Source organism: Symphalangus syndactylus, chromosome 18, assembly GCF_028878055.3.
Source record: "Symphalangus syndactylus isolate Jambi chromosome 18, NHGRI_mSymSyn1-v2.1_pri, whole genome shotgun sequence".
Classification (NCBI taxonomy): domain Eukaryota; kingdom Metazoa; phylum Chordata; class Mammalia; order Primates; family Hylobatidae; genus Symphalangus; species Symphalangus syndactylus.
This window is the reverse complement of record NC_072440.2, coordinates 14,541,160-14,599,786: the sequence shown is the minus strand read 5'-3', so window position 1 is coordinate 14,599,786 and position 58,627 is coordinate 14,541,160. Positions and strand designations below refer to the sequence as shown.

Sequence of the window (58,627 nt, the reverse complement as noted above, 5' to 3'; positions counted from 1 at the left end):
GGGAATTCAAGATGAGATTTGGGTGGGGACACAGCCAAACCATATCACCATCCTTTTACTCTCAATGTCCATGAGTTCCGGTGTTTCGATTTTCAGATTCCATAAATAAGTGAGAACATGTGACATTTGTCATTCTTTTTTTATTTATTTTTATGTTTATTTTTTTTTGAGATGGAGTCTCGCTCTGTCGCCCAGGCTGGAGTGCAGTGACGCAATCTCAGCTCACTGCAAACCCCGCCTCCCGGGTTCACGCCATTCTCCTGCCTCAGCCTCTCCAAGTAGCTGGGACTACAGGCGCCCGCCACCACACCCGGCTAATTTTTTGTATTTTTAGTAGAGACGGGGTTTCACCATGGTCTCGATCTCCTGACCTTGTGATCCACTCGCCTCGACCTCCCAAAGTGCTGGGATTACAAGCGTGAGCCACCGCACCTGGCCGACGTTTGTCTTTCTGTGCCTGGACTATTTCACTGACCATCAGGACCTCCAGTTCCATCCTTGTTGTTGCAAAGAAGCAGATTCTGAATCCAGGATTCAGTTGCAGTAGTTTATTCGGGAGGATACTGGTTTTCTGTGGCTGCCATAACGAATGACCACAAACTGGGTGGCCTAGAACAGCAGACATTCATTCTCTTGGCATTCTGATGAGAACTGCAAGTTGGAAATCAAGGTCAGCAGGGCTATGTATGCTCTTTCTGAAGGTTCTGGAAGAGGGTCTGTGCCACACCTCTCCCCCAGCTCCTGGTGGCTTCAGCAATCCTTGGCGCTCCTTGGCTTGTGGACGCATCACTGTAATCTCTGCCTCTGCCTTCACGCGGCCTTCTCCTCTCTGTGTGTTTGTCTCTGGGTGTCCTCTTTTGATAAGGACAACTGTCATATTGGATTAGGGCCCACCCTACTCTAGGATGATCTCATCTTAATTTGATTAAATCTGGAAAGACCCTATTTCCAAATGAAGTCACATTCACAGGTACCAGGAGTTAGGACTTCAATGTATCTTTTGGGTGGACACAATCAAACCAAAAATAGGAGGTGATCTCAGGGAACTCCATGGGGGTGGCTGGGGCACATGGGGCGGGAAAGAGAAGAACCAATACGCAATGTTATCAAGCAAGTCACCACGAGGTGGTTGGGGCTCAGTCCTGCTGCACAGAATGCATCTGAGTTGCTCCAACCCTGAGCAGGGGTGGGGGCCGAGAAGCTGAACTTTTCTACCTCCTCCCACCCGTCACCAGCTGAAAGAGGCTTCCAGGCCATTGATTCTTCAGCACTTGCAGCTCGTCTTGCCCAGTGCCATGGACCCAGCATGGTCTCAGAGCCATAAAGCAGGGCCTCAGAACACAGGTGCTTGTGTGAAGTAGCTCTCAGCATGTAGAGATGCAGGCTGAGGCATAAGGTAGGAAGCCACACACTTCAACAAACTCAGCGTAATTCTATTTACAATAAATCAGAACAAAAATATGAGAAATCTGATCCACGTGGGCTCCACCCAAGGTTTTTCATCCTTGAACTCAGAATGTTAAATGTGGCCACTTGTATGGTATGAAGTGATTCTGATACAGCAGGGTCCTGGCATGGAAACTGGCCGACCAATACCAAAAACAGGGCCCTCCAAGTGTTTACTGGCCCATTGGTTGCTTCTGTCACCTCACTGTCTTCCTTTTGAGTTGAAAGAGCTGATGCTGTGAATCAGGGGCTGGAATGCATGTACCAGTCCAGCCACCTGCCCGATTTTACCCCTTTCACCAGTGTCAGAGAGCATCCTTCCTGACTTATGAGAAAGAAAATGAGTCAGGCCTTGGCACGTCTCATCTGAAAAACTGCCACTCTGCTGACAAAATTGAATCCTGCTGTTAGCTCTGATACCTACAGACCCCCTGGTGCTAAAATCACAATGTAACTTCTTTCTTCAAAAGTGATTAGAATAAACTTAATCACTAGGGGAAGGTGATGATAGTGGCAAAAAGATCATCTAAATATCTTGGGCACTTCCCTTGAGACATAATTAGTCTATCTTGGCAATTGTTCATTTTTAGCATCATCATAATTTTCAGCAGCAGGTTAAGCTACTGAGAATGAAGTAATAACTATTAATTAGTTCATAGATTCATTCATCAAGTAATAAGAAATAGAAAGAAATTAGTTTGTGAGGTGGGAGGATTGTTTGAGCCCAGGAGGTCGTCGAGGCTGCAGTGAGCTGAGATCATGCCACTGCACTCCAGCCTGGGTGACAGAGCGAGATCATGTCAAGAAAGAAAAGAAAGAGAAGAAAGGAAGACAGAAAGAAAAAAAAGAAAAAGAAAAAGAAAAAGAAAAAGAAAAAGAAAAGAAAGAAGGAAGGAAGGAAGGAAGGAAGGAAGGAAGGAAGGAAGGAAGGAAAGAAAGAAAGAAAGAAAGAAAGAAAGAAAGAAAGAAAGAAAGAAAGAAAGGAGGCCAGGCGCAGTGGCTCACACTTGTAATCCCAGCACTTTGGGAGGCCGAGGCGGGTGGATCATGAGGTCAGGAGATCGAGACCACGGTGAAACCCCGTCTCTACTAAAAATACAAAAAATTAGCTGGGTGTGGTGGCGGGCACCTGTAGTCCCAGCTACTGGGAGAGGCTGAGGCAGGAGAATGGCGTGACCCCGGGAGGCGGAGCTTGCAGTGAGCCGAGATCGCGCGACTGCCCTCCAGCCTGGGTGCCTGGGTGACAGAGCGAGACTCCATCTCAAAAAAAAAAAAAAAAAAAGAAAGAAAGAAAGGAGGGAGGAGGGAGGGAAGGAAGGAAGGAAGGAGGGAGGGAGGGAGGGAAGGAGGGTGGGAGGGAGGGAAGGAAGGAAGCAAGGAAGGAAGGAAGGAAGGAAAGAAAGAAGGAATTAGTTTGGAGGATAGAAAGTATAAATCATCCCATACTCTATTTCCACTATGCGTGTGTCCATGAATGCTGGGCTTAACAGAGCCCAGCCTGCTGTCGTCTTTGACGTGGCCTGGCTGCTGCTGTGAGAGTGAGGTGCCCTCCCGCACACTAGTAATGGCCATACAAGGCCATCCTCTTCTGGGTAGAGCCTTCCCAAGCCAGCTCTGCCCAGAGTCACTTCCCCATTCTCCAGATTCAGAGGCCTGTCATTCATGAGCTCATCATGTCCTATTCAGAACATATCCTGTGTTGTTGCCTTCTATCATTGTGAAACTCATACTGCTGTTTAACTTCTACTCTTCTTTCTAAAATATTCTTGAAAGGCTGGGCGTGGTGGCTCACGCCTGTAATCTTAGTACTTTGGGAGGCCAAGGCAGGAGGATCGCTTGAGTCCAGGAGTTGGAGACCAGACTAAGCAACAGGGCGAGACCCTGTCTCTACAAAAAATTTTAAAAGTAGCTGGGTATGATGGTGCACATGTGTAGTCCCAGCTACTCAGGAGGCTGAGGTGGGAGGATTACTTGAGCCCAGGAGATGGAGGCTGCAGTGAGCTGGGATTGCACCCTGGCACTCCAGCCTGGGTGACAGAGTGAGACCGTGTCTCAAAAATAAAATATGAGACTATAAACTTGAGGTGGAAACCATAGTCCTTCCCTTCCCGTCCAGAATTCAGTCCTAATTTCAATCAAATTACCTAATAAGTCATTACTGCTTTAATGGAGAGATATATTACCTTCCTGCAGAAAATGCACTTATCAGCCCATGGGGTGGAAACGTGTATCACAAGCTTCAGATCATTCAGAGCTGTGGCTATGGGACAGCAAGCTTCCAGGAGACAGAGACATGGGAAAGGAGGTGGGGCCCTAGGGACAACCTCAGGGCCACTGAGGCCCTGGAAGCCTGCAGGGACTCGAGAGTGGTGGTGACAGAACTGAGAGCCACATCCTTCTTGTTCCAATTAAATGTCTTCTTTCAAATATCTGTACAACATGACTATCTCACTTGGACTCTACTGAACGTAATTGGGTTGCCTCTTGATAACACAATAAAAGCCCTTTCTGATACCATAAAAGTTCAGTGGAGAAATCCTCAGCAATTCTCATTTGGACCACGGGAACAAGCATGGGTGGGCGTCCATGGGTCTCTTCCACCAGGCAACGTCTCAGGAAGAATGAGGCAGAATAGATAGTCAAGAAAGTAACCGTGTCCTCGGGACATGGCAACGGTGGCAACCAGACGGTCCACACAATAAGCCTCGGCACTGGAGCTGTAGGCCAGCTCATCCAAGCAAAGCTATGTCCCGTAGGGAATGTCCCCCGCGGGGAGCATGCACATTTTGATTCTACCTGTCCTCAGACCAACCCTTTGCTCATTATAATGGTAAAAATACACCCCTGGGTGGAGATTTAACATGCTAATGAGACATGTGATGTGCAACCAAGTAGGTACAGCTACTGCGCATGTGCACCCAGAGGACCACCCACAACATGCTTCCCAGTAACACCTCTTTCCACCTCCTTATGAATCACCATGTAAGACTCCCACAAAAGGGGTTTCCCCAGCAATAATCAATGCTCTCTCATCCTTACGAGCAGCCCGCCCTGAATTCTTTCTCTCTCTTGGGGGTATGTCTATTCTGTACTTCACTTTCAAAATATCTTTTTTTTTTTTTTTTTTTTTTTTTTTTGAGACGGAGTCTCGCTCTGTCACCCAGGCTGGAGTGCAGTGGCGCGATCTCGGCTCACTGCAAGCTCCGCCTCCCGGGTTCACGCCATTCTCCTGCCTCAGCCTCTCCGAGTAGCTGGGACTACAGGCGCCCGCCACCACGCCCGGCTAATTTTTTGTATTTTTAGTAGAGACGGGGTTTCACCGTGGTCTCGATCTCCTGACCTCGTGATCCGCCCGCCTCGGCCTCCCAAAGTGCTGGGATTACAAGCGTGAGCCACCGCGCCCGGCTTTTTTTTTTTTTTTTGAAACAGAGTCTCACTCTGTTGCCCAGGCTGGAGTGCAGTGGTGCAATCTTGGCTAACTACAACCTCCGCCTCTCGGGTTCAAGCGATTCTCCTGCCTCAGCCTCCAGAGTAGCTGGGATTACAGGCACCTGCCACCATGCCAGGCTAATTTTTTGTATTTTTAGTAGAGGCAGAGTTTCACTGTGTTGGCCAGGCTGGTCTTGAACTGCTGACCTCAGGTGATCTGACCACCTCGGCCTCCCAAAGTGCTGGAATTATAGGCGTGAGCCACTGCGCCCAGCACTCAAAATATTATTTTAGTCTTGTAATAAATTACTTTGTACTGCATCTCCTTCACTGTGTGTCTCTTGTTTAAATTCTTTTAAACTAAGAAGACAAGAACTGAATTCTCACAACAGCTATCAACAGGAAGAAGACTTCACTCGTTCACCCACTAAATATGTACTGAGCCCTTCCAATGGGCCAGACATGGCATTAGACGCTGTCTGGGGAAGGGGGAGGCCAGTGGGTGGAAAGGAGGAAGGACAGACAGGTGAATCAAAGAGCCAGCCTGCCCTGCAGGTGTTTTGTGTCAGGAACAGGGGAATGAAGTTAGCGCATAAATAACTCCAATACAATAGGGAGCGATAGGGGGCCTGAGACCTTCAGAGAAATTTCTTGGAAGCAGAGAAAGTACGACAGGAATTGAAATAAAAAACATGATGTTGGCTCCCTCCCTCTCAGACTTTCCGCCAGGAAAGTGTAGAAACTAGAGAATGCCCTGGAACCAGGTTAAGCGTCCACTTAGGGGCCCTCGGTCATTGTATTCATTTGTTTAAATACGCTGTTCATTTACAACGTTGTTTGGATATATTGTGCTTATTTTTATTGCATTTGATGCATTGTATTTATTGATTCAAGGGTCATGGTAAGTAGATGACATGGACCGATCATGTAAAAATTGCTGTAATCACGAAAAAGAAAATGACCTGAAGTGGCTGCAAATGTGCTAATACTCAAACGGCCCAGTGGCTCCTTTCTTTCCCGGTGAGAGAGAATGATACTTAAGGACTTTGGCTCAGGCAGCCATTAAACAAAGATTGCGTGTTGGATGGTGGACAAGCCCCGGAGAGAGCTGGCTGCTGCTCGGAGCGCAGGCTCAGGAAGAACACCAACTCGGATACTCACCAGTTTTGTGACCTGCGCAAACTACTTGACCTCTCATGCCTCAGTTTCCTTAACCACTTAAAGTTGTTGTGAGAATGAAATGAGCTACTGTGTAAAGGTAGAGAGGCATAAGTGTTAGCTAGCATCATCGTCATCATCAGGACAGTGGGACAGACCCTGCCCTGATGTCCTCCTAGCAAGAAGGATGGCCAGCAGGGAAAGGGGGAGAGGGTCCAGGAGCAGCCAGTCTGACTGCTGAGTTCAAGCTGATTTTAAAATTAGAAGTGGGGGCCTGGCACGGTGGCTCACACCTGTAATCCCAGCACTTTGGGAGGCCGAGGCAGGTGGATCACGAGGTCAGTAGATTGAGACCATCCTAGCTAACATGGTGAAACCCCCTCACTACTAAAAATACAAAAACTTAGCCTGGCGTGGTGGGGGGCACCTGTAGTCCCAGGTACTCGGGAGGCTGAGCTAGGAGAATCTCTTGAACCGGGAGGTGGAGGTTGCAGTGAGCCAATATTGCACCACTGTGCTCCAGCCTGGGTGACAGAGCAAGACTCCATCTCAAACAATAATAATAATAACGCAATGAGAAGTGGGAGGTAATTTCCTATCATTCTAAACAAGAGGTATGTGAGACTATTCTTTTTATCTCAGACAGAGCAGTCAGGGGACCAGCTGGTTTTGGTCTTCAGAGAACGGTGTGGGGGCTGTGGGGGGGGTGGGAAGAGGATGCTGAGGAATGGGCTTCTCTATGCTCTTCCAAGCCATTCTCTAAGCCCAGGATGAACGAGCCCACTGGGGACTTTCTGTCCTCAGTGCCTCTCACCCTCCTACAGCCTGTGGCCAACCCAGTGCCTCCATGCTCAGCTAACTGGATCTGGCTTCAAAAGAGGGAGAACTGATTTGATTTTTCTGACAGACCATGCAAGCTCTGATTGGCTAAGATTGGAAAGCAATGGAAAGACGGGAAAAGAAAAAAAAGAGGGGAAATCTGGTGGTGTGAATGAGAGAAAACACTTTTAAAACAAATTGTAAAACCATACTAGGGTCAGAAAGAAAATGCAAATTACCAATAAAAGTCACATACATTCCTTTTTATATTAAAGACTTTGTGGCCAAGGCAGGTGGATCACCTGAGGTCAGGAGTTCAAGACCAGCCTGGCCAACATGGCAAAACCCCACTTCTACTAAAAATATAAAAAAATTAGCCTGGCATGGTGGCAGGTGCCTGTAATCCCAGCTACTCAGGAGGCTGAGGCAGGAGAATCACTTGAACCTGGGAGGTGGAGGTTGCAGTGACCCAAGATCAGGCCATTGCACTCCAGCCTGGGCAACAAGAGCAAAACTCTGTCTCAAAAAATAAAAATAAACACCCTGCCAAGCACCTAATTTGTAGTGATAAAATATCTTATTTTTTTTTAAGCTGTAATATCAAGAGACCCTATAAGATAAAATATATTCCACAATTAAGTAACCCTTAAAATAATTAAAGACAAGATAAACTAGTTTCAAAAGCATTTTCAACTAAATTTGTTAAAATACTATTATGCAAAATACTACACTATGTGTGAGTTAAATAATTTTTGAAATTGTAACTTTCAAATGAAACCCTTCAGGCATGGAAAAATGTAAAACAGTGTAGAAAAATAAGCCAGGTACAAAAGAACAAATACTGTATGATTCCACAGATAAAGTATCAATAACAGGCAAATTCATAGAGACAAAAAATCTAATAGAGGTGCCAGGGCTGGGGAGTTGTTTAATGTGTACAGAGTTTCTCTCTGAGATAATGAAAAAGTTCTGGGAGTGGACAGTATTGAGAGTGACACAACATTGTGAATTTATTTAATGCCACTGAATTGTATGCTTACACTTAATAGACTTAAATATGGTGTCTGGACAGGGTTGCCAATTCATTCCATGAAGCCAGTGTCACTCTGCTACCAAAATCACACAAAGACATCACAAGAAAAGAAAACTAGGACAGGCACAGTGGCTCACGCCTATAATCCCAGCACTTTGAGATGCCAAGGTCAGTGGATCACCTGAGGTCAGGAGTTCAAGACCAGCCTGACCAACATGGTGAAACTCCATCTCTACCAAAAATACAAAAATTAGCCAGGTGTGGTGGCATATTCCTGTAGTCCCATATAAATATAAATATATTCCTGTATATTCCTGCATATTCCTGTAGTCCCATATATATATATAGTGTATATATATAGTATATATATATGTAGTCCTGTATATTCCTGCATATTCCTGCATATTCCTGTAGTCCCATATAAATATAAATATTATAAATTATTATAAATTAGTCACATAATTATTAGTCAAATGTGGTATATCCATGTAATGGAATATTATTCAGCCTGTATTAGTCTGTTCTCATGCTGCTAATAACAACATACCCGAGACTGGGTAATTTATAAAGGAAAGAGGTTTAATGGACTCACAGTTCCACATGGCTGGGGAGGCCTCATAATCATGGTAGAAGAGCAAGGGACGTCTCACATGGCAGCAGGCAAAAGAGAGCTTGTGCAGGGGAACTCCTCTTTATAAAACCATAAGATCTCTTGAGACTTACTATCACGAGAACAGCACAGGAAAGATCCGCCCCCATGATTAAATTACCTCCCACAAGGCCCCTCCCACGACACGTGGGAATTGTGGGAGCTACAATTCAAGATGAGATTTGGATGGGGACACAGCTGAACCATATCACAGCCATAAAAAGAAAAGAAGCTCTGATGCATGCTATAACATGGGTGTATCTCCAAAATGTTATGTGAAATGAAACAGGCCTCTCACAAAAGACTACACACTATATGATTCGTTTTATATGAAATGTCCAGAATAGAGAAGCCTATAGGGGCGGAGAGTAGATTAGTGATTTCCAGGGGCTGTGGGGAGGGAGGAATGAGGAGTGACTGCTAATGGGTACAGGATTTCTTTATAGGGTGAAGAAAATGTTATACAATTGAATGTGAGGATGGTTACACAGCTCTGTGAGGATGCTGAAAACCACTGACTTATACAATTTAAGTTATTGAATTGTATTAGGTGTGAATTATATATCAATAAAACTATTTCTAAATTTTTGAAATGACAAATTTAATTTTAGGTGGTCTGGAAAGCACAATGATTTGTTTCTTTTCCTACTCAGGTGGCAGTGCAAGGGGATGGTTAGATTTGACCATCCTTTTTTCCTTGCTCTGTCACCCAGGCTGGCTGGAGTACAGTGGTGCAATCTCAGCTCACTGCAACCTCCACCTCCAGAGTTCAAGCAATTCTCCTGCCTCAGCCTCCTGAGTAGCTGGGATTACAGGTGTGCACCACCACACCTGGCTAATTTTTGTATTTTTAGTAGAGACAGGATTTCGCCATGTTGGCCAGGCTGGTCTCGAACTCCTGATCTCAGGTGATCCACCTGCCTCAGCCTCCCAAAGTGCTGGGTCTACAGGCGTGAACCACCATGCCCAGCCATCCTTCCTTTTTTAAGAGCCCATTTCTTTGGAATATCTGGGCTTCCAGAAGAATGCTGACTTATCACTGTCATATTACTGTAAATACACAAAGCTACGAGCTTACATCAGATGATTTCAAAAGTTTCTTCTGTGCTGATGGTTATTTTTCTTAGCTCTTTCCTGCCATCAAATCCTTCTGCACAGCAAGTAAGTATTAAACGTCATTCTTGGGTTTGATCTTCATGATTTAATGGGAACAAGGACAGACTGTCGCCAAAGGAAGTTGTTGGTTCTTTTTTTTTTTTTTTTTTGAGATGGAGTCTCACTCTGTTGCCCAGGCTGGAGTGCAGTGGCACGATCTTGGCTCACTGCAAGCTCCGCCTCCCAGGTTCATGCCATTCTCCTGCCTCAGCCTCCCGAGTAGCTGGGACTACAGGCGCCCACCACCATGCCCAGCTAATTTTTTGTATTTTTAGTAGAGACGGGGTTTCACCGTGTTAGTCAGGATGGTCTCGATCTCCTGACCTTGTGATCCACCCGCCTCGGCCTCCCAAAGTGCTGGGATTACAGGCGTGAGCCACCGCGCCCAGCCGGTTCTCTTTTGTTTATTACAAATCACAACCCACCAGCACTTCCTGACGTAATTACTCAAGGAAGACCTTGTCTACGGTTCTGGTAGAGCTCTACTTTGGGCTACAGAACAAACAAACAAAACCCTGGCTTGTTCCAGACACAGTCATTACAGGACATGAGTCAAAATCTCAGGTTACACATAATAGACTTTTAATATATATTAATGAGAGTATATGAGATGTCTTTGTAGAAAGAGATACAATAAAACCATGGATTCTTCTCATCAACAGCTGAATTGTCATTCCATGACCTCAAGCTTCCAGTCCTCCGAATGGCTGATACTACTTAGTTTTTACCTAACAAACCCAAGGGTCTGCTTCTGAAAATGTCTATCTCCTGATATTTAAGAGCCCTGAAAAGGCTAATTGAACGACAGATAAAGAAAGATGTGATGTAAATTGATATATAGTGGCACTCTGAGAGTCCTTGAGATTCTTAATTATTCTGTGTGATGGTTTCTACATTAAAAGTAATGGCGGCCGGGCGTGGTGGCTCACACCTGTAATCCCAGCACTTTGGGAGGCCAAGGCGGGCGGATCATGAGGTCAGGAGATCGAGACCACGGTGAAACCCCGTCTCTACTAAAAATACAAAAAATTAGCCGGGTGTGGTGGCGGGCGCCTGTAGTCCCAGCTACTTGGAGAGGCTGAGGCAGGAGAATGGCGGGAACCCGGGAGGCGGAGCTTGCAGTGAGCCGAGATTGCGCCACTGCACTCCAGCCTGGGCAACAGAGCAAGACTCCGTCTCAAAAAAAAAAAAAGTCTGGGTGGTGGTGTGCTGGTAAATGTTTAACGACTGGCTCTTTGTGGAAGAAGTCCTGATTCATAGTGCTCGTCAATTTCCATGGTGTAACTACTCCCACCATGGCCAATCAAGCTACCATCTTGACAAAACTGAATGAAGAGTTGGGGGGCAACGTGTACCCTCAGTTCTCCCCAGCTGGCATGAGCTGGCTCCTGCACACTCCCGAGTCTCAAAAAGATGGGACTGCAATACCAGTGTAAATTGGTAGCAGAAACCCAATTAACCATATAGACTATTGGAAGGAATTCTCTGCAAACTAAAAGACAGGTGATCATGGAAAAAAAAGGAAACCGAAAAACAAAGAGCCAAGTCCCCAAGGAAGAGGGTGTCCTGCTCCAGGCCTCAAGCTGCCCCTCACAGAGGACCCAGCCTTCACCTCAGGCTGGCTGCATCAGACTGGAAGCCTCCAACTCTTTTTTTTTTTCATCATAGCTTCCTGCAGCCTCGAACTCTATCCCCATAATCTGATTCTTTAACTCATGAAGTAACTTTCTGATTAGAACCTGATTTCTCCTGAAGAGTGGGTTTATCTGTCCAGAGGGGAGAAGGCATACTCTACTGCTCAAGTATTTTATTCTACTGAACAGTTTTACTCGCCATTCATTGTTTTGTTTGTATTTTGTTTTTTGTTTCTGAGACGGAGGTTTGCTCTTGTCACCCAGGCTGGAGTGCAGTGGCGCAATCTTGGCTCACTACAACCTCTACTTCCTGAATTCAAGTGATTCTCCTGCCTCAGCCTCCTGAGTAGCTGGGATTACAGGAGCACACCACCATGCCTGGCTAATTTTTGTATTTTTAGTAGAGATGGAGTTTCACTACGTTGGCCAGGCTGGTCTCCAACTCCTGACCTCAGGTGATCTGCCCGCCTTGGCCTCCCAAAGTGCTGGGATTACAGGCGTGAACCACCGCACCCGGCCTGGCTCATTCATTGTTAATGATAAGCTGAATTTTAAAACCGGAATTCTGAAACCGCTTACAATCCACAATCTTTCATCCTGTCCTGACTGCTTTGGTGGCAGTCAATTCCAGCGCTCTCCGCAGCATCTTGAGAGAGTGAAAAGCTCTGGGCAGCACTTCTGCTCTGGCTCTGAACTCCATGCACAAATCAGCAAATGCCCTGAATAGAGCAATGGTGATAGCCGGGCTGACTCGGTTGGCCTCTAATGCCTTCAAACAGGTGTTTTTGAAATATTATTCAGCTTCTGTGATGGGTCTCAGTAGGAAAGTTGGTCTATATTTTTTTTAATTTTTTTTTTAAGAGACAGGGTCTTGCTCTGTCATCAAGGCTGGTGTGCAATGGCGTGATCATAGCTCACTGCAGCCTGGAACTCCCCAACTCAAGCTATCCTCCAACCTCAGCCTCCTGAGTAGCTAGAACCGCAGGCACACACCACCACGCCTGGCTAATATTTTTAGGAAAGTTGGTCTATTCTCAGGTACTTGTCATAGCCAGAAGTAGAACCCTCTGAAAACATCCTTCTCCACCCCTGATGTTTTGTCCTGTTTCAAGGTCTAGCTCAAATCACACGTCCTTTTCACAGTTTCTCTGCCCAGCAGGAACTGCTTCCTGAAAAACAGCCTATGATATCTACATTTTTGCATTGCCCGAGGGAGTCAAAGAAAACTGCCATAACGTGCTAAGACTTCTTCCAGTTGTGGGATGGTTTCTATTAGAATCCACAGGGAACGGGAAGGGGGATGAGGAAGCCTGGCAACGAGACCTGTCTTCAAAGTCAAGGTCCAAAAAATGGGGTGGCCTCTGCCTTCTCGACATTTAACTGCTTGAAATTAGACTGTGACCCGTATCATTGCTGCCAGATGCCATAGGACACTGTGCTTCCCAACAGACATGGGATACATTAATTAAGACAGAAAGTGCGGTGCATTGAAAAGGCAGCTCCAGGGTGCTTGCCACATGCAGATGCTCTGAGGAGGCAAAAGAAATGACACCCAGGGATCAGAAGCGCAGCTGAGGAGCGGCTTTGTTAAAGACCATCATTCGGATTAGTGGACGGTAACAGCCTGACCACTACTCTCACCACTGGCTCCGCTGATGAACATGTTATTGTGAGAATTGCTATGCTCACAAGAGGTCTAAATGGTCTTAGATTTTCAGAAATGACATAAAGATTGGACAAAATCAAAACCCTGCTGGGCCTTTTTTTTTTTTTTAAAAAAAAAAAAAAAAAAAAGGAAAGAAAAACCTCGAAGCGTGAGACCATTTTTTAAATATCTTAGAACAATTGGCAACTGGAAACCTTTTGCTTGAAATCCCTGGCTCTGACAAAGGCAATGAGCAGCTTTAAAGGATTCCGAAAATGAAAAGGCTGCCGGAATCATTTTCATTCATCCTGATCTCATTCTTTACTATTTTATACACTCTCATTTGGAAGCTTTTTAGCTGTCCTTTGTAGGTTTGTGAGAATGATTTGTAAAGCCTTGGAAACATTTAGCTCCTCTCCAACTCTTAATTCCCTAAGTAATCCTGTGGCCTGTTGTTCACGGGGCCTCTGGGTTTCCTCATCATCTCTGCGAGTTCTATGTACTGCCTGTGTCAGGGAGGCACACAAGAAGCTCTTGCTCTCTGTAAACAAGCGTCTTTGCTGTAGGAGGAATGAACTAAAGGCTGGTGGTGCTTTCCAGAAGGATGATGCAGTGAAATGCCAAACGCTGCTGGGACACTTTCCACACTGACAGCATTCTCTTAGTTACTTAAAGAAACGAGGGAGGGGGACTATTCCTGGAAGTAACCAGGAGTGATGAGTAGCCATTCCCTTAAGGATAACAAAGCATGTCAATTGCCCCCTCACTCTCCCGCCACACCACGCTGGGCTTTGCAACAGTGGCTTCCTGCCTGGCCAGTGAGCCTGGTGTGATCAGCAGCCTGTTCAGGCTGAAGACAACAGGCAAAAGGCAGCTTCTCTGAGGCCGTGAAACTGACTTTATCTCCTTCATTCAGATGATAGGTGCTGGGTTACTTGAAAGAGCCATCATATTGACCAATAACATAATGACAGAGACTTCCACAGAATATCTTTGATATGGTTGGGCTCTGTGTCCCCACCCAAATCTCATCTTGAATTGTACTATCATAATTTCCACGTGTTGTGGGAGGGACCCGGTGGGAGATAATTGAATCATGGGGGCAGGTCTTTGCAGTGCTGTTCTCGTGATAGTGAATAAATCTCACAGCTGTGGACCATAGCTCACGCCTGTAATCCCAACACTTTGGGAGGCCAAAGCAGGCAGATCACTTGAGGTCAGGAGTTCGAGACCAGCCTGGTCAACATGGTAGAACCATGTCTCCACTAAAAATACAAAAATTAGTTGGGCATGGTGGCGCACATCTGTAATCCCAGCTACTCGGGAGGCTGAGGCAGGGGAATGGCTTGAACCTGGGAGGCAGAGGTTTGCAGTGAGCCGAGATTGTGCCATTGTGTTCCAGCTTGGGCAACAGAGTGAGACTCCGTCTCAAAAAAAAAAAAAAAATTCCTCACAAGATCTGATGGCTTTATAAGGCAGAGTTTCCCTGCACAAACTCTCTTTGCCTGCTGCCATCCACGTAAGATGTGACTTGCTCCTCCTTGCCTTCCACCATGATTGTGAAGCTTCCCCAGCCATGTGGAACCTCTTTCTTTTGCAAACTGCTCACTCTCAGGTATGTCTTTATCAGCAGTGTGCAAATGGACTCATACAGTCTTCTACTGGTTAAATCCATATACAGTTGAGCAATTCCAAGAGCATCCCTTTTACAGATCATAAGAAACTTTAAGCAAAATTTCTTATGATCTGTAAAACTTGTCTTAGTCAATCTGGGCTGCTATAAGGGTACCAGAGGCTGGGTGGCCTAAACAACAAACATTGGTTTCTCACAGTTCTGGAGGCTGGGAAGTCCAAGATCCAGATACTGGGGAGGGCCCACTTCCTGGTTTGTAGACAGCCACATTCTTGCTGTGTCTTCACAAAGAGAGATAGAGAGAGCCAACTCTCTCCCATCTCTTGCTAAGGCACTAATCCCATCCTGATGGCTTCATCTTTGTGACATAATTGCTTCCCAAATGCCCCATGTCCTAATGCCATCACATTGGGGATTAAGGTTTCAACATATGAATTTGGGGGTGGACACAAACATTCAGTCCAAAGCACTTTTACTCAACCAAAGTATGCCCTTTAGTATACAATAAGGAGTCAATAAAAGATGCCTTTAAATTGCCAAATCAGCTCCCCAATCCACCTAAAGCGTAGTCAAGTAGGAAACATCCAATTCGCCATACAGATCTATGGAAACAAATGAGAGTTTATGATTAAGAGCAGTTATTTGGCCGGGCGCGGTGGCTCACACCTGTAATCCCAGCACTTTGGGAGGCTGAGGCGGGCGGATCATGAGGTCAGGAGATCAAGACCAGCCTGGCTAACACGGTGAAACCCCGCCTCTACTAAAAATACAGAAAATTAGCCAGGCGTGGTGGCAGGCGCCTATAGTCCCAGCTACTCGAGAGGCTGAGGCAGGCAAATGGCATGAACCCGGGACGCGGAGCAGCAGTTATTCACTACACAAAGCATTCCTAAGGAAATTTCCACCCTTGAAGTGTTTATATTCTAAGCTGGCAAAGGGAAGGAAAAAACATTGGTTCTTTTTTTTTTTTCTCATTTCCTTGATAGATAAATTGCATGGAAAGGAACAGTTTTTTTGGGGGGAGAGGAGATGGTCATAAAAGAAGTCTCAGAGAAGAAGTGTGCCTCTTTGCAGCAAACAAGATGGAGAAGCTCTGCAAGATGTTTCTAGTCCTGCAAAATTGTGGTCAAGTTATCCTTGACACTCTTCCATTAAAAACACCTAAAATTCTATAGATTAAATATAAAAAGTATTATTTTAAATGCATGGCTAGGCTCATGAAAAGAAATGAGAGGCCAGGCGCAGTGCTTCATGCCTGTAATCCCAGCACTTTGGGAGGCCAAGGCAGGCAGATCACCTGAGTTTCAGGAGTTCGAGACCAGCCTGGACCATATGGTAAAACACCATCTCTATTAAAAATACAAAAATCAGCCAGCCGTGGTGGAAGGCACCTATTATTCCAGCTACTCAGGAGTCTGAGGCAGGCTTGAACCCAGGAAGCAGAGGTTGCAGTGAGCCGAGATTGCGCCACTGCACTCCAGCCTGGATGACAGAGTGAGAATATCTCAAAAAGAAAAAAGAAACAGAACAATAGGATGTGTTAGCAGATCCTTGGTGGCCTAGTAGCCAGATTCACAGGTCCAGCACCAAAGGGTGAAGATGGGAGTGGCATCACTCACTATTACCCCTAGTGACTCACTAGTAAAATTTTTGCTTCCTGTCCCTGCAGCTTTATGGTCTGCTGAGAGGTCTTAGTCCAAAGGGAGGAATGCTTCTTTCCATTAGAAGACACAACAGTCGTTCTGTTGAATAGAAGTTAAGACTGCCCAGTCACTTTGGGCTCCTCATGCCACTGAATCAACAACAGGCAAAAAGGGAATTCTTGTGCTGGCTGGAGGGATTGATCCTGACTACCAAGGGGAAATTGGACTACTCAGCAGCAGAGGCAAGGAAGACAATATCTGGAATACAGGAGGTCCCTTAGGCTATTTTAGGATTACCATAACTTGTGATTAAAGTCAATGGAAAACAAAACAATCCAATCCAGGCAGGATTATGAATGGCCCAGACCCCTTAGGAGTGAGGGTTCAGGCCACCCCACCAGGTAAAGAACCATGACCAGTGCTTGCTGAGGGCCATGGGAATGCAGAATGGGTAGTGGAAGAAGGCAGTTATGTGTGCCAGCCATGACCACGTAACCAGTTACAGAAGCAAGGACTGTCATTGTCATGAGTATTTTCTTCTTTTCTCCAGAGAGAGATTTTATTTTAAGGAATTGGCTCCCATGATTGTGGGGGCTGGCAAATCCCAATCTACAGGCTAGGCCAGCAGGCTGGAGACCCAGGATAGCGGTGATATTTGCAGCCGGAGTTCAAAGAAAATGTGCTGGCAGAACTCCCTCTTCCTTCTGGGAGGTCAGTCTTTTTTTTTTTTTTTTTTTAAGGCCTTCAACTGATTGGGAGGCCCACCCACATTACCCACTTTAGAAGGCCGACCCACGTTACCTACTTTACTCAAAATCCACAGATTTATTTTATTTATTTGTTTATTTATTTTTGAGACTGAGTCTTACTCTGTCACCCAGGCTGGAGTACAAAGTTGTGATCTCTGCTCACGGCAACCTCCACTTCCTGGGCTCAAGCCATTCTCCTGCCTCAGCCTCCCGAGTAGCTGAGATTACAGGCACCTCCCACCACACCCGGCTAATTTTTGTACTTTTAATAGAGACAGGGTTTTACCATGTTGGCCAGGCTGGTTTTGAACTCCTGACCTCAAATGATCTGCCCGCCTCAGCCTCCCGAAGTGCTGGGATTACAGGTGTGAACCACCAGGCCCGGCCCACAGATTTAAATGTTAATCTCATCTAAAAACACTATCTCCACAGTACCATTTAGACTCACGCTTAATCGAATATCTGGGTACTGCCGGCCAAGTTGACACATAACATTCATCACATGGCTGGATCATGAACATGCATAGCTTGGAGGAGAGAAGGAGATCTGAAAGAAGGAGAGATTTTGTCCCCACGCACCCGGAATTATGGGATTAACCACAGATTAACCAAGATGGAGAGACTGCCAAGAAAGCAGACAAGGGAGGCGAGTCAAAGGTGGAGATCAGGGGTTCAAACTTTTGAAGTCTGAGACATCTCTTAGACATCCAAATAGAGGTGCAGCTGGATACATGAACCTGGAGCTCAGGGGAGAGGCTCCGGCTGGAGATAAAAAGCTTATATCGGCCGGGCGCGGTGGCTCACGCTTGTAATCCCAGCACTTTGGAAGGCCGAGGTGGGCGGATCACGAGGTCAGGAGATCGAGACCACGGTGAAACCCCGTCTCTACTAAACACACACACAAAAAAAATTAGCCGGGCGTGGTGGCGGGCGCCTGTAGTCCCAGCTACTCGGAGAGGCTGAGGCAGGAGAATGGCGTGAACCCGGGAGGCGGAGCTTGCAGTGAGCCGAGATTGCGCCACTGCACTCCAGGCTGGGCGACAGAGCGAGACTCCGTCTCAAAAAAAAAAGCTTATATCATCTTCTGCATGAGCGTTTTGTAAGATTTCCCACACAATTCCTAAATTAAAACAAATCATTTGTGCCCCAGTTTGGGATGTGGGAAATAACTATAATTAAAAACCGAGAGGCTTAAAGTGTAGGGAGATGAGCTTTGCAGAGGAGGCTGCGGACTAACCCAGGCTAGATGGTGAGGGTTGAGCAGGAGCCTGTCAGCTGAAGAGAGGCTGGAGGGAAAGTTAACGAATCGCCTTCGCTAAAAAGATGAAAGTGATACTAAATCAGAATTGCCCTGGAAAACCGCTGCCACCCAGGCGCACAGTATTGGCCAATCGTTTCTCGGAGACGTGGTTTGTGAACAAGAGCAAGAGCATGACGTCTCCATGACGAGCACAGCCCCCAGAGTCCTTTTCTCGGAGTTTTCATTCTAGTCCCGCAGTTCTAACCTAGGACAAGTCATTTCATTTCTCTGCACCTCCTTTCCTTTACGTTAAAATAGAATCACACTCCCGCCCACTTCCTGGGGTTGTTGTAAGAACTAAATGCTATGGCTGCATGGCCGAGAGTCCATGCTCCGTAAATACTAGTTCTGATCATGGTTATTTGTCTCTCCGACTTCTCTCTAATGCTGTAAGAGCCTTAGATTCATACCCACTTGTATCACCAGCTCACAGGTTAAGCAAGCGTCTGATGAGTCGAACTGAACAGGAAAGTAGCAACATCTCATGGCATGAAGGAAAGGAATGCTGTTCCCTGAACTCGCCTGCACCTGCAAGCTTCCTTGCCTCTTGCCCTCCTGGGTTAACGCTTCTGCCTGTGCCTTGGGTCCCAGACCCTCCCACCTTCTCAAGAACTGCACTCTTTCTATTATGTCTGTCAGGCCTCTGAGCCCAAGCTAAGCCATCATATCCCCTGTGACCTGCATGTACACATCCAGATGGCCTGAAGCAACTGAAGATCCACAAAAGAAGTGAAAATAGCCTTAACTGATGACATTCCACTATTGTGATTTGTTCCTGCCCCATCCTAACTGACATGATATATTCTCTCCCACCCTTAAGAAGGTACTTTGTACGCCTATCCCAAACCTCTAAGAACTAGTGATAATCCCACCGCCCTTTGCTGACTCTCTTTTCGGACTCAGCCCGCCTGCTCCCAGGTGAAATAAACAGCCTTGTTGCTCACACAAAGCTTGTTGGTGGTCTCTTCACACGGACGCGCCTGACACTCTTTTCCTTTTCTCTGACGTCTCCTTAGATCCTTCCCCTCTGCATTTTAGCATGCCCAGGGGTTTCCCACTTAAAAGAAACAAAAATGAAACTACTCACCCTTTCACCCCACGGCCCCCTCCAGTTTTCTTCCAGTTTCTAAACTTCTGTTCTCAGCCAAACGTTTTTTTTTTTATAAGACTTGATAATGAGGGTTTAATGATTTTTTTTTTTTTTTGAGACAGAATTTCACTCTTGTCACCCCGGCTGGAGTGCAATGGCACAATCTTGGCTCACTGCAACCTCTGCCTCCCGGGTTCAAGCGATTTTCCTGCCTCAGCCTCCCGAGTAGCTGGGATTACAGGCGCGTGCCACCGCACCCAGCTAATTTTTGTATTTTTTTTAGTAGAGACGGGGTTTCAGCATGTTGGGCAGGCTGGTCTTGAATTCCTGACCTCAGGTGATCCGCCCACCTTGGCCTCTCAAAGTGCTGGGATTACAGGCGTGAGCCACTGCGCCCAGGTGGTTTTAATGATTAAGATTTCCTGCTTAACCAGAATACGATCAGAAGTAAAAAAAAAAAAAAAAAAAAAAAAAAAAGATAATTTTTTCCCCTCAGGTTTTGAACAATTGGAAAGCATAAAGATAAAGACAGGGCAAGGACTTCATGTCTAAAACACCAAAAGCAATGGCAACAAAAGCCAAAATTGACAAATGGGATCTAATTAAACTAAAGAGCTTCTGCACAGCAAAAGAAACTACCATCAGAGTGAACAGACAACCTACAGAATGGGAGAAAATTTTTGCAACCTACTCATCTGACAAAGAGCTAATATCCAGAGTCTACAATGAACTCAAACAAATTTACAAGAAAAAAACAAACAACCCCATCAAAAAGTGGGCAAAGGACATGAACAGACACTTCTCAAAAGAAGACATTTATGCAGCCAAAAAACACATGAAGAAATGCTCATCATCACTGGCCATCAGAGAAATGCAAATCAAAACCACAGTGAGATACCATCTCACACCAGCTAGAATGGCCATCATTAAAAAAGCAGGAAACAACAGGTGCTGGAGAGGATGTGGAGAAATAGGAACACTTTTACACTGTTGGTGGGACTGTAAACTAGTTCAACCATTGTGGAAGTCAGTGTGGCGATTCCTCAGGGATCTAGAACTAGAAATACCATTTGACCCAGCCATCCCATTACTGGGTATATACCCAAAGGACTATAAATCATGCTGCTATAAAGACACATGCACACGTATGTTTATTGCGGCACTATTCACAATAGCAAAGAGTTGGAACCAACCCAAATGTCCAACAACAATAGACTGGATTAAGAAAATGTGGCACATATACACCATGGAATACTATGCAGCCATAAAAAATGATGAGTTCGTGTCCTTTGTAGGGACATGGATGAAACTGGAAAACATCATTCTCAGTAAACTATCGCAAGGACAAAAAACCAAACACCACATGTTCTCACTCATAGGTGGGAATTGAACAATGAGAACTCATGGACACAGGAAGGGGAACATCACACACCGGGGACTGTTGCGGGGTGGGGGGAGGGGGGAGGGACAGCATTAGGAGATATACCTAATGCTAAATGACGAGTTAATGGGTGCAGGAAATCAACATGGCACATGGATACATATGTAACAAACCTGCACATTGTGCACATGGACCCTAAAACCGAAAGTATAATAAAAAAAAAAAAAGAATCTAATAGAAAAAAAAAAAGATAAAGACAGTCTTGAAAAAATTTAAGGAATGAGTTTAAGGTTCTAATTTTCAACCTTCATTGTTTATCCTAGATTTTTTTTTTGCTTAAGTTCTGAGATACATATGCAGAATGTGGTTTGTTACATAGGTATACATGTGCCTTGGTGGTTTGCTGCACCTATCAACCCGTCATCTAGATTTTAAGCCCTGCATGTATTAGCTATTTGTCCTAATGCTCTCCTCCCTCCCCTTGTCCCCACCCTCACACACCCGGTGTGTCTGTATTTCCAAACTTCTGCAGAGTTGTTTACTCATGCTTTCTACAGTTCCTCTTGTCCTCAATTCCCAGTTCATTGCAAAAGGCTCCAAACCAACCCTCCCTTCTGCACATGGCTTTCTCCAGGATCACCAATGACCAATTTTTTTTTCCCTGAATCCAGCAGATATTGTAAAATCTTCATCTTACCTGCCCTTTCAGCAACATTTGGGACCCCCTAACCATTCCCTTTCTTGAAACACTAAATGCCTTCTTCTAGTTCTCTTCCCTTATCTTCAGTTGACCATCCTGAGTCTCCCTGGCTGCTGGCTTACCATTCTCCAGTGACTTTTTTTTTTTTTTTTTTTTTTCTGGAGATAGGGTCTGGCTCTATCACCCAGGCTGGAGTGCAGTGGTGTGATCTTTGCTCACTGCCACCTCTGCCTCCTGGGTTCAAGCCTCAGCCTCTCGAGTAGCTGGGACTACAGACGTAAGCCATCACATACAGCTAATTTTTGTACTTTTAGTAGAGACACGGTTTCACCACGTTGGCCAGGCTGGTCTCAAGTGATCCAACCACCTCGGCCTCCCAAAGTGCTGGGATTACAGATGTGAGCTACTGCTCCTGGCCTGAACCTGGCTTTGAATACAAATGAGCGTATGTGTATGTGTCTGAGAGAGTGACAGACTGGGGGGAAGCAGACTGAGTAAAAAGGGAGAAAGGAGGCCAGAGGGAAGAAGCAGAGAGGGTAGAGCAAGTATCTACCCACCACCTGGAATCTTCCGGATCCTGCGTGGCCCTGGAAATGACCTGCCTATGGCTTCAGACACGGAGACTTTAGGATGCCATCATAACACCCTCATTTTGGCAGACCTCCTAGGCCTTAAAGCTTCACCATCTCACTCAAAATTGATGGTGGTTTTTCCAAGCTAGCTTTCATTTGCCTTGAGATTGTCAGAATTACCTAGTGCCTCCCATTTTTCTTGCCTCCTCACTCATCAATGCCAGTATTGCTTTCATACCCTAAGGACTGCTGTCTTTTAGCACCTTCTCTTTCGTAACGAGTTAACTACACATACACACCCCTCAGGATCAGAAAAATAATGTGGCCTACAAGGAGTGTAAAAGCATTTGTAAACTTTATTTGTAAACCATATACATTTTAAAAAGAACATCAAGTATTTTCTTTCTTTTTTTTTTTTTTTTGAGACAAAGTCTTGCTCTGTCGCCCAGGCTGGAGTACGGTGGTGCTATCTTGGCTCACTGCAACCTCTGCCCCCCAGGTTCAAGTGATTCTCCCTGCCTCAGCCTCCTGAGTAGCTGGGATTACAGGCGCCCACCACCATGCCTGGCTAATTTTTATATTTTTTTTTTTTTTTTTTGAGACAGAGTCTGGCTCTGTCACCCAGGCTGGAGTGCAGTGGCGCGATCTCGGCTCACTGCAAGCTCCGCCTCCCGGGTTCACGCCATTCTCCTGCCTCAGCCTCTCTGAATACCTGGGACTACAGGCGCCCGCCACCACGCCCGGCTGATTTTTTTTGTATTTTTAGTAGAGACGGAGTTTCACCGTGGTCTCGATCTCCTGACCTCGTGATCCGCCCGCCTTGGCCTCCCAAAGTGCTGGGATTACAAGCGTGAGCCACCGCACCCGGCCCTAATTTTTGTATTTTTAATAGAGATAGGGTTTCGCCATGTTGGCCAGGCTGGTCTCGAACTCTTAGACTCAAGTGATCCACCCACCTCAGGCCCCCAAATTGCTGGGATTACAGGTGTGTGCCACCACGCCTGGCCAAATATTTTCTTAAAAAGTAGGATCTAAAGTAATTCAAGGGCTGGGCACGGTGGCTCATGCCTGTAATCCCAGCAATTTAGGAGGCTGAGGTGGTCCAATCACGTGAGATCAGGAGTTCGAGACCAGCCTGGCCAATGTGGCGAAACCCCGTCTCTACTAAAAATACAGAAATTAGCCGGGCATGGTGGTGGGCTCCTGTAATCCCAGCTACTCAGGAGACTGAGGCAGGTGAATCGTTCGAACCCAGCAGGCGGAGGTTGCAGTGAGCTGAGATCGCACCACTGCACTCCAGCCTGGGCGACAGAGCAAGACTCTGTCTCCAAAAAATAAATAAATAAATAAAATAAAGTAATTCAGGAGGAATTTTAAAATAAAGGCTTCTTCAATTTTTTCTGAGCAAGGAAAAAGAAGGAAATAAATCAATATTTGTTGGGGGTGTACAAAATGCCCAGAACTGCGCTAGCCCCACCTTCTGTCTCAGTGGTGTGTGATCTTCCCAGCAACACTTAGACAGAGAGAGCAGTGTCCTCATTTCACAGATGGGGAAATAATAAGGGCTCAGGAGGGTGACATACCTCTAATAAAACTGGAATCTGAGCTGAGCTTGGTCTGACTTTTACAAGTGCATTGGACTTTTTCCACTCTAGGAAAACTTCCTCAGCTCTAACTTCCAGGTAGACTCGGGTTAATAAATGTCATGTCACAGAAAGTTCTAGCAAAGCCCATGGCTTCACAAAGCAGATGCTTTGATATGAGCTTAATGTTTTTGTCTAGAATTATTCTTCACGAATGTAGGAAAGGCAAAGACAACCCTTCACCTTCTGGTAAAACACAGGCCTCAATTTCTCCTGCTCCCTCCATCTTAACCTCTTCATTGAGGAAAAAATAATGCTAAGTGACTGTTGGCCCACATGAGTTTAGTAGTCAAAGGCAGAGTAGAAATTACTTAGGTGAGGCTCATAGTAACACTATACCCATGATAACAGCCATATTATCCAGGATAAAGTCCAGGCAGCTAAAACAGAGAGACTCTAAAAGACAGTGACTCACAGAAAGTCCTTATCATATAACAGTCCCAAGGTCTGGGACAGTGGGAGGGCTCATGACATCACTCAAGGACCCAGGCCCTTTCCACCTTGTTGCTCTGCCAGACTGCAGAGCACTGTCTTCTCCCCATGGTCAAAGCTGGGTGGGAGCACATGCACATTCCAGCTTGTGAGAAGAGGAAAGAGCACCGCTGCAGGACCAGGGCTCATCTTCCATGCCCAGGGCTCATCTTCCATGCCCAGGGCTCATCTTCCATGCTGGGGATGACCTAGAAGTTGCACCATCATCACTGCACATGTTCTGTGCTTGGCCACAAGGCCACACTAGCAACAAAGCAGACAAGAAGTGTAATCTCTCCCTGAGCCCGATGGCAATTCTGTTCCTGTGGAAGAAGGGGAGACCAGATTTTAGTGTCCAACTATTAATTGCAACCTCTGCCACAATAACAACCATAGTTTACATCTGTACTTTGCTTTACAGTTAATCAAATACTTTCATACCCTCCAAGCCACCTAATCTAACAACAAACCTTTGAGTAGGCAACGTTTCTCTCATGTTATACATGAGAAAACAGTACCAAACGCATTAAGGAAATAGGGTAAGGCATAGGTTGGAGTTTTAAATGCTCAGTGGGAATGAACCCCCTGTGGTGACTAAATATTGGTAGAACCCAAAAGAAAAGCTTGTTCAATTTGTTCCAGACAATATTTATTAAGCAAGTACTAAGAACCTAGGAACTGAGAAAACAGAATGACAAGACAGGGTCCTTGCCCCTAAAGATTTAACAACAATTGAGGAGAGCAAAACAGTGCTTGTAGTATATAGGCACGCCTTGGAGAGATTGTGAGCATTGCAGGTTCAGTTCTAGAATAAAGCGAGTATCTCGATAAAGCAAGTCACACAAACTGTTTGGTTTCCCAGTACATGTAAAATTTATGTTTACACTATACAGTAGTCTATTAAGTGCAACAGCATTATGTCTAAAACAATGTACATACTTTAAGATTAGTTTTTTTTGTCTGAGACGGAGTCTCACTCTGTCACCCAGGCTAGAGTGTAATGGCACAATCTCAGCTCACTGCAACCTCTGCCTCCTGGGTTCAAGCAATTCTCCAGCCTCAGCCTTCCAAGTAGCTGGGACTACAGATGTGCATCACCATGCCCAGCTAATTTTTGTATTTTTAGTAGAGATGAGGTTTCACTGTGTTGGCCAGGCTGGTCTCGAACTCCTAACCTCAAGTGATCTGCCTGCCTCGGCCTCCCAAAGTGTTGGGATTACAGGCGTGAGCCACTGCGCCCGGCCTTAATTGTTTTTGAGATGGAGTCTTGCTCTGTTGCCCAGGCTGGAGTGCAGTGGTGTGATCTCAGCTCACTGCAACCTCGCCCTCCCCAGGTTCAAGCAATTCTCCTGCCTTTGCCTCCCAAGTAGCTGGGACCACAGGCGTGAGCTACCACTCCTGGCTAATTTTTGTATTTTCAGTAGAGACGGGGTTTTAACATATTGGTCCAGCTGTTCTCAAACTCCTGACCTCAACTGATCCTCCTGTATCAGCCTCCCAAAGTGCGGGGATTACAAGGCGTGAGTCACTGTGCCCAGCCTGACTGCTGTTTGTATAAGGGATTAGAGACACAGACAAAATAAAGAGGGAAGACCATGAAGACACAGGGAGAAAGTGACCATCTAAAAGCCAAGGAGAGTCCTCAGAAGGAATTAACCCTGCTGACACCTTGATCTTGGATATCCAGACTCCAGGATGGTGAGGAAATCAATCTTTTGTTTAAACCACTCAGTCTGTGCTACATTGCTACAACAGTGCAAGCAGACTAACACAGGCCCTGTCTGAAATGGTCTCTCCCCTCCCTTCTCTCAGCTACCATTGGAACTTCATTTGGCATTTAATCAAGCACTGCTTCAATGTTATCTCGCCCACTAATATCTCACACAGTAAAATTGCTTACTACTTTTTTCCCATCCAATTTTTCTCCTGTTTCCCCAACCAGGTCCTTCACAAAATCTATGAGTACAGGCTTTGCCTTACAAAATATACATCTTGAAATCTTTTGATGGCTCAGCCCTCCAGGCAGAAACCACCTGCTGCCAGGCCATGGGATGTGCTGGGGGCCAGCCGAAAAGGTCTGCTAAAGTCACAAAACTGAGAAAAAGTATGTGAAAGAGGGTAGAGATGGACAGGAGGAAAGAAGGCTAAGTATAAGAGACGGCCAGACACAAAGGGTAAAGCAGCAAGCAGGTCAACAGTGAAAGCAATGACAGAGCAGGTACAGGCAGACTGAGACCTGGTTTGGTACAAATCTCAAAGAGAAGGTCTTCCAGTCATCACTGGTAAACTCAGCTCTTTCCCCACTTTGTATCGACTTACACAGAGGACATCCAACTGTAAATGGTAACCAGGTTTTAGTCGCTGGCCAGGGAAGGAGCTCTTACTCTAAATGCCCCTTCTCCCCAAACACTAGAAGGCATGGAGTTTTCAGGACTAGGTGTGGGACAGGAGAGGAATGTTAGCATGTGCAAAGTGAGACTCTAAATGTGCACGCACAATTTATAAACACATGTCTTCATACATCACATGTACACAAAATGGTGGAGACTTTCTTTTAGGAGAGGGAATTTTAGCATTATAACGACACGATAATGATCTGAAGCCAACTAGGGGTTGCCTATCCCATTCCACTCTGCAGTCTTATCTTCCTCTGGTATCTGATAAGGGGTCAAGAAGCTCTGGCACCATCCTGGGGCCATCTGGTTTCTTTTTTTTTTTTTTTTTTGAGACGGAGTCTCTCCCTGTCTCCCAGGCTGGAGTGCAGTGGCACAATCTCGGCTCACTGCAAGCTCCGCCTCCCAGGTTCACGCCATTCTCCTGCCTCAGCCTTTCCAAGTAGCTGGGACTACAGGCGCCCCCCACTACGCCCGGCTAATTTTTTTGTATTTTTAGTAGAGACGGGGTTTCACTGGTCTCGATCTCCTGACCTCGTGATCCGCCCGCCTCGGCCTCCCAAAGTGCTGGGATTACAAGCGTGAGCCACCATGCCCGGCCCATCTGGTTTCTTTAAGCAGTTGTGCCCATAAAGGGACTGAAGAAAAATAGTAAGAAAAAGGAGATTTTCCAGTTATTTCATCCAGCACCCTCCCCCCACCTCTCCACCTCTATAAAACCCATCCATCCTAGGAGGTCATTTAGCTCCATGATGTGAATGTTTAATCACTTCTGCTTTCATCGATTTCTCCCTCCTTGGAATGCAGAACAAGTTTTGCCTCCGTCATCACTGACTGGTGATGTCTCTTGATGGTTTTATTATTTAATTGGCTAATTTTGTTCTCAGAAAAAAGATATGCTTTTATAAGCCACAGTATCTTTACGTTTTTTTACGTACCATATACTTTTTTAGTGACCATAAAGCCTCAAGAAAAAAATAAATAACGGCATTAGAAAACTTAGCCATTAGTTTTATCCTTCTGCACTGAAGCCTAAAATATGAAAAAATATGAAAAATGCAAGTTGTGAAAGTTTCTGAGAGTCCAGCAGATTGGAATCTCTAGGACAAAATAAATCATGTGCTCTGCCCAAAGTCTCAAGGCAATCCAGTTGAATCCCAGTTTCGTAAGTCTTTGTTACAGAGCCAAATGTGTTCTCATTGAAAGAGATTCAGTGTAGAATCTATGAGTGGGGACAGGGAGTCCCTGACCTGTGGGCAACATTTCAAAAAGCCTACTGGAAATCACAAATCCAACTCATAATACAACTGCTCTGGCTAAAACACAGCTCTTTGCTTTTAGCCAGAATTACAGGAACTCAGTTCAATATTAGTGGCGGTCTAGAAGCCAAAACCTCTGAATGTCAGCTACACTTTTTTGTTTTTGTTCTTTTAAGCCTCAGTGGGGGTGAAAGTTATATTTTTGATCAGTAAAAAAAAAAAAAAAAAAACGAAACTGAATTACCATTTCACAAATATTTTACTTATGTTGAGACAAGGTCTTGCTCTGTCGCCCAGGCTGGAGTGCAGTGGTGCAATCACAGCTCACTACAACCTCGACCTCTCCGGGTTAAGCAATCCTCCCACGTCAGCACTCCCAAGTAGCTCAAACTACCACGTGCCACCATGCACAGCTAATTTTTATAGTTTTTGTAGAGATGGGGTTTTGCCATGTTGCCAAGGCTGGTCTCAAACTCCTGGGGTCAAGCGATCTGCCCATGTTGGCCTCCCAAAGTGCTGGGATTACAGGCATGAGCCACCGTGCCCGGCCTGTTTTTAAAAAATTTTCCATTTTTGTTTTTTGACGAGACGAGGTCTCATTACGTTGCTCAGGCTGGTCTCCAACTCCTGGGCTCAAGCAATCCTCCTCCCTTGGTCTCCCAAAGTGTTGGGATTACAGGTGTGAGCCACTACACCTGGCCAAAATATTTTACAGTAAAATATTTTAAAACAAGAAGTAGAAAAATATTAGCATTAGAAAAAAATGAAAATCTTTTGAGCTGTTTAGGGGAGAAAGCTCCAAGGAACTTAAAAACAAGTGATACTGTCTTATTTAACAGTCCATTTACTCGGCCCCATACTGTGTGCTTTACTTAAGTGTTCACATTTAATCTGTACAACCAAATGAAGGTACATAATATATCCTCACTTTACAGATGAGGAAACTGAGCTCAAAGAGTTCAGTTTGTCCAAGGCTGCCGAGCTGGTAAGTGATACGGCCAGGAGATTAACTCCAAAGCCCCACTGCCAGGCAGATAACAGAACATTTCCTGTTTTCATTCCTTAGCATTAGGAGCAGAGTGTAGTTCTGTAGGCTTCCTGTTGGGTGTTTTCTGGTAAATCGTAACAGGGATGACTCCAGGTCAAGGTTTAAGCCTACCTAAAATGAAGGCCAGAACACAGCTAGAATACAGCAATATTATCTTGCAATTTTCTTTACTAGGTTAAACTGGGCTTGAATGATCTGAGACATTTATGACTTGATCACTGTGGCGAAACTGATACAAAGCTGGCTCCTGGCATGGACCTCTAACAGCAGAAAGAAAGGCAGGATCACATCACCATGGACTCATTTGGAATCAGGTAAGGTAGGTAAACTGACATGTTTGGATATTTATTTACTGAACATGATGACAACGACCCAGCCTAACAACCATCACAGTCCTTTGGCTCTCAGGGGTTAAGCAAATTGAAAGGGATTTTTGAAAGGCAGAGTATAGGAAAAAAGTGGCTAACACCTTTGGAGGAGTATTTCATAATGTGACACTTGAGCTTCATTAAAAGGAAGTAACCAAATTCAATGGAGGTAGATGTCTGTGTGCAAAGTGCCTCCATTCTCCTGAGTTATAGCCAGTTTAAAGTTGTCATTTTAGCCAGCAATGAAATCCATCCAGTAAGGCGCAAGTCAGCTACAGTGCTATTATATACATAAATCTTTTTTATTTGCATTAGAAAGGCATCAGTTATTTCAATGCTAAATGTGTAATGAAGAAGTAAATGTGTTAATCATTTTGCTTACCCTTACAATATTGTATTACTGCAAGAATAAAAGTTCTGATTTTAACTAAGCCACAATTCAATGTTGAGTACAAGAAAGTCTACCTCCACCTAAGCTGCCTCTATCCCTGACACGGTCACAACCTAGAGATCAAGCAGCAAGTTTGTCCGAGGCATTGGAACCAGAGCAATTCCATCTTGAATAGGTAGTAGGTAAAATCAGGCAGAGACCTGTTGGCTGCATTCTTAGTAGTCACAAGATTGTTTAGGGTTACAGGAACAGATTAATAACGTTAACTAAACAAACCCAGGACTTAACAGACCCAGGAAACATTTTGATGTCGCTGTATCTGTTAGTCCAAACTGCACCATTTTCTTTTTTTTTTTTTTTTTTTGAGACGGAGTCTCGCTCTGTCGCCCAGGCTAGAGTGCAGTGGCGCAATCTCGGCTCACTGCAAGCTCCGCCTCCCGGGTTCATGCCATTCTCCTGCCTCAGCCTCTCCGAGTAGCTGCGACTACAGGCGCCCGCCACCGCGCCCGGCTAATTTTTTGTATTTTTAGTAGAGACGGGGTTTCACCGTGGTCTCGATCTCCTGACCTCGTGATCCGCCCGCCTCAGCCTCCCAAAGTGCTGGGATTACAAGCGTGAGCCACCGCGCCCGACCTTTTTTTTTTTTTTTTTTTTTTTTGACGGAGTCTCGCTCTGTCGCCCAGGCTGGAGTGCAGTGGCGCAATCTCGACTCACTGCAAGCGCCGCCTCCCGGGTTCACGCCATTCTCCTGCCTCAGCCTCCCGAGTAGCTGGGACTACAGGCGCCCGCCACCACGCCCGGCTAATTTTTTGTATTTTCAGTAGAGACGAGGTTTCACCATGTGGGCCAGGATGGCGTCAATCTCTTGACCTCGTGATCCACCCGCCTAGGCCTCCCAAAGTGCTGGGATTACACGCGTGAGCCACCGCGCCCGGCCAAACTGCACCATTTTCTAAGCCCCCCACCATTTCGCAGACAATGGTCAAAGTGAAACATTCCACGGGGGTTCAGGTCCTGAGAAATTTCCTGCCCAACTGCCTGACTTTCTTACCAAACTCTGTTGGGTAAAGGCCCAATTGAAGGAACATCCCTATCAAACCTTGCTGGGCAAAAGTGCAAGGAACATCACTATCACATTGTGAGGGAACAAGGGCCAAACTGCCTGATCATAGAACGTTTTATGGATATACTGGCAAGTATATTCACATGGCAAGCCATACTGCCCATTCCCCTCCTGCCCTATAAGTACCCCAGCCTGTAAGCAGCAGTGGGCTCTGGCATTAAGCTGATCCCCCATCTCTGTAGGTTTTTGCCATATACCTGTGTCGCTGTTGAGCTGCCCTCTGTCTTTTTTTGAGAGGCAGTCTCACTGTATTACCCAGGCTGGAGTGCAATGGCGTGTGGCTGGCTGCAACCTCCGCCTTGTGGGTTCAAGTGATTCTCCTGCCTCAGCCTCCCAAGTAGCTGAGATTACAGGCATGTGCCACCACGCCCGGCTAATTTTTTGTATTTTTAGTAGAGACGGGTTTCACCGTGTCCAGGACGGTCTCGCACTCCTGACCTCAGGTGATGCACCCGCCTCGGCCTCCCAAACTGCTGGGATTACAAGCGTGAGCCACACCGCCAGACCTGTGTGTCATTCTTTAACTCTCATCTTCCCTTCAAAACCTAACAATATCTTAAGATCAAAAGCATTCTTCGTTTAGGTTTCGCTTTAAAGATAATATAGGTCTTTGCCAAAGTCAGTAAACAATGATGAACGATCCTTGGTCATGGGCCCTCGTGGTAGAGCCCATGTCCCCCAGGATTTTTTTTGGCTGTGTTACCTTAGATTTCAACAAGCACTGTACCTAAGGCGGGCGCCTTCCTCCTCCCACTTTCGGGAATGCCCTGCTCTGCCATTCTTTTGCTTTCTCACTTCTCTAATACACTTGCTTTCACTTTACTCCGTGGACTCGCCCCAAATTCTTTCCTGTGCGAGATCCAAGAAGCCTCTCTGTGGGTCTGAGTGGAGACCTCTTTCCGGTAATAAACGGACTAGGGAGATTCGACTTTGAAGGTGAAAACAAAAACCACCATCCAGTTTATAAGAAGGCGCTCCAGGCCGGGAATGGTGGCTCAGGCCTGTAATCCCAGCACTTTGGGAGGCTGAGGTGGGGGGGAGGGGCGGGGAATCACCTGAGGTCACGAGTTCGAGACCAGCCTGACCAACATGGTGAAAACCCGTCTCTACTAAAAATACAAACATTAGTCGGGCGTGGTGGCGCAAGACTGTAATCCCAACTACTCAGGAGGCTGAGGCAGGAGAATCGCTTGAACCTGGGAGGCAGAGGTTGCAGTAAGCCAAGATCGTGCCACTTCACTCCAGCCTGGGCGAAAAAGTTAAACTCTCCATCTCAAAAAAAAAAAAAAAAAAGGGCCGGGCGCGGTGGCTCACGCTTGTAATCCCAGCACTTTGGGAGTCCGAGGAGGGCGGATCACGAGGTCAGGAGATCGAGACCACGGTGAAACCCCGTCTCTACTAAAAACACAAAAATTAGCCGGGCGTGGTGGTGGGCGCCTGTAGTCCCAGTTACTCGGAGAGGCTGAGGCAGGAGAATGGCGTGAACCCGGGAGGCGGAGCTTGCAGTGAGCCGAGATTGCGCCACTCTGCACTCCAGCCTGGGCGACAGAGCGAGACTCCATCTCAAAAAAAAAAAAAAGGCGGCACTGGAAACAACTGGGAATGACAGGGCCAGGGATGAGGGATCGCAAGCTGCTGGTGAGAGAGGAGCTCAGAGGCTGCCTGGCCTACGGGCCAGGAGTCCTCAGCGCAGAAAGCGCAGGACTCGTTCCCCTGCTCAACAGCTGAGTGCCCAAGACGCACTAAGGGATCTCAGTGGCTGAAAAAAACAGAAGAGAAGGCACCCGACGCAAAATCAAATGTCAGCGAACGAGGGGTCCTTTAACAGGCGGCCCATACGGCCCCTCCAGGCACCGAGACCCAGCCCCTCCGGGCCACCCCGGCCAGGTACGGGCAGCAGGGACACCTGCGCGCGTCCCCCGGGACGGGGCTTCCTGACGTGAAGCGACCCCAATGGCACCTCACACTATTCCCGAGGGTCGCGGGCGGCCTCTCCTCAGCCCTGCAGCTCCCACACGCGGACACCGCGGGCCTTGGCCATGTCCACTGACCGACCTTCCTCGCCGGAACTCCTCGTGCGTCGCCGGCCCCTCAGCGGCGACTAGCGCGCGAACAGCCTGGAAGACGCGCAGCCGGCCCCACTTGAGCCGACACCCCAAGCCGCTGCTGCTGGCGCCGGCTCCGAGATTAACGTCGGCGCGTGCGCGCTTGCGCGAGACCGGCAGTCTCAGCCCAGCGCCGGTTTCCAGGGATCTGGGCTCATGCGCCGCGTAAGGGGCCCGGCCGGCGGAAGGAGGTGGTACTGCCGGAAGCGCCGGCGCGCTTGCGCAGTAGCTGAACGCGGGCGTTTCTTTCCTCCCTTTTTTTCGAATTGGTTTTGGGGGTAGATTCGAGTTACAAAATGGCCGCCCGGAGCGTGTTCGGCGCGGTTCCCCCAGCGGTCTCCGGCTGAACCGGTGCTCTCGCCTCCCTGCCGAACACAGCGTGAGGAGCCCCCCGGGGACATGGTGTTTGAGTCTCTGGGCTTGCCGAGCACGAAGTCCTCTGAGGCCCGCAGCGCAGCACCGGAAGCGGCCGAGCGCACTCAGCCCGGCGACCACCAGCCGCTCTAGACCCCTGCGCCGCTGCGCCCCGGGTTTCGCCGCACCCAAGACCCAGCGAGTGCAGCGGCGGCCGCCGAGGAGGTGAGGGGCGGCGGTTGGCGCGGGAGGGGAAGGGTCTGAGGGCGGGAGCCTGGTGCTGAGAGCCCAGGACCGGGAGGGCGGGAGCGGGCTCGGGCCTGGGAGGGGAGTGCGAATGCAGGGCTGCGGACTGGACCCTGGGGAGGGGTTGCGGGTTCAGCGCTGGGGGACGGGCCCCTGGGGAGGGGTGCGGGGCCGGGGGACCAGACCCTGGGGAGGGGCTTACGGGGCTGGAGGACGGGACCTTGGGGAGTGGGGTACAGGGCTAGGGGTCGGGACTCTAGGGAGGGAGCCTAGGTCGGGCGCGCGGGCCGGGCGGGGCTGGCGGGTGGGCAGCGACGGGTGGAGGGTGGGGTGGGATGACAGCGGCGACGCAGCTCGGGCTGTTTGTGAAGCGGGGCCCGGGCCTCACCGGGCTGCGGAGTCCGACTCGAGTGAGACTCGCCCCTGCGGCCCCGCCGGAGGTAGGGGGCTGGCAGGGCTGTCCTAGCGTGGTCCTCTCCGTTTTCTTCCTAGCGATTCCTCTCGAGCCTCCTCTCCCCCTGGCCGCCCCTCGTCTCTCTTCTCCTGGGCCCATTACCTCTCTGACCTAGCTTCACTTTCTTACTGCGTTCCCGGGTCATTCATCACCCATTTGCTCGGTTCCGTTAAGAACCAGCTTGGAGGTTAGGTATTTCTGTCTCCTTAGTTGGCCCCCTTGTTCTTTTCCTTCAACAAGGTACTTCACTATTAAGTATAGCCAAATCTGTTTTCGTTTTAAGCTGATGTTGACAAGTTGAGCTCCAAGGGCAGAGCTACACCAGATGCCAGAGACCACATAACTATATCAGGCACAAATAATGTTTTTTTCCAGTTTACCTAGACTTTCAGTCTCCTACCACGTTGCTTCATACCTAGAAACCGTGTCTAATTTGGTGGTTTTTTACCCACAAACGCAAACGTTTTTTAAATTCCCTTTTACTGATTGATTGATTGAGACTGGGTCCTGCTTTGTCACCAGGCCTGAGTATAGTGGTAGCTCACTGTAGCCTGAAGCTCCTGGGCTCAAGTGATTCTCCTGCCTCAGCCTTCCAAGTAGTTGGGGCCACAGGTGTGCGCCACTACGCTCGGGTAATTTTTTATTTCTATTTATTCATCTAATTTATGTCCATCTTTATTTTTGTAGAGACCAAGTTGGTTTCCAACTCCTGGCTTCAAGAGATCCTTCCGCCTCCCTTAAGTTCTTCATAACAGTAGCTAGACATAAGACTCCAGGTGCCAGGCCTTGTTCTGAATATTTTACAGAGGGTTTTTTCCCCCCCCACTTCTAGCATAAAAGTAAAATGTATTGTCTGAAGTATCATGCTTTGAAATAAAATAGGGATTTGGTAAAATATTTGTAAAAGTCTGGTTTGTAATCCAGGTTATTCTTCCATGCTACAACTTTTACGTTTTGGAGGAAAAATGGTAGTTTATTGCCTTTGCTTCTAATAAAACTTGTTTCTTTAATAATTTATTGGCCAGGTGCGGTGGCTCACGCTTGTAATCCCAGCATTTTGGGAGGCCGAGGTGGGCGGATCATGAGGTCAGGAGATCGAGACCACGGTGAAACCCCGTCTCTACTAAAAATACAAAAAAAAAAATCAGCCAGGCGTGGTGGCGGGCGCCTGTAGTCCCAGCTACTCGGAGAGGCTGAGGCAGGAGAATGGCGTGAACCCGGGAGGCGGAGCTTGCAGTGAGCCGAGATTGCGCCACTGCACTCCAGCCTGGGCGACAGAGCGAGACTCCGTCTCAAAAAAAAAAAAATAATAATAATAATTTATTAAACCCTTCCTGTGCTCCAGGCGCTGCTCTAAGCCAATGTTTATCTTAACTTTCTTAATACTTCCTGTTCCACAGATGAAGAAACTGAGGCACAAAAATTAAAAATAACTTGCCCAAGTTTTCACAGCTAGAAAATGGCAAAACTGGGATGCCAGCATCTTTTAGTATTTTTTGAAATACTTTATGCGATACCCCAGCTCACTGATCTAATGACAGCAGGACGCCTGCTGTTTGAGCTGGGCACTGTTGGGGCATTTGGAGTATATCTGTAAACAAAACAAAGATCCCTGCGTTTTGGTTATGTGCTGATTTGGTGAGTATGTTAGGACGTGGAAGCCCCTACATTTATTTAGACTATTTTACTGTGCCACCTGTCTCTTCATTGTGGGTATGAGTTAGAAGTTAAAATTTTACTATTACAGTTTTTGTGCATTCAGCTCCATCCCTTTTTTCTCCACAGCTAATTTTTTTTTCTTTTTCTTTTCTTTTTTTTTTGAAACGGAGTCTCGCTCTGTCACATAGGCTGGAGTGCACTGGCGCGATCTCAGCTCACTGCAACCTCCGCTTCCTGGGTTCAAGAGATTCTCCTGCCTCAGCCTCTGGAGTAGCTGGGATCACAGGTGCCACCACCACGCCCAGCTAATTTTTTTTATTTTTAGTAGAGACGGGGTTTCACCGTGTTGGCCAGGCTGGTCTCAAACTCCTGACCTCAAGTGATCTGCCCACCTCGGCCTCCCAAAGTGCTGGGATTACAGGCATGAGGCACTTCGCCAGCCCCACAGTTAATCTTAAATAGCATATGTGACCATTGGTGACTTCTTACTTCTCTGACTCTTTGGTGGTTGGAGTGGGAAAATTGCCAAAAAGAATCCGTACAGAGACCTGGTTTCTGCACAGTAAAGAATTATGTCTATTCCTGTATTTGTTTTTGTTTGTATGACAAAGATTAATGGCAAAACTTAACCAAGTGTTTTTGGGTGAACATTGAAAAGAGAGGGTTCCCAGCGAATGGAAAGTGTATTTATTTCTCATACTTTATATTTTAGAATCTTGGACTTTAATATCATTTGTAATCAGAAAAATAGCACAAACTTACAAAATTTAAAAATCACTTAAATGTATTAAAAGCTGACAGTCCCTATGTAGTTACTCCACTGGCCATCAAATTGTAGAGGCCTTTGGGATGCCAGTATTTGCATTTTACTTTTAGATACTAAAGAGTGATATGTCACCTTATATCTTAGCGACCACTTTGTAAGGTTGTAATACACTCTGTATATTACACAATACACCAGAATAAGGAAGGTTACTCTGGTGTATCGTGGTGTTGAGGGCAAACAAGAGTGGGGAGAGTATCACGAAGGAGTTCAGGCAGGTTTAACAAGACCTGGCAGGTCCCCAAAACTAATCAGTAAGTTCCTGGGCGAGGTGGGTAGCAGGGAAATGGAAAGGTTTTTTGTCCAGCTGGAGAGTTAGTGAAGAAGCCAGCACAACACTCACAGCGGACCTCTGGGTTGTGGGTTTTTTTGTTTTGTTGTTGTTGTTATTAGGATCAGAAAACAAATTGTAAATTTTAGGAGATGGACAGGAGCACCCTCTTTGGTTAGGCGCTGGAATCCACTGCAGAGTTCACGCTGTTCCCCAACTCCTGCCCCGTCTGCTAATGCCATGGTATTGAAAAGTGAAGCCAATGATTTATTTTTGAAAGGTTATAAGTTCCCAGGATACTAACACATCCATGTTAATCATTTTGAACTTCTAATTGTCTTGGCAATACACAATTTGAGGCAACGAAATGTTCAGTCTTGGGAACCATGTATCTCTGTTGGCTGTAGCCTAAAGAACCGTATTCGTGTTGTGAAGGCGTTTCCAGCCCGTTACTCGTATTCTTACTGAAAGATACACTTCTTTAATGGCTCATCTTTAAGAGAATTATTATTATTATTATTATTATTTTTTTTTTTTTTTTTTTTTTTTTTGAGACGGAGTCTCGCTCTGTCGCCCAGGCTGGAGTGCAGTGGCACGATCTCGGCTCACTGCAAGCTCCACCTTCCGGGTTCACGCCATTCTCCTGCCTCAGCCTCTCCGAGTAGCTGGGACTACAGGCGCCCGCCACCGCGCCTGGCTAATTTTTTGTATTTTTAGTAGAGACGGGGTTTCACCGTGGTCTCGATCTCCTGACCTCGTGATCCGCCCGCCTCGGCCTCCCAGAGTGCTGGGATTACAAGCGTGAGCCACCGCGCCCGGCCTCTTTTAAGAGAATTTTAAATATTAAAATTATTTTCCTTATGACAAGACTTTCAGTATATGCATAGAAAAAGTTAGTTAAGGACTTTTTGATTACAATACTTCAGATTCCAGATTTTTAAAAAATCAATTGATACTTCATTTTAATTTTTCCAAATGGAGTTGGTTTAGTGTTGTTCAGGAGTGCTGGTGTTCCCTAGGAATATTCTTCTGCCTCCTGGACAAAGCCTTTATTGATTTGTAACACTGGGAGCCTAACAGCACCATTGTAAAGTTCTCATTAAAGCAGTTTTCAGATGCTTTTTTTTTTCTGATAAAAAAATCAGAGATGTTTTTATCTCACTTCATGCTAGAGTGAATTTTTAAAATTCTTTATAAGAATTTATTCTTCTAGAAAAATAAACTCTTCTGTTTTCTGTAACTTAGGTTCGAAAACATGGCCAAAAGAAATGCTGAGAAGGAACTGACAGATAGGAATTGGGATCAAGAAGATGAAGCTGAAGAGGTAAAAAGCAGCTTCCCTGAGAATGATTTCCTGTTTCTTCTGCCTTTTACATTCATTTTGGGGTTCCTCATGAAGACTTGTGACAGAACTAAAAGACCTTTCTAAAAACATCATGAATAGGAGATGACAAGAAATTATACGACGTGTACTTAGTGTAGATATTTATTAATTACATTTCTGTGACCTCTAGTTAGTGTAGAAATGTATTACATTTAGATGTGCTTTTCCACTAGTGCCTGCTCCTTAAATATTCTCCGAAGCACTTTCCTCCTGAGTTTCGTATACTTGAAGCGTTCTAAACCCATGGTTTGTGGTAAGCCATTTTAGTCATGGCTGAAGGCTGAGTTAAGTGATCTAGTCATGAACTTAGCACACTGCTCAGATGTGAAAGTGGTACACCATCACCATCTCGGTCTGCAGTACTCCGTTTCCCTAATGCTTCTTGGAAGCCTGCTTTATTTCCTTTTCTTAATGGTAGACCTGAGACCCCTAACAATTGCATTTATAGGAATAGAATTGAGATTGGCCTAGTTCCTTTTCCAGCAAAATAAAAATGGTCTCCCCTGAGGAAATCTGATCATTTTTCCCTTAGAAACAATAGGACTGGGCAGCATAGAGAGACCCCGGTCTCTATAAATTTTTTTTTTTTTTTTTTTTTTTTTTTTTGAGACAGAGTCTCATTCTGTCACCCAGGCTGGAGTGCGCTGGCACAACCTCGGCTCACTGCGACTTTATCTCCTGGGTTCAAGTGATTCTCCTGCCTCAGCCTCCCAAGTAGCTGGGATTACAGGTGTGCGCCACCACACTCAGCTAATTTTTGTATTTTTAGTAGAGACAGGGTTTCACACCATGTTGGCCAGATTGGTCTCAAACTCCAGACCTCAAGTGATCCACCTGCCTCAGCCTCCCAAACTGCTGGGATTACAAGCGCGAGCCACCGCACCCGACCCCCCCAAAAATTTTTTTAATTAGCTGAACATGGTGGCGTGAGTCTATAGTCACAGCAGTTTGGGAAGCTGAGGCAGGAAGTTTGCTTGAGCCCAGGAGTTCAAGGCTGCTGTGACCTATGATTGCACCACTGCACTCCAGCCTGGGCAACAGGGTGAGACCCTGTCTAAAAAACAAAGAATAAAACACAGCTGTACTTATAGGATGTGGGCGAAGGATTACCCAGGTGCTGAGGCAAGAGACTGAAGGCACAAACTGTTTCAGTATAATACATAAAATAGAATAAGAATAGTCATCATACAAATTAGATACAGAGATGATCATGGGCGTTATCAATCATTAGTATAAACATTACTTGTCATTAGCTTTTAATATTACTCTTTGTTGTACTACTAATATAACCAAGGAATAACCGGTGGATGTAGGGTCAGGTGCTGAAGGGACATTGTGAGAAGTGACCTAGAAGGCAAGAGGTGAGCCCTCTGTCACGCCCGCATAAGGGCCGCTTGAGGGCTCCTTGGTCAAGTGGTAACGCCAGTGCCTGGGAAGGCACGCGTTACTTAGTAGACCGTGAAAGGGAGTCTCCTTTACTTGGAAGAGTCAGGAAACAGTCTGCTCCACCACCTTCTTGTGGGAGATTGGATATTGTCCAGGCCTGCCAGTAGTCATCCAAAGGCTTGAACCGCTCCCTGTGGTGGTGTGCTTCAGTGGTCACGCTCCTTGTCCACATTCATGCTCCTTCCGTACTCCTGGTTCCTCTTTGAAGTTCTTAGTAGATAGCAGTAGAGGAAATAGTGAAAGTCTTAGAGTCTTTGATCTTTCTGATAAGTGCATAGAAGAAAACGCTAACGTATGCTGCCTTCCGTCTCTGCTTCGGCTACCTAAAAGGGAAGGGCCCCCTGTCCCATGATCATGTGACTTGCTTGACCTTATCAAACCCCCCTGGACTGACCTCATCAATCCCCTGGACGACTCATCCTCCTTACCCTGCTCCCTTGTCTTCTATGCAATAAATAGCAGCACTCCCAGCCATTCGAGGCCACTATTGGTCTCCGTTTCTTGGTGGTAGTAGTCCCCCAGACCCAGCTGTATTCTCTTTATCTCTGTGTCTTGTGTCTTTCTTTCTTACAATCTCTGTTTCCCCCTTCGGGGAGAACACCTGCAAAGCCCCATAGGGCTGGACTCTACAGTTGTACCTTATCAGCAGTGTGTTACCCCCAGGCCAGATGACTAAGGAAATCTGTAACCAGGTTAGCCTTTCAGGTTAACAGCATAGTGCTAAGTAAGAAAGGAAAAATTCTAAAACTTGGAAGTGTTTCCAAGCTTATTCTTAGACGGCCATTTCCTTCTTTCGGGATCTTTCTGGTACTAGTACTTTTTTTCTCTACAAGTGTATCTCCTCACATATGTTTAGGGAAACCAGAATCACAAGGATGTGAATGTTTTGACAGGGTCAAAACTGACTTGGTGCTGTTTAACTAAAATCTTTGGTTATGGGGGTTTTTGGTTTTTTGTTGTTGTTGTTTGAAGATCTGAAGCACAGTTACATTCTGGGCTATAGTAACATCTAGATGACCATGTAACTATTTGCTTAGACATTAAAATATTCAGGAATGAAAGAACTCCCATCTGAACATATGCTAATGAAATGTGTGGAAAGATTACATTTAGTTAAGTACATTTAACTTGGGGCAAGTGCAGCCAGACGGTCCCCTCTATGAGTGTAGGACCTATCCCATTAAGTTTAATATGATCTGAAGCAACTATAGGTGAGAATTTTTGCATGGGAAATATTTTATTGTGACCCTACAGGGTAAAAGAAGGGTTATAAACTAAAGCCGAAGATATTCAGCAGATTTCTGATGTGGACATCAGAAGTGTGGACATGAGTGCGCTTTGAGCGCACTGTGGAAGAGCAGTGGTTTTCCATCAAGGTCCTAGGTGCCTCTGTGGCCTTTTGTACAGTGGGCAAGTTGGGCAGGACTCATCTTAAAAATCATGTGTATGTTATAAATAACACTATTTATTTATTTATTTTTTTGAGACAGAGTCTTGCTCCATTGCCCAGGCTGGAGTGCAGTGGCGCTATCTTGGCTCACTGCAACCTCCGCCTCCCGGGTTCAAGCGATTCTCCTGCCTCAGTCTCCCGAGTGGCTGGGATTACAGGTGCCCGCCACCATGCCCAGCTATTTTTTCATTTTTAGTAGCGACAGAGTTTCACCATATTGGCCAGACTGGTCTCAAACTCCTGACCTTTGGCCTCCCAAAGCGCTAGTATTACAGGTGCGAGCCATCGTGCCTGGCCAAAATTTATTTTTTGAGAGGCCGGGCGCAGTGGCTCAGTTCTAGCTTCTTGTTGTTGTTGTTGTTGTTGAGCATTTTGTCATCTGTTTGGCTTTATCTTACTGCTGTTTAATTTGTATTGTGTTGCAGGTGGGAACATTCTCCGTGGCCAGTGAGGAAGTCTTGAAGAATAGGGCCATAAAGAAAGCAAAGCGCAGAAATGTTGGATTCGAAGTGAGTGCCCCCTTACAGCTCTTGCTATTAAATACTCATTTGATTTCTGGGTTGCACAGCAGTCCCTCCACTGGGAGCAATGATACCAACAAATGCTTTCTTAAAATACTTATTCTTTGATGTAGATCATGGGAGATAGAAAAAAATAAGAGACGTAAGGTCTGGACCTTAAAGAGAGCTTATCCAGTTGAGGAAATAAGATAAATATAGACAGATTCATGTTGAGTGACAATATGGAGAAGAAAAACGAGCAAAGCAATACAGAGGTGGGCGAAGTGGCATCAGATTGGAGGAAGAAAGGAAAACGCAAGAAATCTTCTGAGAGTCTTGTCTGCTCCCTGGGATTGAGGCCTGGGTAGGGGGAGCCCTTTCACTATACTAGAAGCATTTTAGGTGTGGATTTTCTTGCTAGTATGGTATGTTGAAATGATTCATTCCTGTGTTAAGAAAGATGCAAGATGAGTTGTGACTCTTAAATTGAAATGATGTGCTGATTATTAAGCAGTCACCCCGCATCTTAAGAACTCGGCCCCAGTACGTCCTCTCCCTTCAGGTACATTCTAGACCCAAGAGAGTGTGGTCTTGGTGGCCTGGACGTCTGGTGTTAGGCAGGAGAAGCCGCTTTGAATATCCTGGGTGGCAGCTTTGAAATACACCTACCCTACCCCACGTTTTGCAGTGTTTAAAACATCAAGAATAGATGATATTCTTGGGTGTCTCTAATCTGAAAATCCAAAATGCTCCAAGATCTGAAGCTTTTTGAGCACCAACGTGATGCTGCAAGGAAATGGTCATTGGAGGATCTCAAATGGTCAGGTTAGAGGTGCCGCGCCAGGAAGCATAAAGCAGACTTCCTGGGAGCAGAAATACTTCCTTTCCTGAGCGTTCTCCTTAAGGGACATGCAAGTTTATTTCCCTTTTATTTCCAAATAAAAAGGATAGAAAAGGTATATCATTCACACTTTGAGAAGCAATGAAAAGAAATTGTTACTACAAAAATACTCATTACATTGCCAAAGTTTTGATCATAAAATTTATTAAGTTTGAAAACATGTAAGGAAGGGAGCCAAGTAGGTGGCAGTGGTGGGGAGTCAGTAAGACGCTTACAACAGCCAGTCACTCAGAGCGTCTCATAAATGGCGGTATGTGTTAATGGGAAAACAATTCAAATTATAAAAATAAACTATTTGCGATTTTCCTAAAATATATGACTATATATACCAATATAGTGTAATTCGAGGCAGAGATACGTAATCCTACATCATATCGATTCTCAGGTGGTTCTGGGTAGTGTTGAACGTCTTTAGAATGCCATGGCTAATGTCATAAGTGTGTGCTCTTTCTCTGTTCCATTGCATGCTTCAGACGCATGAGAGGAGCTTCATTTCCTGACATTGTAAAAGCTCTTTCATGTAGAATTCAGGTTAACGGGTTGCACTGCCAAGAAAGGAAGTAGGTACAGAGGATCTCAGATCCAAGCTAGAGATTAGGTCTTGTGTTTTGTAATTAATTATATTTTGCTTAAAAATTGTATTTCTTATTTGACAAAAATTATATGCTTATGGTGTACGGCATGGCGTTATTTTCAGGTGTATGATACATTTCTACCTGCCTGTTGTACAGTAAACTTGAACTTCAGGTTTTTTAACTTTTTTTTTTTTTTCTGGTCCGATTTTATGAATTGCCTTGACTGGTGGCTAGGTGGTAGACATAGGTGTTGAGCTGAGTGATGTTTGATGGCTTTCACTGAGAAGATACGTGGAGGGAGGGACAGCTTAATTAAGGAGGAAATGGTTGGTCTTGGAAATGTTGTATTTGAAAGGCTTTGGTACACTCAAGTGGAGTGCCCTAGAAGACCACTAGGTATACAACAGGAATTATGGCAAGGATGGGCACAGCTCCGGGAGCTTTCGTCATGTGGGGGATTGAGGCCATGGGAGTGGGCGAGAGGAGGCATGCAGGTGGAGGGTCCTACGAGGAATGAGAAACAACAGCTCACTGCAGAAGCCAAGGGAAGCCATTCTGAAGGAGGGGCAGTCACCTGTGCAACTGAAGGAAGGTCAAGAGGTAGAAACAGTACAGACCATAATCTACAACTTAAGCTGAAGGGACGAGGGAGGGAGAGGGCAGGAGCCCATGGGCAACTAAGGGAAATTCAATGTAGGTGGATAATAGAAATCCACAGATAATTTTAGCTATAACTCTTAGCCTGAAGTTTTCATCAGAACTTGTATATTAGGACAATTAAATGTTGTATCACCCACCAGAATGCTGAAATGTGGCTTTTCCTAAATAGTGGATTCAGTAGATCTGCTAAGCACTGGAGATAATATTGGTGAGTAAAAAAGACCAAAATCTCCTTGCCCTATGGAAGAGAACAAATACGTAGTATTAATTTTTCCTCCGTAAGTGCCATGGGGAACAATAAAACCAATGAGGGAAATTGAGGGATGTGGGGCTGTGTCAGTACCCATGGAGGAGCCCACATGGGTATTTTCCCTTTTTTTTTTTTTTTGAGACAGGGTCTTTGTCGCCCAGGCTGGAGTGCAGTGGCACAATCTTGACTCTCTGCAACCGCCGCCTCCTGAGCTGAAGCAATCCTCCTGCCACAGCCTCCTGAGTAGCTGGGACTACAGGCATGCGCCACCACACCCAGCTAATTTTTGCATTTCCGTAGAGATGGGGTCTCACTCTGTTGCCCAGGGTGGTCTCAAACTCCTGGGCACAAGTGACCTGACTGTCTCGGCCTCCCAAAGTGCTGGTATTATAGGCATGAGCCACCACACCCAGCCCTTTGATGAATATCTTAATCAACTTTTACTCTGATTTTTCTGAATATCTTTTTTTTGTTTAACTTGTGGTTCTTGAATTTTTGTTATGATTCTAGAGCTAATTTACTATCAGCAATTTCTAAAATCCCTATAAAAACCAAGTGGCTTTTAAATTTGTGCAAAATCGAAGGCTCTGAAAAGCCACTTAATGGCTTTACAGTTTGTCCATGAATCATTGTTTTAAAATGACAGCTATCAGTTTGGTGTATTTGGAATTTTAAATGACGAAAAATCAAACTTAGAGCAACAGAATCTAAGCTATATTTATTATGTGCATTAAAACTCATACAAGTTAAAATTTTCCATTCTTTGCCTAATTTTATTGCCATAAATACATCAGTGGTCAGTAAACATCTGAAATTCTGTAGATGAGATTGAAATTTTGGCTTTGGAAAAACATGCAGTAATATTTAGGCTAACTGGCCCATTTAGTAAATGAAGGGGTTCCAGTTTTTTTTTGTTTGTTTTTTTGGTGAAATCATGGTTATAATTCACTCATGTGGAAACTTAAGGTTTGTGAACTGTCTCTTAGATGTTTGGTCTAAGAAGCAGATCACTTCCTATAATGTAATCACTTCTTTGAACAACAACAAAAAAGGGCTTCTAAAAATTGTGGTGGGTTTATTTAGCAAAGCACTATAAACTGAGGAACCTTTCTCCAGAAGTTCCAGGGGCAGAGAGGAGCTTTAGAATTATAAGGAATGCCAAACATTTCCAGAGCATTTTAGGTGAGAGATGTGAGCAGGCTAGCACAAAGGGAAAAGGCCTACTAGAAAAACCTTGTTAGAACAATCGAGTTTAAGGAAGCAGTGAGGAAAAGGAGAGTAAAAAGTTGTCCCGGGTTGCTCAGCTAACAGGAACATATAGATTTGAGACTCGATCATCTAAGTTTTTGTAGGCTGAAAGCAGTTACAAGCTACAGATGTTAAGAAATTAGGCAAATGGATATTTTTAGTTAACCTAACTTGATGTTTTTATAATTTCTTTAGTCAGTAAATGGTCTTTGACTGAGTAGTACATAAAGTATCTTTCATTTGGGATTTAGTTTTATTGAGACACTTCAGTAATTCTGAGGCTGGGTGGTGGGTACATAGGTTTATTACATTAGTCTTTCTTACCTTTTATGTCCTAAAAATACACATAATATATTTTTTAAATGTCCTTCCTGCCTGTTTCAGGAAAGCATCTTCGAATTGCAAAGCTGTTCTTACGAATAAAATCTTCCCATCTCATTTCTTATTTCTGCTTGTGCCAGCAGTTTGCCTTATAATGCTGACTGCATATGGAGTCTAGGTGCTATTCAGCCAAGATGCTATTGTCACTCACTTGCTTATTTGGTAATAGAAAGTATACTTACCTAATGCGTGCTCCTCCTTCATATTTCAGTCTGACAGTGGAGGAGCCTTTAAAGGTTTTAAAGGTTTAGTGGTACCTTCTGGAGGAGGACGGTTTCCTGGATTTGGTAGTGGCGCTGGAGGGAAGCCTTTGGAAGGACTGTCGAATGGAAACAACATAACCAGTGCCCTTCCCTTCACCAGTGCAAAGGCAGTGGCAGAGCCCAAGGTAGCCTTTGGTAAGTAGCTCCCATCCCCCATCCGCCTGTGTAAGTGTCATCTATGGAAAATAGCTTTGCAAAGATGTTTTTCTTATAGCTACCCTGTGTCTTGGAACTATGTGAGCAAAACCAGGGTAATAATGAAAGAGATGGGACTTAGGGAGGTGTTGGTTATTTACAGAGTAAGTGGGTAGAGCACAGGCTTTTGATCCAAAACATCTCAATTTTGTTCTCAGCTCTGCCAGTTACCAGTTGTGTGACCCTGGCCTCTAAGCCTAAGAATGTTCAATTTTGAAAGGAGAATGACCCTTAGAATTGACCTACAGTCAAAAGAGAAAAGAAAATGCTATGTAGACCCTTTGTGTGCCAAGGGTTTTCTGTGTGCCTCGCACCAAAGTGGCTCCTGGGAACTCAGATGAGGTTCTCGTGGCCAGGGAGCCTCCCACGCTAGGTTTATGTGGGTATGGGATGTGTTGATTGCCTGATCCTGTTTTGAGGGAATTAGTCAAAAACTCTTGGAATTAGCAACAGAGAATGGGATCATGGGTTAAAAGCTTGGAAATGATCCTGACTGGTTGGGTTGTATTTAGCTGATTATTCTGAAAATGTATACTGTTTGATTTGAATTTGGCAGAATGTTTAGTGTGATTTAAAGTAAGTGCTCTCTGTTAAGGTTTTTTTTTTTTTTTTTTTTTTTTTTTTCTGAGTTGGAGTCTTGCTCTGTCGCCAGGATGGAATGCAGTGGCGCGACCTCTGCTCACTGCAACCTCCGCCTCTGGGTTTAAGCGATTCTCCTGCCTCAGCCTCCTGAGTAGCTGGGACTACAGGCACGCGCCACCATGCCCAGCTAATTCTTGTAATTTTAGTAGAGACGGGGTTTCACCGTGTTGGCCAGGATGGTCTCGATCTCTTGACCTCGTGATCCACCTGCCTTGGCCTCCCAAAGTGCTGGGATTACAGCCGTGAGCCACTGCGCCTGGCCTCTGTTAAGGTTTTTAACTACAGCCATCCCCTAGTATCCTGGGGATTGGTTTCAGCACCCCCTCGGATGTTCAAGTCCCATAGTCAGACCAGCATAACTCTTAGATAGGAAAAGTGAATGTTCGTATCCACTGGTTTCTCATCCCTGGAGTACCGCATTGAGACAGAGTCTCACTCTGTCACCTAGGTTGGAGTGTATTGGTGTGATCTTGGCTCACTGCAGCCACAATCTCCCGAGCTCAAGTGATCCTCCCCCATCAGTCTCCCCAGTAGCTGGGATTACAGGTACACACCACCACACTCAGCTAATTTTTCATTTTTTGTAGAGATGGGGTTTTGCCATGTTGCCCAGGCTGGTCTCAAACTCCTGAGCTCAAGCGATTTGCCCACCTCAGCCTCCCAAAGTGTTGGGATTACATGCATGAGCCACCGCACCTGGCTGAGGACTGCATTTCACAGGTGTGGAACCTGCAGGTACAGAGGGGCGACTGTACTTTAATACTGTTCATCCCAACAACCTTGGGGATTAAGTGTTAATGCTGACCTGCTGTTCTAACAGTGCTGTTTGAAATAGGCATCCTTTTGTCTACGGCCACACCACCCTGGACGCGCCTGATCATAACTCAAATAGGCGTCCTTTTGAAGGAAAAGATTATTTTTAAAATGTGTAGAGCAAGCATATGGTGGTTAGTGTTCTTGTATAAACTTTGACTTGATCTTTATTAATCGGCTTTACTGATAACTGGTTACTAAATACTACTTGAACACATACTTTTTGAGCTGTCACAAAAGTAGGATACAGTAGGTCGGGTGCAGTGGCTCACGCTTGTAATCCCAGCACTTTGGGAGGCTGAGGTGGGCGGATCATGAGGTCGGGAGTTCAAGACCAGCCTGGCCAACATGGTGAGACTCCATCTCTACTAAAATACAAAAATTAGCCGGCTATGGTGGCGGGTGCCCGTAATCCCAGCTACTCGGGAGGTTGAGGCAGGAGAATCGCTTGAACCGGGGAGGCAGAGGTTGCAGTGAGACAAGATCGTGCCACGGCACTCCAGCCTGGGTGACAGAGCAAGACTCTGTCTTGGTGTGGGGGGAGATACAGTAAAAGCAGAAAGTATGAAGGCAGAGTGGCATAAAAATCTAGATGATTTAATCAAATCAGGCTAAATAAATGGTTTAATTATTAACTTTCTATAGGTTCTCTTGCTGCAAATGGCCCTACCACCTTGGTTGATAAAAAAGTTTCAAATCCCAAAACTAATGGGGACAGTCAGCAGCCCTCCTCCTCTGGCCTTGCTTCCAGTAAAGCTTGTGTGGGAAATGCCTATCACAAGCAGTTGGCCGCCTTGAACTGCTCCGTGCGGGATTGGATAGTGAAGCACGTGAATACAAACCCCCTCTGTGATCTGACACCTATCTTTAAAGACTATGAGAAATATTTAGCAAACATTGAACAGCAACACGGGAACAGTGGCAGGAATTCTGAAAGTGAATCTAACAAAGCGGCGGCTGAAACACAGTCTCCTTCCCTTTTTGGCTCAACGAAATTACAGCAAGAGTCAGCGTTTTTGTTTCATGGTAACAAAACTGAAGATACACCTGACAAGAAGGTGGAGGTGGCATCTGAAAAGAAAACGGACCCATCATCCCTGGGAGCGACAAGTGCCTCATTTAATTTCGGCAAGAAAGTTGATAGCTCTGTTTTGGGCTCGTTAAGCTCTGTCCCCCTGACTGGATTTTCATTCTCCCCTGGAAACTCCAGTTTATTTGGCAAAGATATTACCCAGAGTAAACCAGTCTCTTCACCATTTCCCACTAAACCATTGGAGGGCCAAGCGGAAGGTGACAGTGGTGAATGCAGAGGTAAGTACCAGCTTTGTCGTTGGGTCGAGGTTTGCATAAGATTTGTGTTTCTTGGGAAACGCAGAGACTTTGATTCCAAATACGGGTCTGGATTCACATTGAGATGTTGTTGTCCTCTCCATGTGTGATCTCAGACAGAGCTAATCAGCTTCTCTGAGTTTCAGATTCCTTCTTTATAAAAGAGTAAGACTTATTTTGTAGGATTGTTTATAAGGATTAAAAATAAAATGAATTTGAAAACACCTGACTTTGAAAAGTCTCAAACACACACGGCTTAGCATATAAAAAACAAGTGAATTAAAGACGTTTTTTGAAAATTGTGTTTTGGAAAAGTTCATCAAGTTCATCATGAATGTCCCCTGAATTGATTTGTACTTAAGAGATTTGACTGTAAATAGGCATGTGGCAAAACAGTACTTGACTATACATTAAAAGTGTAGACTTTTCATAGCCATAGAGAAGAAATCAACATTGTTTTCCTCCTGTGGGTTTGGAGGCACCTCCTTTTCAGAGGGCAGCAGTGGTGTCTAAGTGATGTCTCCTGTATGTATCTTCAGTGCCCCAGACCAGGCACAAGGTCTGGGCCCTCCAGACCTCTGTTATTAGCTTAAAAAGTGGGGTGATGTCATAATGCTGCTTCCTCACATGGTGCTTGTGAACAAATGACGTCTGTGAAGATACCTACTTGTAAGCAGTTAAAAGTGAGGCCAGGTGAGGTGGCCCACACCTGTAATCCCAGCACTTTGGGAGGCCAAAGTGGAAGGTTCACCTGAGGCCAGGAGTTTGAGACCAGCCTGGGCAACATAGCGAGACCCTATCTCTACAAAAATGTTTAAAAATTAGCCACGCCAGGTGGTGGGTGCCTGTAGTCATAGCTACTCTAGAGGCTGAGGTGGGAGTATCTCGAGCTTAGAAGTTCAAGGTTGCAGTGAGCCATGGTTGCATTACTGCACTCCAGCCTGGGCAACACAGACCTTGCCTCAACAAAAGAAAAAGTGTACTTCTCAGACATATGAACATACTGATCCTTGAGGAAGAAAACTGCATTTGCCAATTTGCCACTGAAATACGGTTTTCTAGCAGTAGGCTACACTTCCATTACTGTTTTGCCTTGCCCTACTTTCAAGTATATCCTCAGGCACTGGCCCTCTGGGCACGGGGTGAAATAAGGGTCTCCCCTTTTATTTCTTCTCTGCCTCCCATAAATAAAACAAATGGGGAGTTTTTCCTGAGGCAGGCACTGGGGATTTGAATCGAGTCCCAGTGGATGCAGGACGCCCCTCAGTGAGCGCCTGTTCCTTGTCCCTTGGTTATCATAGTTTAAGCATCAGAAGACTGGGGAGATTGGAGTGATAAGATGGACAGTCGTGTGACCTAATCATCTGAGCATCACAGTTTTGCTTTTTAGTGAGTTTTTATGCAACTGCCGTTCTCTTTAAGAGGATCCTTTTATATATGTGGGTTTTTTTATTTTTTTGAGACAGGGTCTCGCTCTGTCACCCAGGCTAGAATGCAGTGACGCAATCATAGCTCACTACAGCCTCTACCTCCTGGGGTGAAGCGATCTTCCCACTTCAGTCTGCCAAGTAGCTGGGTCCACAGGCATGTACCGCCACACCTGGTTAACTTTTATTTTTGTAGAGATGGGGGGCGTCTCACCATGTTGACCAGGCTAGTGTCGAACTCCTGGGCTCAAGCGATCTTCCTGCCTTGGCCCTGCAGCGTGCTGGGATTACAGGTGTGAGCCACTGTACACAGCCTAATACATGTGTTTAAATAGTGTCTTGTTTAAATAATAGCCTAGGTCTCCCGTGTTTGGGAGACCCTATTAGTGGGGATACCTTTGGTACCAGAGCAGTGACCCATGTGGCAATTCAGACAAAGCTTAAATTACTTAAACTGGGGCTTTGGAATGATTCCTCTGACAACTTGCCCCCTGTAAAAAAAAAAAAAAATGTATTTTTCTATCTTTGGCCATTGCTGATACTTGTGGATATAGTCACAGGAATATTCAGGGGGGAAGGTGTTAAAAACTCATCCGAGATGTAATTTTCCAGTGGGTAATTTGAATATAGAGTGTTGATTATTTTTCTGTCATAAGCATGGAGATTTTTCCATTCTAAGGTTTTCTATAGAAGTTATTTTAGAATTAAGAAGTATGTTCCCATTACAAAGGATTCTTATTTTTCACAAAATAGTTAAAATCCTGCAGGTACTCCCTTCTAGCACCCCCCCATTAAGTGTGCATTTTAGTCGTCAGTTTACATGGAGTGCTCAGGTGGAGGGTTAGGGTGTTACATAACAAAACTTCTGTCACTTTTTTAAGCTCTGGATTGGAATCTTACTGAATTATTGTCATTTTTATAAAAGGTGGAGATGAAGAAGAGAATGATGAGCCACCCAAAGTAGTAGTTACCGAAGTAAAAGAAGAAGATGCTTTTTACTCCAAAAAGTAAGAACCACCAGAAGCTCCTGGTGCATGTGTTTTATAGACATGGTGGCATGCTTCAGGCTGGAGAACGTGCTCACGGCACTTGACTGAGCTTCCAGTCTTGGGGTCAAGCTTTGCCTGCTCTCAAGTGGAACAGGGAAGAATTCTTGGCCAGTTTATTTAAGAATCCAGTTCTAGAAATATCCTGGTGGGCAGATCTCACTCTTTTCTGTCACTTTAGCTCTTTTAAAGTGCTTTAGAGACAGGCTCTTCCATGATCTTCCCAACCCCATCCCATCCCATCTTCTCTACCTGTGTCTTCCTCCCTCCCCTTCCTCCTCCCCCAACAAAGAGATCGCAGAGTCAGTCACTGATTTCAGATTTGGCTTCAGGAGGCATCTCTCATCCCTTCCGGGAGACTTGGTTGGCCTTTCTGGATTTTCTCAGTCAAAAAGTTAAGCACAGTAACCGTCCCTTCCTGTTGATGACCTATAAAAACTTTCATCTTCCTTTCAATTAAATGAGATTAGTTTTTACAAAGATATTTGCTGAAAAAACATTTGTGCCATTTCAGAAACTTTCAAAGATGTTTTTGTAATGCAAAAATTTCAGAATAATGAACCAGCAGTTTTCCATGTAACAGGTCACTATATCCTGTGGGATTGCCAGGTGTTAGTTTTAAGAACTTTTAAAAGAGGCCAACAATTTCTTCTGTGTTTAAATTTCATTACTCACATGACATAAAGGAGTGACCCAACTTTAAGATTTTTTTTTTTTAATTAGAATCAAATGAGGCCAGGCATGGTGGCTCATGCCTGTTAATCCCAGCACTTTGGGAGGCTGAGACAGGCAGATCACCTGAGGTCAGGAGTTCCAGACGAACCTGGCCAACATGGTGAAATCCTGTCTCTACTAAAAATATGAAAATTAGCCGAATGTGGTGGCACACGCCTGTAATCCCAGCTGTTTGCGAGGCTGAGGCATAAGAATTGCTTGAACCCTGAGAAGCAGAGGTTGCAGTGAGCCAAGATCATGCCATTGCACTCCAGCCTGGGCCACAGAGTAAGACTGTCTCAAAATAAATACATAAATCAATAAATGAGCCATGGTTTTGTATAAATAACCTCAGGAGATGTATAGCACAGGAGGCTGGGAAGATAATTTGATTACTTTGTTATTAGACCCTACCCAAGAATGTTTTCCAAATTTATTTCAAAATGTTGTGCAATCAAAAACTGAAGGAGCCTTGAGGAGTTTGTTTTTTTGTTTTTTTTGTTTGTTTGTTTGTTTTTTTTTTTTGAGACGGAGTCTTGCTCTGTCACCCAGGCTGGAGTGCAGTGGTGCGATCTTGGCTCACTGCAAGCTCCGCCTCCTGGGTTCATGCCATTCTCCTGCCTCAGCCTCCCAAGTAGCTGGGACTACAGGTGCCCGCCACCACGCTCAGCTAATTTTTTGTATTTTTAGTAGAGACGGGGTTTCACCGTGTTAGCCAGGATGGTCTCAATCTCCTGACCTCATGATCTGCCTGCCTCGGCCTCCCAAAGTGCTGGGATTACAGGTGTAAGCCACCACACCTGGTTGAGGAGAATTTTTAAAATAAGAAATAGGCCAAGAAAAAAAAAAAGGGAGAGGTGGACGAGATGTAGGACAGTCTTTGTCCTTTATTTGTGCCTGTCTTTAGAGGACCAGATCAGTGATGTTGAGCTCAGGGCCAAAGGAACAGAACAGGGAGGGAGGGGTGTTGAGCCCTGATTTTGACAGTTTCAGAAAGTGTTATAAAAAGTTTCATGGGGCCCATTGTTTAATTTGAAAAAATGGGGAGGAGTTTTAAAATCTCTAAGCAAATTTTCTTATTCTGGTTTTTGCTCAGGCTGTGTTTGGATCAATTAAAGATTTATCCTGAAGCTTCCTGTACTCTCATTTAATACAGATTTTCCACACAAGTGTGAAGAGTGGTGGTTAGAAAACTGTGTGACTTGATTCATCCTTGAATGCTTGATGGTACCTATTATTTTTCTCCATAGGTGTAAACTATTTTACAAGAAAGATAATGAGTTTAAAGAGAAAGGCATAGGTACTCTGCATTTAAAACCTACAGCAAATCAGAAGACCCAGCTTTTGGTGCGGGCAGACACCAATTTAGGTGGGTACCTTTCTTTCAGTTGGCACAAAATCATCATCATCACATAGTATGTAAAAGCCTTTACCCTGCTGACTCAAGGTTATTAATATGTTTTTAAACAGAGCGCATTCAGGCCAAATTCATCCTATATTTACTTATAGTTTTGAATCCCAGGATAATAGTGTGTAAGGAAATATAAATGTGTTAGAAGCTGCAAACGAAATGATTTTTCATTTTCCTTTGTGTTAGAAATGTGATCAAGAAGCTAGAGATTAGACCGTTTAATAAACACCCAAGGGAAATTAACCTTTTAAAGGAATCCTTTTTATATAGCAAGTGATCACTAACTCTGATCGCCGTCCATCCTCAGTTTTAACCTGAAAGAGTCCACTGCAAGGATCCTAGTGCCCAGAGGAGGAGGAAGATGGGCAGGCCTGCGGTGGAGCGGGCAGTAGTGGTAGATTTGTACCTGTGTTGCAGAAACTGCAGGGAGGCGTTTTTCTTTCCCGTGGGCTTGACTAGTGAATAATAACATTATGGTGGTGTCACTCTTGCCCAGGGAGCTGCGGCCTCTGTGACAGAGGTGTCCTTTGTTCGTGTGGCGCAGTGAAGACACTGGGTTGTGCCACCGTGTTCTTCCTTCAGTGCAAAAACGGACAGTGTTGAGAGGGCCGACGGTTCTGAGCGAGGCTGTTGGCTCTGTGAGAAACGCTGTGTGGGTGCAGAGCCCCGGGCTGGAGGGAGGACGGACGGCCACTCTTCACAGTGAGGGCAAGTCCTCCCCAAGGCCTCCCAGTTCTCAGGGAACCAGTCCTGATTTTGTGCCATTCCTGTTGGCTCCCCGTGTTAGATCCATTAAGTATAAGTTATTTCAGTGTTTAATGTTTAGCATGTTACAGACTCCTTTGGTGGAGCTATAGCTTCTATAATTTTGATGGGTTTTGTTTGTTTGAATGCAGGCAACATACTGCTGAATGTTCTGATTCCACCCAATATGCCATGTACGCGAACGGGGAAAAATAACGTTCTTATCGTCTGTGTTCCAAATCCACCAATTGACGAGAAGAATGCCACCATGCCAGTCACCATGTTGATTCGGGTAAAAACCAGCGAGGATGCAGACGAGTTGCACAAAATTTTACTGGAGAAAAAGGATGCCTGAACACGCGAAGTCGGCTGTGGAATTATTGCCAAGTTGCTGCTTCTTCCACCGCCCCTTAGTTTTTCTTCTCTTCTTTGACATTCTAAGAACTTACAGATAACTTAAAACTTTTGTGAGGAAGATTAATGTGGCCAATAAAACCTTTAAATGTTAAGTGTCAAGAAACTGCACTCTTCCCTTCTTAAGAACTGCCTAAAGTGTAAAATACATTTGAATGCAATTTTTGGAAGATTTTTTAGTGTTCGTTTGTTTATTAAACTAACCTAAGTGATTTCTTTAAGGACTGCAATCAGGGTATCAATTCGCTTTCCCAAAGGCTCTTCCAACCCGTGGGTTTTGGGGTCCACCGCCACCACCAGAGAGACTTTTGAACAGGTGCCCGGCTGTGTTCAGAAGGAAGCTGGCCTGTGTGCTTCTCTCAGGTGGGCTCAGCCGACACGTGAGACTTGTTCTGTTACCAAATGAACCGGGCTGCCATGCTGTGACAGGCATTTGTCCTCTGCTTTATTTTTATTTTGAAGCTAAAATGTGAGTACTAAGTGTTCACCTCAGCATTCGAATCATTGGCCTGTAACCCTGTGGGCTGCTTCACGAGAATTCAGGACCTGCATTTTCATTCTAAAAAGAAATGGGCAGCTTGTGAAGGAGTTTTTTGGCTTTGTAGTTTCTACTCATGAGGTAGTGTTACTACTTTATCCCCCTAAAGACAAAATGAAGATAAAGGGGGATTGCCAGGAATGGGTTTAAAAGCACAAATTTGGTAGCTTATCATCTACACCATGGAGCGTGAACCCTCACGAAATGCAAGTCACATGAGACCATCCTAGAAAAAGATGATGCCCATAGGCATTTGTACCGTGATCAACCCCACGCATATGAAAACTATGACCAAGTGATGTGCCTGGGAGCTCTGACACACGAGCCATGTGGATTCACTAGGAAACGTAATAAGGTAATGGAAGAGAAAATCGTGTGTAAATTTTGCCTTTAACTTTAGACAGCAGTATATTATACATTTGATATCTGAAATATCTTTACTTTTTTACGAGTAAGATTCCATATGTCTGTTTGGAAGGGGGCCATGGTTATGCACCCAAATATCCATGTCACTTCTCCAGAGCTGTCAGGTAACTAACACGAGCATTCTTTGAAGACTCTGGGCACATGAATGAGATACAGAATCGAATGTTTAAATTTCCACTTTGATTCCTCATGAATCATTTGAGACTAGTACCAGCTGATCTTGTGTACAGGCTCAGGGTCAGTGTCCAAGGGCTCGTGTGTGTGTGCGCTGATCTTCAGTGCGTAGCGCATTCTCATTTAGAAAAGAATAATTGTGGATGGTACGGTGGCTTTTTTAAAATGACAGTCTTCAGGTGTAAGGTTTGGGGCTGGGAGCAATTTTATGATCAAATATGATGAACTCCTAAGTACCTGAGGTGTGATTGGGCCAATGTTGTCATGAGGTTCTTGCTCTACTTTCAGTGTTTTGATTCCACTGGGAGAATTTGGCCTAGTGTGTGGCTTTGGATGAATCCGTGCAGAGAGAGGTGTGCTTGTACTGTTACAGGATGCTGTCAGACACAGCTATAGTAGGCACCTAGGGAGGAAGTGGCCATTATTTTTACATTGACTTTTTAGAATTGAGTTTTTGTTGCAGATGATTTATAGTAAGCAAGTGGTTGATGCTGTTAATACCGGCCCTGCCCGATTGACATTATTCAACTTTTTAAAAGATGAAGAACTAAGGGGAACAAATTTAAGTTTGTTGCAACTTAGCCACACATGCTTCCCTGGTACCAGCTGGAATCAGCAGCTCACAGGCATCTTTAGGACACTTCAGTATATATGACACAGTACTTTGTTAGCATCTGCGTGTGTATGGAAAGTTTACAAAAAATGGCATGAAAAGATCATGATTGGATTTTCCTTTAAACCTGCCCCTTCTGTAAAAAATAGTTTATATATTTTTAAATTAGTGGGTATGTGTGACTTCCTTTTTTCCTAACATTCCCAGCAAATTTTTGCTGCTAAGACTATCACTGTTGAAGTGAAAATTACAGGGAAAAATGTGATGAATATACCATAACTCAAAATGTGATATTTTCTTAAAATCACTCTTTTATGCTTTAGGAACTGGTTGGTCTTCACTTTGATTATTAGTGTAAAGAGCCTGAGCATACGTGGATTTCATTGTAAAATTTAACTCCTTGTCTTTTACTTGGGGCACGGGGCCCCCGGAGGGCTTACCTATTTTCCCCACTATGTTAACAGGTAATTCTGATTTATGCGTTTAGTTTAACTTATTTTTAACAAAATATTAGAAATTATGCTTTAAAATGTTTAATGTGGACTGCAGTTTTCATCTTTCGTTTGAGAATCTATGAAGTGTATCATATACGTGGCCTAAAGCAAGGTGTGTATTTTGTTATTCTGAAATTGTTTTGCATCTGGACAAATAACTAAGTATCCCAGTGGCCTTTTTTTTAAAACCTGTGTATCCATCTCATCCTTTTGCGCATTCCTAGTAAGCAAAAAAATTTGTTATGCCATCTTCATTATTCGAATTACAGACTGAAAATATGGCCAGTTTTTAAATAAGTTTAGATTATGTTTTCCATGGAAGGACAAGTCTGACTGTTCATGGGCTGATTTTTTTTTTTTTTTTTTTTTTTGAGATGGAGTCTCGCTCTGTCACCCAGGCTGGAGTGCAGTGGCGCGATCTCGGCTCACTGCAAGCTCCACCTCCCGGGTTCACGCCATTCTCCTGCCTCAGCCTCTCCCAGTAGCTGGGACTACAGGCGCCCGCCACCACGCCCGGCTAATTTTTTGTATTTTTAGTAGAGACGGGGTTTCACCATGGTCTCGAACTCCTGACCTCGTGATCCGCCCGCCTCGGCCTCCCAAAGTGCTGGGATTACAAGCGTGAGCCACCGCGCCCAGCATGGGCTGATTTTAAGAGGATTATTCTATTTTACAATTTCAATTCTAGATCACATTTTGTATATGCTGCATGCCAAAAAAAAAAAAAAAGAAAAAACTATCTTTTCTGGTGTGGAGGGGAAGAAAAACTAATATTCTACCTTACTAGTAGAGTTCAAAACAAGTTTTCACTGAGAGCCTTTTCAGTAAAAGTTGTTTTTTGAGCATTTGTCAGTTATTCTATTTCAGAAGAGTCAAAATTCAAGCATGACACATTTTGAAGGCTTTGCACACTCCTAAACCCCTGGTGAGTCCTCTCATTCTGGAAGTGGGAATTTGAGTAGATACTGATTTGTCCTGTAGTATGGTAAATGACGGGGAGGTCTTTTCCAATCAGGCACTCAGAACACAGGCCACACTGTATGTTCTCAACCAGTAACAATCATGCTGAGGACGAAGGACTCTCCCTTTGATGCAGACACAATTGTAATGGAGATGTAAAACTTCTTTGCAATCAACTGACGGATACAATTGTTTGCTTTTTAAATAGGAAATTGTTTTCTAAAACTAAAATACTTGAATTGTCAGACAATATAATCTCAGCTTGTATTAGTTTTTGAATGCTCCCATCGAGGAAGTGTAACAATCCATGAAATGTGAATAAATGAAAAACAAAATCCCAGTGTGTGACAGTCTCATGTTCCTCTGTGATGCACTTGGCATTAATACAAGTCAGACAGACCTGAGGAAGAAGAATCACGCAGAAGCCGCAACCAGAAACTTCCTTGAACATCAGGAAGGTCGGCTTGGAGGCGAGTAAGAGACCAGTTTATTATCAGACTCCTTTGCTGGGGGACGAGACTACTTGTAAACCATTCAGACCAAGGGTTTCTGTTGGATTAAAATCTTAACAGATTGGAATGGGAACAATTGATCCTTAATGGGCTAGTGTGCAAAGCATCGGCTAGGTGCTTTATATGTATTACCTTGGTTAGTCCTCAAAGCAAACCTTTGAGACTTATTTTTTAACCTTTCCTATGTTACTCAGCATTTATTTGGTTTATAAGGGGTATTTTCTGGTTTAAAAAAATAATATTGCAGAGATTTAAGTTATCCATCAAAGTATTTTCCTGAACTATTATCATCTAATAGAAACTAAATGACACTAAGAGAATGTTATCTGAAGAGGAAGATTGCACCTAAACCGCAGCAGCCCTAGATACTCGGCTGCATGGCTGGGCTAGAACCCGGGTTCTCAAAGTGCTCCTGGGACTCACACATAGGAACTTGATGGAAATGCAAGCCCAGCCGGGCGCGGTGGCCCACG

At 45.1% G+C, this 58,627-nt stretch overlaps 2 protein-coding genes across 9 annotated transcripts; one reads left to right on the top strand and one right to left on the bottom strand.

Annotated features, from left to right (window-relative positions):
* Nucleotides 1-22,374: 22,374 nt before the first annotated feature.
* LOC129468506 (uncharacterized) lies at nucleotides 22,375-37,960 on the bottom strand. Of its 4 annotated transcripts, none has more exons than XM_055254139.2 (3): nucleotides 37,890-37,960; nucleotides 32,788-33,416; nucleotides 22,375-24,473 (listed from the first exon to the last, which is right to left on the bottom strand). In XM_055254139.2, exons 1-3 carry the CDS (start codon nucleotides 37,899-37,901, stop codon nucleotides 24,317-24,319), a joined length of 798 nt encoding a protein of 265 aa, XP_055110114.2. In that variant the 5' UTR covers nucleotides 37,902-37,960; the 3' UTR covers nucleotides 22,375-24,316. The 4 variants fall into 4 exon arrangements, with proteins under 4 accessions (XP_055110114.2, XP_063479095.1, XP_055110115.2 ...); XM_063623025.1 differs by having other exon boundaries at nucleotides 22,375-27,181; nucleotides 32,698-33,416; nucleotides 37,890-37,958; XM_055254140.2 differs by having other exon boundaries at nucleotides 22,375-27,181; nucleotides 37,890-37,956.
* NUP50 (nucleoporin 50) lies at nucleotides 33,051-54,607 on the top strand. 5 transcript variants are annotated; one of them, XM_055254122.2, is made up of 8 exons: nucleotides 33,051-33,416; nucleotides 37,890-37,968; nucleotides 41,350-41,433; nucleotides 45,651-45,837; nucleotides 47,998-48,663; nucleotides 51,034-51,115; nucleotides 53,119-53,237; nucleotides 54,176-54,607. In XM_055254122.2, exons 2-8 carry the CDS (start codon nucleotides 37,900-37,902, stop codon nucleotides 54,376-54,378), a joined length of 1,410 nt encoding a protein of 469 aa, XP_055110097.1. In that variant the 5' UTR covers nucleotides 33,051-33,416; nucleotides 37,890-37,899; the 3' UTR covers nucleotides 54,379-54,607. The 5 variants fall into 5 exon arrangements, with proteins under 5 accessions (XP_055110097.1, XP_055110096.1, XP_055110100.1 ...); XM_055254121.2 differs by lacking the exon at nucleotides 33,051-33,416 and adding an exon at nucleotides 33,749-33,877; XM_055254125.2 differs by lacking the exon at nucleotides 33,051-33,416 and adding an exon at nucleotides 34,419-34,523.
* The last annotated feature ends 4,020 nt before the right edge of the window (nucleotides 54,608-58,627 follow it).

Coding starts and splice junctions, on each gene's coding strand:
- LOC129468506 (XM_055254139.2), bottom strand. Junction 24,474..32,787: donor GAGGAGTTCCGGCGAGGAAG/GTCGGTCAGTGG, acceptor CTTCTTCCACAG/GAACAGAATTGCCATCGGGC.
- NUP50 (XM_055254122.2), top strand. CDS start 37,900: ATGGCCAAAAGAAATGCTGAGAAGGAACTGACAGATAGGAATTGGGAT. Junction 41,434..45,650: donor GCAGAAATGTTGGATTCGAA/GTGAGTGCCCCC, acceptor TTCATATTTCAG/TCTGACAGTGGAGGAGCCTT. Junction 45,838..47,997: donor AGAGCCCAAGGTAGCCTTTG/GTAAGTAGCTCC, acceptor AACTTTCTATAG/GTTCTCTTGCTGCAAATGGC.